The following is a 72089-nucleotide window of genomic DNA, read 5'->3' as shown; positions in this document are numbered from 1 at the left end:
AGACCTAATAGACATCTACAGAACCCTCCACCCCAAATCAACAGAATATACATTCTTCTCAGCACTACATCACATTTATTCTAAAATTGACCACATAATTGGAAATAAAACACTCCTCAGCACATGCAAAATAATGGAAATCACAACAAACAGTCTCTCAGACCACAGTGTAATCAAATTAGAACTTAGGATTAAAAAACTCACTCAAAAACACACAACTACATGGGAAGTGAACAGTCTTCTCTTGAATGACTACTGGGTAAATAACAAAATTAAAGCAGAAATAAATAAGTTCTTTGAAACCAATGAGAACAAAGACATAGCATACCAGAATCTAGGGAACACAACTAAAGCAGTGTTTAGAGGGAAATTTATAACACTAAATTCCCACAGTAGAAAGTGGGAAAGATCTAAAATTGACACCCTAACATCACAATTAAAAGAACTAGAGAAGCAAGAACAAACAAATTCAAAAGCTACCAGAAGACAAGAAATAACTAAGATCAGAGCAGTACCGAAGGAGATAGAGACATGAAAAATCCTTCAAAAAATCAATGAATCCAGGAGGAGGGTTTTTGAAAAGATTAACAAAATAGATATACCACTAGCCACAGTAATAAACAAGAAAAGAGAGAAGAATCAAATAGACACAATAAAAAATGATAAAGGGGAGATCACCACTGATCCCACAAAAATACAAACTACCATCAGAGAATACTATAAACACCTCTATGCAAATAAACTAGAAAATCTAGAAGAAATGGAGAAATTCCTGGACACATACATCCTCCCAAGACTAAACCAGGAAGAAGTCGAATGCCTGAATAGACCAATAACAAATTCTGAAATTGAGGCAGTAATTAATAGCCTACCAACCAAAAAAAGTCCAGGACCAGATGGATTCACAGCTGAATTCTACCAGAGGTACAAAGAGGAGCTGGTAGCATTCCTTCTGAAATTATTCCAAACAATAGAAAAAGAGGGACTCCTCCCTAACTCATTTTATGAGGCCAGCATCATCCTAATGCCAAAACCTGGCAGAGACACAACAAAAAAAGAAAATTTCAGACCAATGTCCCTGATGAACATCAATGCAAAAATCCCCGTAAAATACTGGCAAACCGAATCCAACAGCACATCAAAAAGCTTATCCACCATGATCAAGTTGGTTTCATCCTGGGATGCAAGGCTAGTTTAACATATGCAAGTAAATAAATGTAATCCATCACATAAACAGGTATACATGGCACATGTATACCTGTGTAACTAGCCTGCATGTTCTGCACATGTGTCCCAGAACTTAAAGTATGATAATAATAAAAAAAGAACTATTTAGCTACATAGCATGACATACTAATCTGCTCCTGCACACTCTGTTTTGTCTCTAGATAGTTCATCAAATATGTTGAATAGGAAATGAGCTGACCTTGTATCATACCAGGACAATTGCAAGGGAATTACACAGAACTCACAAATGACAGAATACATCATGATGAATGTGTATGGTGGTGCATTTGATGTTACATGTGGTGGAAATACAGTTTTCTCCATTAGATGGGGAGGTATTAAAATGCACAAAAAGAAACATATGGCACTTTTTTTTTAATATTAACTTTCACTAATGCTAATATAAATTTTGTTTTCTCTTATATCTTGTAGAACAAAGCTCTAAGACGCCATTCTCGTTTGTGTACTTCTGAGAAAATCATACAGGAGCAGGGTTGCAGCATGTTACGCAAGAAAAACAGCCCTGAGAATGTTTATGATAAGGCTGCCTGTAATACATAATTTCTATCTCTATTCTTGACATTCATTCCTAGAATATCAACCTGGCGGTGGTGGTACATCACCCTACTCTTGATTTTGGAACTTTTAATATGAGATATTTTAAAAACCACATGTCCATCTGTGACCCAGGGGAAAGAGAATAAGCTAATAAGCGTTGTGCCTGAGTTACAATTTCTAATACTGTGAAAAGAAGAGGCCACATCAATGGGAAAAGGAAAACAGTCTCGTGGGAGCAACTCTGAGCCTCGCTAATGTACCTTATCATTGGTTCCAAAATAGAACCAGCGGGAATTGTACCAGCCCACTATCTGGAAGCAAATAATTATTCACTGGGAAAGGTAATTAAAATGTGGCAACAAATGAGCATATGTAAGCCATAATATCAGATGAAAAAGTATCCTGGAAACACAGGAAATAAAGTATAGAATTTAAAAAATAGAAGCTATAACAGTGTAAATTTTCCTAGTTATCTCTGCTAGTTTTCTCCTCCCAATTCCAAAATCACCTCTAAATTAAAAATGAAAATGACATGCATCACTTATCAAAATAATATGAAACAAAAGCCTGTTTATGTTTGTAAATACATTATAAAAACCTATGATTATATCAGTAACATTGAAATACCATTGACAAAATACTACAATACTATGTAATATGTGTGCTTTATTAATAAATAACAAGATCTAGCAGCTGGGCTAACTACCATAATTTTATAACAAATTATAATACAAGCTATCTGCAAAACCAGTATGCGATGTGAGCACGTGTGTCTCCATTCTGAGTCTCCTGACACGTTTTCCCACCATCGATCTGAGGGCTAACACATCTGTTTCTGATACGTAGCCTCCTGAGAAGAAAAAGCATTGAGAAGGGTCCTGATCATTTCTGTCCTCCCCTCCAAGGTTTCTGAAACTATGATGGAGCAAGTCATTTTGATTATGAAGTTGTTTGTGGGTGCAACCAACCATAAAAGGTTCCTTGAGACTTCTCACAAAATAAGCCCCAAGACTCTTCCAATTCCTTTCTCACAGTTCAGTGCAACCTAAAAGTTGTCACTGGATTTTAAAAATCCCTTATAACTATGACTTGTGACCCCTAGAGAGTCAGACTGCCACAGTGATATCACTTGCAGTAAATCCTCCGACATGGAAAGCTAACTAGTCTCTGATGCCAGCCTTGAGGGAGTTGGGGATTGGGGAAGCAGTCAGGCTGTCCTCATGGTGATGAGGAAACTGACTTATCCCTATCCATCATTATCCTTCATCATGAGTGGCCAGCTGTAGATGTGCATCCAGTATGAACTGGTAATTAGAAGACTGGTTCCCTCTCATGTTGACACACACTTATGATTACAGTTGATTCTCAGTGGGTTCTACGATCCATTCCGCATGGCCTAATTAACCAAGAATACAGAAAAAGCATGGAGAACAAGTCATTGGCAGGCGCCCAGAGCAAGCCAATGGCATGTTGCAATCAACTAAGGAGCTTTTGAAAAAAACTGAGTCTAGAACATGCCTCCATACCAAATAAATCTGAATATTTGGGGCAGGACCCAGGGGTCAGTACATTATTATTACAACTATGAAAAAAATGAAAACAATTAAGTAAAAAGACTATCTCATTACCTCTTTGGGTGGTGGGACCACACATTACTTTTTTCCACTTTCTAATTTTCTTTGCAATTTGAGCTTTTTGTGATAAATGTGTATGGCTTTTATTATATGTAAGTCATCAGTCAACTTTTGCTTTAATAAACACATTGTATTTAATTTTTTGAGGGCGTAAGCAAAATGGTAACCATATCAACCAGTTTTCTCATTACTTCTATGCCTCTGTGAATGAGCTCAAGAAGCTCATGGAAGAAGTGGAAAAGCTGATCCCTACCTTCAAAGATTTAGCAATGACGACATCAATGAGAAATCAAATGAGGATCTGGTTTCCATAGGGCCACCAATGAATAATCTCTCATGAGTAAATGAATATTGTGGGTGGCTAGTAAATGGCAGCTGCAATGATATCACCTGCAAATCCTTCAGGTTTATACCTGATATGAAATTATGATTATGTGACAAGAGCAAATCTTTCTTATGCAATTGACTGTTCCTTGAAGATTTTGACTGAGGAATCAAGATACAATATATATTGCATTTCAAAGTGAGTTGCTAAAACAAAATACAAATTTTCAAAAGAAGTATCTGAACACCAATGACAGAACTTATCCCTCACACGCATTAAAAATATGAAGAGGATGAAGTACATGGAAGTTGAAGGTGAAACTGGGAGAAGGATTTTGGAGATAGATGTTGGAGTGCTAGATACCTCAATAAGGGTGAGGAATAGAAGATGTTTCCCACTTAATGGTTTTAAGAAGCCCACATAGAGAATTCAAGGTGTACTACATTCAGTTTAAGGCAGCAGTGTCCAATTTTTGACTTCCCTGGACCACATTGAAAGAAGAAGAATTGTCTTGGGTCATACATAAAATACACTAACCAACAGCAGCTGATTAGCTTTAAAAAAATTTGCAAACAAATCTAATGTTTTAAAAAGTTTATGGCCACAGGTTGGACAAGCTTGATTTACAGGACTATACTTGTGTCTGATTCCCACCAAGAAACGTAAACACAATGAGATAGAAGTGTTTAATAGCTGATCTAGGAGAGGTGGCTGTGGCCAAAGAAAGTGTATTTCCTGAGGAAGAGGTTTGTACGATTCTTGAGAGGCAGGCAGTCTGGGAGCATCAAGAATCTTTCTGAGGGCTATCTGAAGACTAAGGGAACATCAGCAGAAGGAAGATAGCCATGAGTCACTGGATGGTGAGAGGTCGCAAGAGGAGTTGCCAGTGGCCAGCTAGAAGAGACATCATTTGCCCACATCAAAGAAATGGAAAGAGAAGCATCCCCCAACAATGGCAGCTTTCATGAGAACCCAGAAAAAATGCACATAAGAGAAAAAAAACAGCTTCACGCACCAGCAAGCAGAAGCCATCCACTGACAACATCAATCAAATAAGAACTTTCGTGCCCTTTTCACTTCCTTTCCCACCCTCCCAGTTCCAGCCTGAGGAAGCCAAGACAGCCTTGATGGGCAGATGGAGGGAAAGTGCTGTGGGTAGGACAGAGCCAAGTCAACCATGTCCTGAAACAGTACCACAGTGGGAAAAGCAGGGTGATTTACCTTTGAATGAAGATTAAAGTTTTGATCACCTGGGTCCGTAGGAGTTTTCAGTCAGGGGAGAGGAAGAACGAAAGAGTTAAGGAGGCTCTGGGAAATAAGAAATTGTTTTACATTTACATGAGTTGTCTTTATTCCACATAGTGGTTACACAAAAGAGGGCTTTTCAAATGCCTGTATCCTTTGACTCAGTCATTTCACCACAGAGAAAGTGTCCTGCTATAGCTTTGTAGTCAAAAGCAGCTTTTTTGTTTGTTTGTTTATTTGTTTTCAGGATAGATGTTCATCTTTGCTCTTGGAATGTTACTCTGAGGTTTTCTTGGTTAGGCAAATCTAGAGAAGGAATGAAGACTCCACTGTCTGGTAATTAAGATATACTAAGACTTGGCCGGGCGCGGTGGCTCAAGCCTGTAATCCCAGCACTTTGGGAGGCCGAGACGGGCGGATCACAAGGTCAGGAGATCGAGACCATCCTGGCTAATATGGTGAAACCCCGTCTCTACTAAAAAATACAAAAAATTAGCCGGGCGTGGTAGCGGGCGCCTGTAGTCCCAGCTACTCGGGAGGCTGAGGCAGGAGAATGGCGGGAACCCGGGAGGCGGAGCTTGCAGTGAGCTGAGATCCGGCCACTGCACTCCAGCCTGGGCGACAGAGCGAGACTCCGTCTCAAAAAAAAAAAAAAAAAAAAGATATACTAAGACTTTCATCTCCAAAGGAAAATGGAGCAATACTCTCCCCATGCCAGCCTACCTTTATGAATTAAAGAGGTCCATGAGGCCGGGTTGAGAGCCAGTAGAAGGCTAGCCAATAGAGTCATTGAAATAAATTAACCTGGTACATCTGGAGAAGCGGTTATCCCTATAAACCCAAAGCGCTGAAGCCTGGGACTCAGGCCTATTCCAGCCCATGAGAGTGTAATACAGTGGGGTTGCCTTCTCTTGCAAGAGTGCTGAGGTTACAGAAGGGCTCTGGTCCAGCCCAGCGGGAGCTCCAGCAGCTTCAGAGACACCTGTGTAGCAGTTTTTACCCTCATGAGGCCCGGACTTTCAGGTGGGAGCAACTTAATGGAGGGCCTTGGGACTTCTACCTTAGTGACTCAACCAAGTCCCAGTGCCATCTTACCCAGCACTATTTCAGTTCCAAGGGACAGTAATACCACAGCCTTACTGTGGTTCCATCCACCGACCTAGGGCCAGGGTGCCTTAGATGCTTTACAGGTGGCCAGATGAGCAGCTTAAAGGGCCTTCAGAAGGGTATCGTGGGTGCCTTATCTCTGAACACAGCCTTCTAAGACACTTTCTCAGCACACAGCTGCTCCATGAGTGTGGGACTTCACTGCAACTTCTACACTTCCCACCCAAAGCTAGTGTGTAGCGGGCAATGACTCTGCTGCAGGGTCAGCACACCAAGGCCCTCAGAGTCCCACGCTGAGACGACGCCTTCTCAAGGCAGCTGCAAGACTAGTTCTCACATAGCTAAGGTGAGAACCTCTGCTTAATAACCCTCTTCAAGTGTATGAGCCTGCTATTTTATTTTAACTACAGAATTACTTCCCTGCCTTACACAGGTGTAACATTTCAATCTCCTGGCTACCCTTTTATGGCTTGATGGGCATTTAAGATGACCTCTCTGTGGTTCAGCTTGGCCCACAATTATTTACTTGCATCATTGATGAAGATGAATTTTGTTTACAGCTTCTAGGCTTCATTCAGGCAGACCCTATCTCCAAACGATCCTTTTACATTGCCAACCGGGAGGCACTACGGAAAAAGTATGTCCCTCATAACAGTATGAGGGAACTCATACTGTTGCAGGGGATTATCTCTTGTGGAAAGTAAAAAAAAAAAAAAAAAAAAAGCTCCTTGTGCTGAGAAGTGTTGGGAAGGACAAGGAGTAGGCCAAGTGGGAGGGCTCAAAATGAGCCTGTTCTCCTCTCACTTCTGTGGAAGACCTAAGCTTTTCAGTAAACCACTTGAGATTACTAAGGCTAGTGCTTAACTTGGGGTTCATGAGGTTTGTAGGCTCTAGGCAATTCTGAATTTCAGTTCTTTCACTGAAGTGTGAGAGTACTGAGTTTATATGAGTGCTTTCTGGGAAAAGACTTGATTCTCAAGGAGATTCATGATCCCACAGCTTCAGACTCTTGCTATTTGAAAGTGTGATCTGAGAATTATCTGTACTGAAAATACCATAAGTATTTGTTAAAATGTAGGTACCAGGCCCACTCATTCAGAACTTTTTTTGATAAATAACAAATACTTTCTTTAGTAGCAGTAGGTTGCAAATTATTGCATGGGTCATACTTATACTAAAAAATGTATTCATAGTTTATCTGCAATTCAAATTTAACTAGCTGTCCTGTATTTTGATTTACTAAATCTGGTAACCCTAACTGATAATGGGATGGAAGAAACTCCTTTTTTAAAAAAGAATCTCAATGCAAGGGCTGTTTTTTCATAAATAAAATTAATACTATACCACTGATTATGGGACATTGAGATTATATCACTTGTTCACTAAGGCCTGGAATAGACTTCTACTCCCAGCCTAGAGAGGATTTTTACAGTCATTGGAAGCAGTCATGTGCTTTATATCATAGAGTTTTGCAATGTACAGTGACCAGGGGAATAAGTTTTCGTTTGTGTACTCCAGGCTTGGAATTTCTGACGTTACTGATGTCTCTTTGTGGTCTTAAACCAAGAAGTCTGGTTAAAAAGTTGCTAAGGAGAGGTCAAGAAGGCAGCGTTTTCCCTTCTGTTTTAGAGCAGACGCTAATAACCACCCTTTTGGTAAAGGAACATTGCCACCTAGCAACAGAATCGAGTATTTTCCTCCGGGCTCCAGCCAAGGATTGACTTCAATGGCACATTTTCAAGCCTACAGATTTGTGAATTTGGGTTTTGGTTGCCTTCCACTTAGCATTCAGCATCCGTAAGCTTTCCACAGAATGCAGGGCGAAAAAGCCATTTGTCAGTAGAGCCTCAGTTTGTAAGGGGCAAGTGAGAAGGATCTTTGAAAAAGGCCAGCAACATCAGTAAGAATGGCTTCTCCTTAGTATATACTTGCAAATAGGAAAATGAAACAAGCAAAACTGAGTGGACTTTGCTAAAAGAAACTTCTTTCTTTCAAAAACTGTGTGGATGGAATTTCTATTTATGTTGCAATTTGTAAAATGACTGAGTTTTCGATGCATGCACAAAGTTGAAAAAAATTACTAGTAAACAGTACATAGAATCTCATATATAAAAATAACATTACTCAGAAGCATTAAATTTGGCCCCCACTTGAGATCCAAGGATCAACAAAGTGCTCCCTAAGTCCAGTTAATTCTGCAATCTTCAAACCCATACCATGGATTCATGGTCTCCTGGTCTCACGTGTGTTTCTAGTATAAGGGATAAATCTTGCCATCACAAAAAAGAAACTATTTAGTTAGAAATTCGCAAGTGTTTGGTGTAGGCCTTTTTTTTTTTTTTTTTTTTTTTTTTTGTCTTCTTTTGCTTAGTAAGGGGACTATCACTATTCAAAGAAAATTCTTTTCAACTTACAAATTTAATAGTCACTCTTGGCTTAGTGCCACCTGTTTTAATAAATAGGCCCTTGTGAGCTGTGGCAACAAGGATAATGTTGCTGTTATAAATATTTACTGTCCCTTACTTGATGCTGAAAAGTCCAGATTCCAGAGTGGCGTAGTCTTACAGTTGGTTACTAAGTATGGATATGTTTTACAAGTTTATACAACCTCCATCAATGAGGTTATTTTACATATTAAGAGGAAAAAATTTTTGAACATTTTAACTTTCAATTAAAACAGTCACCTATTACTTCTTGAACACTTAAAATAAGCCAGACATTGAGCTACAAGCTTACATAAATGAGATGGTTATCATTATGCCAATTTTATGGATGGAAAATAAAGTTTGGAGAATTTGAGGAATTTGGCTCTGATCACACAACTAGTAAGTATCAGAGTTACGCTTCTGTGCCACTGGTTGGTCCTCCAGAGGCTGGGAGAGCTACCTCACCAGCAAAAGTAGTAGTTAAATTCTGTCAGTACTTAGCTACATCTTTACTTAAGCCAGGCTGAAGCTGGTAACACCTATGTATCTAGCCAAACTGCTTCATACTATGTCCAGAGAGAAGGACGGTTGAACTCAAAAGAAACCCACAGCAAGATCCCCAGGTCGTGATCGCATGACAAAAGGTGACCCTACCACAGGAGATTCCAAAGGTCTCATGTAGGGCGGTGGACATTGGGTAATGTTCCAGTAATTGAATGTTACATAACAAACAACTCTAAAATTTAGCGGATTAAAAGAGCAACTACATATGTTTTGCTCACGAATCTGCATTTTTGGGCAGGAGTGGGTGGGGGTGATTCTTCTCTGCTCTACTCAGCTTCAGCTGGCACAGCTCAAAGGCTGGGGTTGGAATCATCTGAAGGCCCGTTCCCTTAAATGTCTAGCTGTGGGCTGGGGCCTTCGCTGGGGCTGTCAGTGGGATCTTTTACGTGTGGCCTCTTCATATGTTCTAGGCTTCCCCATAAAATAGTAGCTGGGTTCCAATGGTGATCATCTATTGGGAGAGAGATTCAGGCAGAGGAGGGATTTTCTTTTATGACCTAACCTTGGAAATCTCACCCCTGGCAGTGACCTTATTTGGAAATCACATTTTTGCAGATACAATCAAGTTAAAATGAGGTCATACTGCATTAGAATGGGCCTTAATCCAATGACTGGTGTCCTTATAAGAGGAGGAAAATTTGGTCACAGGATATAGGTGGGGGATAGTGTCATGTGGCAGTAGAGGCAGAGATTAGAATGATGATCTACAAGCCAAGGAATGCCAAGGAGTACTGGCAACCAGCAGAAGAGAGGAGAGAGGCTTGGAAAAGATTCTCCCTCAGAGCCTCCAGGGAAAGCTGAGAACCAGCTCTACCGACACCTTGATTTCTGATTGCTGGCCTCTTGAACTCTAAGAAAATAAATTTCTGTTGTTCTAAGCAGCTTCAGAAGGAACCAACCCTGTTGACACCTTGATTTCAGATGTCTAACCTCAGAAACTATAAGAGAATCCATTTCTGTTCTTTTTTTTTTTCTAAGCTACCCAATCTATGGGACTTTGTTACAGGAGCTCTAGGAAATGAATGCACTCATGTCTGCTGCATTCTAGTCACCGAGACAGCAATGGATTCCACTCAACTCTAAAGGAAAGGTAATACGTCTTCAACCTTTGGTGGAGGGTAGCAAAGTTCTGGAAGACAATGAGGGACTGGAAATAGTGCTATGGTTATTTTTAGAAAATACAAACTGTATCCTGGGACATAAAACATGATTGTGTACATGTATACATGCTTAACAATGGGGATAGGATCTAAGAAATGCATCATTAAGCGAGTTCATCACTGTTTGAACATCACAGAGTGCACTTACACGAACCTAGATGGTAAAACCTACTATACACCTAGGCTATCTTGTACAGCCTATTGCTCCTAGACCAAAAACCTGTACAGCATGTTACTGTACTGAATCCTATAGGCAGTTGTAACACAGTGGCATTTGTGTATCTAACATAGAAGAGTGACAGTAAAAATACGGCATAAAAGATTAAAAATGGTACACCTATATAGGGCACTGACCGTGAATGGAGCTTACAGGGCTAGAAGTTGCTCTGGGTGAGTCGGTCAGTGAGTGGTGAGCGAATGAGAAGGCCTAGGACATTACTGTACACTATTGTAGACTTTATAAACACTGTACACATAGGCTACGCTAAATTTGTTAATTTTTTAAATGCCTTCAATAATAAATTAACCTTAGCTTACTTTAACTTTTTTACTTTATAAACTTTTAATTTTTTTTTAACTTTTTGGATTTTTTGCTTAAAACACTAAGCTTAAAACACAAAGGGCCGGCCAGGCGCGGTGGCTTACGCCTATAATCCCAGCACTTTGGGAGGCCAAGGTGGGCGGATCACGAGGTCAGGAGATTGAGACCATTCTGGCTAACATGGTGAAACCCTGCCTCTACTAAAAATACAAAAAAGAATTGGCTGGATGCGGTGGCGGGTGCCTACAGTCCCAGCTACTCAGGAGGCTGAGGCAGGAGAAAGGCGTGAACCTGGAAGGCGGAGCTTGCAGTGAGCTGAGATCACACCACTGCACTCTAGCCTGGGTGACAGAGCAAGACTGTCTCAAAAAAAAAAAAAAAAAAACAAAACACACACACACACACAAAGGGCTGGGCATGGTGGCTCACACCTGTAATCCCAGCACTTTGGGAGGCCAAGGCAGACAGGCCACCTGAAGTCTTCGAGACCAGCCTGGCCAACACGGTGAAACCCCATCTCTACTAAAAATACAAAAATTTGCGGGGAGTGGTGGCACATGCCTTTAATCCCAGTTACTTGGGAGGCTGAGGCAGGGAGAATTGCTTGAACCCAGAAGATGGAGGTTGCAGTGAGCCAAAATTAAGCCACTGTTCCCTAGCCTGGGTGACAGAGTGAGACTTTGGCTCAAAAACAAACAAACAAAAAAACACCACAAATACTTTGAATATTTTCTTTCTTTTTATCTTTATTCTACAAACTTCTTCTATTACATTTTTTTTAATTAAAAAATTTTTTTTTGTTAAAAACAAATACATGAACACACACGTTAGTCTAGGCCTACACAGGGTCAGGATCATCAATATCACCGTCTTCTACCTCTACATCTTGTCCCAATGGAAGGTCTTCAGGGTCAATAACATGCATGGAGCTGTCATCTCCTATGATAACAATGCCTTCTTCTGGATACTTTCTGAAGGACCTGCCTGAGGCCGTTTTACAGTTAACTTAAAAAAATAGGAGTATACTGTAAAATAACAATAAAAATCATAGTATAGTTAATACATGAACTAGTAACTTGTCATTTACTATCATTATCAAGTATTATATACTATATGTAATTGTATGTGTTATACATTCATAGGTAGGACAGTAGGGTTTTTAATATCAGCATCACCACAGACACATGAGGTGTACAGTGTTTATAAAGTCTACAGTAGTGTACAGTAATGTCATAGACACAATCATAAAACATGATTGTGTACTTTTTCAATTCCATTATAATCATATTTGCCATCCATTGTTGGCTGAAAAGTCATAATGCAGCATGTGACTGTCTAAGTTTTAGCATATTCTTAACCGCATGTTGAAAGGTAACAGAGTTAGAATTCCTTTCTGCCCAGACTAAGTGCTAGGGTTAGTTTCACAGGAAGGAGTTTATTCTGGGAATGCATATATCCAAAGGCAACAAGAGCTGCAAATGTTTTTCATGTGTGTTTGTTGCTAGAAAGAGAGCTTTCAATGGACTTCAGTGATATGGTTTGACATAAAACTAGTGACAATCTAGAACAATCATCCACTTGCTTATGCTATGTTAAAGAAATCTGTGGTCCATGAAGCTGGGCTGTGAAGAAGCTGGGCTATGAGGATGCTGAGGGCTCTTCTTCCCTCCGAAGGTGTCCGCCAACTCACGCACTGGTTGCCCTGACATTAGTGTGAGATGTGAGGTTTGGTGGTATAGAACTGTAGGGAGTCCCATTCCCGTGTGTTCAATGTCAGTGACACCTGCTGAGGTGCAGCTTTTGTGCTCTCTGTACAACCCTGGCAAACTGAATGATAGTGCCTGGGTTAATACCTCCGTGAGCCCTGGGTTTGTGCACAAAGCATTTACAAGTTTCCCTAGTAAAAAGGTCATCTCCTCACCATTATTCAGCTGGTTAGCTTTTCTGCCTTTATGTTTTCCCATGTGGACAGGCATTGGGGAAGGAGGGGGGAGCACAGTGCTGAAGCCCCTCTCTGGACACGTGCCCATCTCCACTGGGGACAGGTCTCATATTAGCTCTCTGAGCATAAAAATCCTGTCTGATTGCTTCATCTGCTATGTGTCTATGGGGACCCACAGAGATGCAGGATCCGGTTAGTCTCTTGCGAATCAATTGTTGCCTTGGCCGGACGGGGACGTGTTGCCTTCTGCGCCCCCTCTTCGTGCTCTCTTTCATTTCCCCTCTTAGCGCTCACCTTTCATTTCCTGCAGCGCGCCAGCAGGATGGCCCACAGCAGATCTATTACCCAGAAAAGTACTTCGAGGAGCACTACAAGTACCGGCATGTTATGTTACCCAGAGAACTTTCCAAACAAGTACCGAAAACTCATCTGATGTCTGAAGAGGAGTGGAGGAGACTTGTGTCCAACAGCGTCTAGGCTGGGTTCATTACATGATTCATGAGCCAGAACCACATATTCTTCTCTTCAGAGGAGGTGGTGGTGGCTGCAGTGTGGAGCATGGATTGGAAGGCAGCTAAAGTCAGAAGAAAGAAGACAAGAAAGTTTACATTTGGAACTTGTTTCCCTGGTGAAGTAAGAGGTGTCCTGTTCAGGTGACAGAGCAGGGATGCAGAATGAAGTGTCATGGTGTATTAATCTGTTCTCAAGCTGCTAATAAAGACATAACTGAGACTGGATAATTTATAAAGGAAAGAGATTTAATGGACTCACAGCTCCACATGGCTGGGGAGGCCTCACAATCATGGCAGAAGGCAAAGGAGAAGCAAAGGCACATCTCACATGGCGCCAGGCAAGAGAGCTTGTGCAGGGGAACTCCAGTTTATAAAACCATCAGGTCTCATGAGACTTATTCACTATCACAAGGACAATATGGGGGAAACCACCCCCATAATTCAATTATTTCCACCTGGCTTTGCCCTTGACATGTGGGGATTATTACAATTCAAGGTGAAATTTGTGTGGGGACACAGCCAAACCATATCAAGTGGCAACACGAAAAGAATGAAGGAGAAGGAATTGGAACAGCCATTGTGAGTAGCCATAATGAAGGTAATGGGAAAAAGAAATGGGGACCACATGTCCGTTAAAATAAGACAGCTTATGTTGCTGGCCAGGTTGACATTGCTCTGTGCCTGGATCCATCAAACCTCACTGCTCTGGAGGCAAGTACAAAGAGGATGAATATCAGAGATGAGCAGACGAACTTGCAGTTTTATGGAAAGGTAAGTGAGCTAGGAAGTCTGGGTATAACATTGTCTGGATTGACTGGGAGTAGAGCACAGCGAATAAGAGCTTAAATGATACCATTTAGCTATATTCTATTCAAACACTCACCAGATCCCCTGAAGGAGGAGGGCTCATCTCTTATACCAGTAGAATGTCCCTCCCACGTCATGCACCTGCAAGGAAACCAAGGCATTTTGTCTTGGGCCAGGTGTGAGCCTGGTTTGTCAGAGGATCCCAGAGGTGCTGCAGAGAGGCAGTTTGCATTTGGTGTTCAAGGAAGCATGTGGGTGAACCCACCAGATGCTGAAAGGAGAACTGAAGCCACTTTTTTTTTTGAAGCAACTATGAAGTCGCAATTTAACTGAAGCAGAGAACTCTGAGATTATCAGGCAAGTCCTTGAAGGAAATCTTGCCGTCCTAAAAATAAGTAAGCACAGGAAACATAAATTTTAAATGAATATGTTAAATGATTATTACTATGAAGAAGTCTTCTCTGAGCTGCATTCACAGGCAGTGGTCACAGGGTGCTGACAATAGCTTGTGGGGAGAATAGGGAAGAATGTTCCTACAATTAGTCGTTATTCAGCACTTCCCCTGTGCTAACGCTGTGCTAGGCATAGGGAACGTAAGCATGAATGAGACATGCTTCCTGCCTTTAAAGGGCTTACAGACTATGGAAGGAAAACCATATAAAAAGATGCTTATCATTGGATGTTCTAAGTGTCATGCTACAGGGTGTCAGGGAGCACAGTAGTGAGGTACTAAACAAGCACGAGAAGAGAGATGAGGGTTAGAGAGAAACAGGTTTTTAGGGAAGCCCCAAACCAAGGCTGGGAAAAGAATGGAAGTTAGCCCACTAAATAAAGGAGCAGCCTATGAAAAGGCCCAGACAGCAACAATGGGACATCAGAAACTTCAAACAGTTCTGTGTATCTAGAGAAGACATGCCAGGAAGAATGTAGCAAGGAGAGAGACAACAGAGGTAGTCAAATTATGAAGGAGCCTGTATGTCAAACTATGTGATATAGATCTGATCCTGAGGGCAATGAGAAATCTTGGCTTTCTAGGGGGCAATTTGATGGAGGAAGAGAACTATCTGTGTTAGAAGTCATCTGTCTAGAGTGGGGAAGTTACGGCTGAGCAGAAGACAAGAACACCCAGAGAAATTGTAAAATGTCAGAAGGCTGAAAGCTGAGGGTAGAAACCTGACGAACAGCAACATTTAGAATGGGTAAGCAAGAGAAGCCCAAGAATACGACTGAGAAGAAGAAATTCGAGAGGTAAAGAAAAAAAAAAAAATCAGGTGGCTTCATGGGAAACAGGGAAGAGGGAGCTTTAAGAAGGTAGGGACACTACATTAATTGATGCTAGAGACTAGCAAGAAACTGGATATCATAAAGTTGGACACAATTTAAATTTCCATCAACAGAAAAACAGACACATTACTGTATGTTTACTGTATGTTTCTACATGTAACTCCTATATACAACAGGGAAAATAAATGAATATCTCTATATGTCATCACGGATGGACCTAGTAAAGGTAACGAAAAATAAAGTAGGAAAAGAAAATATAGAATATTATATACTGCTTACTTACGTATGTAGCAGAAACATAAAGACATACATTGCAATGATGAATACCAAGTTCAGAAGAGCAGTTATCAGGGTCAGTTAGAGAGTAGTAGTGATTGGGAAGGTGTTTACACAAGGCTCCTCAACAAGAATGGTAATGTTTCACTTCTTAAGCTGGTTTATGAATATACAAGTGCTTACTATGATTTGAGCACGTAGCACATAGAAATCATTGGTGACCACATCTCCGGAATTTTAGAGGCGCGTGCATGTGTGTGTGTTGGTAGTAAGTTGGAGTATCCGGAATGCAGTGGGTGGAAGAGGAATGCGATAAACACAAAGTCTAAGGCTCTACCGGAGGAATATCATTGCTCTAGCAATCGGATAAAATTATCTGGATTCTTCCACTTTGCTTCCACTTAACTTTCCTGTCCCTCAGTTTCCCCTTTTGTAAAGTAGAATATAATAGTATATTCTTTGAGGAGATGTTAGGAGAATGAAATGATTTCATACTTAAACAGTGCTTAAAATAATCCCGAGAACATTATTTCAAATAACTACTAGTCATCAGGGAGTTAGCCAACATCATCGTCAGTACAAAACAAACTGATTCACAGCAAACACAATGAAGTCCTGAATTCATGAAACACTCTTCAATTTGCCAGGAGCCGTGTGAGATATGCAGAAACTACAGAAATTAAGGCTTATTTGTAGACATTAACACAGACATAAAAGATTTAATGACTGCAGTTCACGTTCAAACAGTCGTTCCTACATCCCTTGAGAGCAATCTCTGTGCTGGCTGGACGCTGCAAACACAGACACATTCCTCAGATGTTTAGACTATTTTTTAAAAGTGCGTTGTTACATCCACATTTCACTTTTTCTTCTCTTTTTTTGAGACGGAGTTTCGCTCTTGTCGCCCAGGCTGGAGTGCAATGGCGCGATCTCGGCTCACTGCAGCCTCCGCCTCCCGGGTTCCAGCGATTTTCCTTCCTCAGCCTCCCGAGTAGCTGGGATTACAGGCGTCTGCCACCAAGCCTGGCTAATGTTTGTATTTTCAATTGAGACGGGGTTTCGCCATGTTGGCCAGGCTGGTCTCGAACTCCTGATCTCAGGTGATCCGCCCGCCTCGGCCTCCCAAAGTGCTGGGATTACAGAGGTGGGCCACCGCACCCGACCATACATTTCACTTTTATTTGGATCGATGAGTAAACACTTTCGTAAACCCTCACACTCTCCTGACCACTATCAAAGGTCGCTGCCAGCCCGCCCGTTCTCAGGAGGCGGGGCCTGCGTGTCGACGCACAGCGAGCACGTTGACGTCTTCGCGCACCGTTCCACGGCACCGCCCACCGGCTTGAATCCCGGCGCCTCAAAGGACTATGAGGCGGGCGCCAACCGCCTGGGCCGCGGGGCGGGAGGCAGCGCGGGAGCGGGGCGTTGAGGGACCGGCCTAGCGTGGGGCTCCGGCCTTGCGTCTTCCGACCGAATAGCCGCTCCTCAGCCCGGTGCGCGGCTGCCGCCACCGCCTGGCCGTGGGTGCCGGAGCGGCCGGGCGGCGACCCAGTGTTCCTGGGTGGGCGCGGGCGGCGTCTCCGCGGCGGGCATCCTCCGAGGCCGCCCTCGGGCCATGATCGACTCGGTGAAGCTGCGCCGCGACAGCGCGGCGGACTTCTTCTCGCACTACGAGTACCTGTGCGCGCTGCAGGACTCGGTGCCGCTGCCCGCCGTGCGCGCCTGTCTCCGGGAGGGCGTGCTGGACTTCAACGCCGACCGGCTCCGCGGGGTGGACTGGGCGCCTCTGCTGAACACTCTCAAGATCAATAAAGACCTACCCTTGATCTCCATCAAGAGCTTCTTCCAGCCTTGGCTGGGGGACACAGGTTTGTAGTTCCCGCCTCCAGGGCCCCTCTGTCGGTTCGGTGAAGTGGGTTTTTAGGTGGGTGGTGTCCATTGCCGGGGTATGTGTGCAATAGACGGGGTGTGCGGCCTGGAAACTCACCAACTAGGTGAGTGGCTTAAGGTCTCTAGGGCTTCAGTGTGCTCATCCGTAACATGGGCTTAATAACGAGACCCAGGTTATGTGCGCCTTTGCGAGGATTCCCTGCGCTGCTGATGCCTGCAGAGCTCTTAGCACAGTTTGGGACGTCATTAAACATTTGACAGATGTTACCTATTTTATTGAATGACTTTAATTTGCCTGACAGAGAACTAAGCAGGTAGGAAATTAATATATGTCAGCCTTTGTCTTCATTCTTTTTTTTTTTTTTTTTTTTTTTTTTTTTTTTTTGAGACACAGTTTCACTCTGTCGCCCAGGCTGGATCCAGTGCAGTGGCGGGATCTCGACTCATTGCCACCTCCGCCTCTTAGATTCAAGTGATTCTCCTGCCTCAGCCTCCCGAGTAGCTGGGATTACAGGCCCGCACCATCACGCCCGGCTAATTTTTGTATTTTTAGTAGAGACGGGGTTTCAGCATGTTAGCCAGGCTGGTCTCGAACTCCTGTCCTCAGGTGATCCGCCCGCCTCGGCCTCCCAAAGTGCTGGGATTACAGGCGTGAGCCACCGCCCTGGGCCTGTCTTCATTTTCTAAGGTGTATATAAGAAGTTTGTAAAGTGCTTTACAAATAGAAGCCATTTGTAAATGTATGGTGGTATAATTAGGGATCCAGACTCTCTGATTATTCGGAAAATATGTTAGGTCAACCACGATATATGACAAAATGCTGTTACTCCTTTGAGCACTTAGCATTTTGTGCATAATGGAGGCAGCTTCCTATAGAGGCTAGCTAGGTAACAGGAGGGAACAGTTTGTGCGAAAGTTTTGGAATTAGGAGAGAGTATGGCAAGCTGAGGTACAGGACTAGAATTTAGGGTTTGAGAAAGAGCAGAGAGTTGAGGCTGGAAACCTTGTGGGGGCGAAACAGGGAGGGTCCTTGTTTGTCCTGTCATGGGTTATCCTGAAGGTTTTGGGAAACCGCTGTACGATGATGAGATGGAATTTCTAGAGGAGCTCACTGTAACCTCCATGTGGAAGGCAAATTAAATTTGGAAGGATGGTGAATTGTTGTTGTAATCTAATGGCCCAAATTAAGGGTAGAGAAGAAGGGCTGGGGCCGGGCACTGTGGCTCACGCCCTTAATCCCAGCACTTTGGGAGGCCAAGGCGGGTGGATCACCTGAGGTCAGGAGTTCGAGACCAGCCTGACTAACATGGTGAAACCCCATCTGTACTGAAAAAAAAATTCGCTGGGAGTGGTGGCTGGCGCCTGTAATCCCAGCTACTTGGGAAGCTGGGGCAGGAGAATCACTTGAACCCAGAAGGTGGAGGTTGCAGTGAGCTGAGATTGCACCATTGTCCTCCAGCCTAGGCAACTAGAGCAAAACTCTGTCTCCAAAAAAAAAAAAAAAAAAAAAGAGAAGGGTTGGATTTCAGACATCTAAGAGAATGGATGGGACCTGGGGACCAGTTAGAAGAGGAGGGCAGCAAGTGTGGGTGACAGTTTATAGCAGCAGCTTGCCATGACACACAGCTGAGTTGAATGAGATTGGGCGTGGGAAGAGGATCTCAGTTTGTCTTTAATGTTTTAAGAGGGGTCTGTGGGGCATCCAGATGTGTCTGCTAGGCAGATCTGGAACCAAGATTTAGGCTTTGTGGGAGAACAGGTATTTGAAAGCATGGGAGGGACCTAGATTATCCACAAAGAAGATCCAGATAATTGTAGGTCTGAAAGGTGTTTTTTAAGTGGATACGGATGTGAATATGTTTATAAGCTGACAGAAAGAGGGAGGGTGTGTGATCTGGGACAGGAAATGATTGTTGATTTATTTAAAAACAACCTGACTGCTTGTTGTGTGCTCGGCCCTTTTGTAGGCTCTGGAGTTAGCACCATCTCTTCTGCAACGACAGTTCAACACATCTGCTTCTGAAAATAAGTCAGATTATTCTCTACATCTCATTCAGGTGCAGGAACTGTTCTGTACCTCTGAATGGACTTTACTTAACCAAAATAATAACAGGAACCAAGTCAGGTGCAGTGGTTCACACTGTTAATCCTAACACTTTGGGAGGCCAGGAGTTTGTGACTGGCCTGGGCAACATAGTGAGACCCCGTCTCTATAAAAAGTAAAAAATATTAGCTGGACTTGGTGGATCTCTTGAGCCTGGGATGTTGAGCCTGCAGTGAGCCATGATTTCGCCACTGTACTCCAGTGTGGGTAACAGAGTGAGACCCTATCTGTGACCCTCCCTCCACAAAAAATAAACGAAAAAAAAATAGGAACCAAAAGAAATTAAAGATGGGAGGGACCTCAGAGTCAAGGCTAGCCTACTAGATCTTGCCTAATATTTTGCACTTTCTTACATTTTCTTACATATATGACAAAATGCTGTTATTCCTTTGAGCACTTAGCATTTTGTGCATAATGGAGGCAGCTTCCTATAGAGGCTAGCTAGGTAACAGGTGGGAACAGTTTGTGCGAAAGTTTTGGAATTAGGAGATAGTATGGCAAGCTGAGGTACAGGACTAGAATTTAGGGTTTGAGAAAGAGCAGAGAGTTGAGGCTGTAAGAAAAAGGTATTACAGATCATTCTTGTCAAGATATTCTTCACTGAACCTTCTTTATCTCTTGCATCCAGTGGGTCTAGGTTGTAGATTTTAACCTACATATTGCTTGTCCATCCTTAATTACATTTTGCCTGGACTATTGCAGAAGCTCCTAGCTAGTTTTGCTGCCCCTGAGCTTGGTTTTTCTTAGTTCATCTGCCTACTTTGGTTCAAGTGATCTTTCTAAAAGGAAAAGACATGCTTAAAGTGGCATGCCCACACAGGATCGGTGTGTATTGGTTGTTTGTGTTCTGCACAGAGGCTCTGAAATCCCAGCTGTGTTCTGTTAAGCTTCCTGGGGTTGGTCTTGAGGAAAGGGAGCTTTTTCCCATTTCCTTTATCTCTTTGGTTCTCCAACAGTGAGGTACATTTTTCTGACCTGCCAGGGGTATCCTTAATGTGTCAGTGGTAGCCCTGGTCCTCATCACCTGTGAGGTAAAAGTCAACTCTCGCAGGCTTGCTTCTCCCTGCCTCTCTGTAAATTTCTGACTCTACCTGCTACAGCTCTGGGCTTCAGTCAGATCCACCTGCAGTTTTCCAGTGCCCGGCAGGTGTCAGGGTTAGATGACTTTGCTCTTGCTGTTTCCTCTGGTTAATACATCACCCACTCTGACCACATGTTGTTGTTCTCATCTTTCTAGATTCAGCTTCAGGATTATCTTGAAGCCATCCTTTCAGTGCAACTTCTTTGCTTCCATGAGAACCTCTATGTAGGTAGTTTGATGTATCTCATGTGGCTTGAGTTTACATGTGTCTGTCCTTAAGAGGATTTTAAGGACATGGCTCATTTCTATGTCTTAGCACTGAGCAGATGTTTTTGAATGATACATTGTATGATTGAAGTCACTAACTTTTATCTTTGTTTTAGGTTCTGACATAAATAAATTTTGCAGAAGTCGTGTTCCTGCGATAAGATACAAAGATGTGACCTTCCAGTTGTGTAAAGCTCTTAAAGGCTGTTTAAGTATATCAAGTGTGCTAAAGAACCTGGAGCTAAATGGACTAATTCTGAGAGAGAGGGATTTAACTATTTTAGCAAAGGTAAGCTTTGTCTAATTTGGCCTGTAGACATTTGATAGTTGCTTTTGGAGGAAAGAAAACCTCAATAACATTTTTAACTTTTCCCCCTCATTAAAGGGATTGAATAAATCGACTTCTTTGGTGCACCTGTCTCTTGCAAATTGTCCAATTGGAGATGAAGGTTTAGAAAGTGAGTTTAAATCTCATTTAACTCTTGTCCTATCAGGCCGGTTTCATGTTTCCCTACATGCCATGTTAATTCCCGTCTGTACCTTTATCTTACTACTGCTTCATGTGCTTATTCAAACCTTGGTCCAGTCTCAAGTCTACCATGAAACTTTGGCATGCTGAATATAATCTGAACTAACTTTACTTAAGTTTGTGTTAAACCACAGACCACACAGATATATACCATCTGGTATTCTCTGTTTTTTGTGTTTGTTCATATTTTAGAGTTTTTTTTCAAGAAATATTTATGGGAAGGAAATAGCAAGATGTAAAGAGGCCGGGTGTGGTGGCTCACGCCTGTAATCCCAGCACTTTGGGAGGCCGAGGCGGGTGGATCATGAGGTCAGGAGATCGAGACCATCCTGGCTAACACAGTGAAACCCCGTCTCTACTAAAAAAATATAAAAAAAATTAGCCGGGCGTGGTGGCGGGTGCCTGTAGTCCCAGCCACTCGGGAGGCTGAAGCAGGAGAATGGCATGAACCCAGGAGTCAGAGGTTGCGGTGAGCCGAGATCGCACCACTGCACTCCAGCCTGGGCGATAGAGCAAGACTCCGTCTAAAAAGAAAAAAAAAAAGTAAAGAGAAAAATCATCATTATTTTAAATAATTAAAACATATATACAATCAATTTTAATGCGCTGTGGTATGTTCCAAAATAGGAAATATAGGCAAAGTGCTGTATGGGAGCATATAAAAGGCTGGCAGACTCGGGGAAGGGGGTGGGGTGTTGGAAATAATCACAGAAGGTGACTGTTGGTTGGGATCCTGAAGTCTTGACCTGTGTTCATTGTGTGGAATAGTGGTCTGGAGGGGTAAGGAAGCCTGCATTTCAATTTGAGGGAGCAGAGAGTTTAAAGACCTCTGTCTTTTATTGTTCTAGTACATTAGGTGCTCTAGTGTAGCACCTAATAAAATTCTGGGTTTATAGTCGACACTGAATTGTTGGTTGATAACAGATTGAGGTCTGCTGTTGGAAATGAAAATAGGAAGAGTTTTATGTTTTTTATGTTTTTCTTTCAGATGTCTCAAAAAGTGTGTAGAACTGTACTGTGGTCTGGAGTAAGGTTGCAATATTCAGTCTATTCAGTTTTGGGATCTAAATAGAATTGAGCTATTGCAATAAACTGGAGTAACACTTTGTTACTGACATATTTTAGAATGGACCAATCAGTTGCCTAGGTAGATTGTAGATAGTGATTTTAAGAATACAACTATAAAATAGAAAAGATGCAAGAAGAGCAAATAAATCAAGATTGACTAGGTTGTATAGACTCTTCGTCTTATTGTATATGGTTTTTTTTCCATTTTAGTTATTTGTCAAGGTATAAAGAGCTCTATCACTCTTAAGACAGTCAACTTCACAGGATGTAATCTGACATGGCAGGGAGCAGATCACATGGCCAAGATCTTAAAGGTAACTTTATGTTCCAACTTTCATGAAAATGTGTTATATGATTGCCACACATTAATATTTTGATACAAGACAGCAGTTATTTTTGTCTTTTGATACATACAGGGATTGCAGTTTTAGTTTTGTTTAAAGAATATGACCAATTTTCAGCCTGGAGTTCTACCATTTAGTAAAAGTAGTATGCTTAATCTTAGAAATAGGAGATCTAAAACATAATAATTATGTTTTTCTGAAATATGGTTTGTAAAACAATAATTTAAAAGGTGTCTTAACAACTTTATAGTGGTTATTACTACTGTATTTAGGATAAAATTACATAATAATGTGACGTGAAGCCTTTTTAGTAATTTGATGGTATAGACCAGGGGTAGTCAAACTATGGCCTGTGGACCAAATCTAGCCTATGATCTGTTTTTGTAAATAAAGTTTTGAAACATAGTCATGCACATTTGTTTACATATTAACTATTGCTACACCCTACACTAGGAGAGTTGAGTCGCTGCAAAAGAAACTATATGACCCAAAGAGCTGAAAATGTTCACTTTGGGGCCTCTACAGCCCAGGCCCACTCTCCCTGGGATAGATAATGGTTACACATGTGGATTCTGAAGCCAGATGGCCTAGGTTAAAACCCAAGCTCTCTCCCATTTAATAACTTGTGACCATGGGCAAATTACTTAACCTCTCTGTGCCTCACTTTTCTCATCCGTAAAATGTGTATAGTAAGAAAACCTGTGTCTATCATTCTTAGGATTTAATGACCTAATGTGTATAAAATAGTGCCTGGCTATCTAAGTGTTTGCTGTTATTTCCTCTTATTGCTTTTATACAGTTATTATGAATAGCAAATGACACAATTTTCATTTGACAGAGTCATAGGAACTTTGAATCTTCTGTTGTTTTAGAATGTAATAAGATTTTTTTTCTCTTAAAATCAGTGTTCCCTGTTACCAAAATTTACTTTATGGATATAGAGAAGTGATTATGTCTTTAAGATAGTACCTGTGGTTAAAACTCAAACCACCAATTTTCTAAGGCATATCAACCTTGCTTTGTATATTCTAGGCCTCGAAATTTGGTGTGCATACCTTAAGAAATATGTGAGATCCCTTGGGTTAGGAGAAGAAAATATTAACCTCTATATTTTTATATCATTTAAAAAATATCTGTTGTTTCTGTTTGGTTTGTAATATACATAAAATATGTATGTAGAACTTCCTGTATATAGTTTATTAATAAATAACATATATGTGTAATGTTTACTTGTGGGATGTCCAGTCAAGTGTTTAGAGACCACTAGAGGACAGAACGATATAGTTTAGAGGCTCGGCAATGATAGAATTTAGAACCAATACCTTCACTTGGTGTGTAAAGAAAATAAAATTCTTAGAAGTTAACTAAGTTGTCAGTTTACGCAAAGTAATCAGTAACAGGTCGTTAGTGGTTAGGGTCACACAGCTAGTCAGTGGCAGACTAGGATCTGGGTCACTGGACTCCTCACTCGAAATCTACTATTTAATCAGTCTCTCAGATTAACCCACCTGGCATATGTACCTGGTGTGTGTGTAAAACTCTGATGTAATCAGCTGTACTTGGTTCCTTTTAGTGTTCCTATCTCTTTATTCAAGTGTATTAATTTCATCTTATTAAATCTTTAAAGTATCAGACCATGAGAAGGCATGAAGAAACCTGGGCTGAGAGTCTTCGCTATAGGAGACCTGATCTTGACTGTATGGCTGGCTTAAGACGTATCACATTGAATTGCAACACACTCATTGGTGACCTAGGTGCAAGTGCTTTTGCAGACTCTCTCAGTGAGGATTTATGGCTGAGAGGTAAGTTAAATGAACTTGTAAGATGGAAAATATTGAATTTTTTGATATTAAATATGCTTCACTCTTGGCATAGTAATGTTGTCCTAAGGTTTTTAAAAAAGCCTCTTTTTTCTAATAGGTTTTATTTTGCTTTTAAGCCTTTATGAAAGTTACATATATTCTTTATAGAAGATACCAAGTAACAAAAAAATAATACTACATATAATCTCAATGCCTAGAGATAAACTGTTCATTTTGGTATGTATACTTTTAGTATTGTTTTTTCCTGCACATGTATTTGTGTGCTTAGAGTTACAAGAACAGAACTATAGTGCACTTACCATTTTGTAACCCTGCTTTTTTTATTTAATGATGTATCACGTAGTACTCTATTACATTGAGGCACAATAGTTTAATTCCCTGCTATTTGATATTAGACAGTTTATGCTTTTCCCCTATTATAAACAACTCTGTAGTAAACTCCTTATGTATACATCTCTGTGTCCATTGAAGTTACTTTTGTTTTTTGGAGACAGGGTCTTTCTCTGTTGCCCAGGCTGGAGTGCAGTGGCGTAATCATACCACACTGTAGCCTTAAACTCCTGGTTCAAGTGTCCTCCCACTTTACCCTCCTGAGTAGCTGGGACTACAGGGGCACACCACCACGCCAGGCTAATTTTTGTATTTTTGTGGAGACATGGTCTTGCTGTGTTGCCCAGGTTGGTCTCAAACTCCTGGGCTCAAGCAGTTCTCTCGCCTTGGCCTCCCAAAAGTACTGGATTTCAGGCACGAGCCACTGCGCCCAGCCTGAAGTTACTTCTGTAGGATAAATTACTAAAGTCGAGTAACTCAGTATAATGTATTTCTTAAAGACTTTTGATACATGTCACCAAATTGCCTTCCAGAAATGCTGTGCCATATTATAGTCTCATAAATGCTGGATTGTGTCTATTTTAAAACCTTAAACTTTACAGAAATGAGAACTCCCTGCTTTTTCTTTTTTAACGCAAATGGGATTGCTCTGTGAATTTTATCACTTTTTTCACTCAGTATAGCATATCTTAAATCAATAAGTTTACATTTACCGTATCATTTTTAGTGCCTCTTCAGAGTTCCATTATGTTAATATGCCATAGTACACTTAGCTTATTCATTCCTATTAGATATATAAGCTATTTCCAATTTATCATTGTTATAAACAGTACTTTAATACGTGTCCTTGTCCGTGTCTCTTACTATTTCCTTCTGGCAAATTCTTAGAAGGAGAGTTGCTGTGTTAACAGAGTCTGCACATTTTAAGGGTTTTTAAAAAATGTGACCTTCACCAATCTGATAGAAGCATGATCACATTTAATTGTTTTAGTTTATATTCATTTGATTTACTAGTGAGATTTACTGGCTATTTTTATTAATTTAGCTAGTTGTATAATTGCACCCTATGCTCATTCTTCTGCAGCAAGAGTTTGTAAAGGTTGTACCATATTCTATCAGATCCATATATCTGACTTATTTCTGTGTGTCTTGTGGTGTCTTAGTTAGGGCTTCATAGAATATTCTATGATACTGTGTTATAGAAGCATATAACAATTATATTCTAGGTGACTTAAAGAGAAGGCATTCATTTCTCACAGTTCTGGAGGCTGGGAAGCCCAAGATCCAGATGCCAGTAGATAGGTGTCAGGTGAGGGCATTCTCCCTAGCTTATGGAAGGCTTTTGTATCCTCAAATGGTGGTGAGAGAGAGCTGTAGTCTCTTTTTTTTTTTTTCTTATAAGGACTTTAATCCCATGAGGGCTCCACTCTCAAGACCTCAGCTAAACCTAACTACCTCTCAAAGGCCCCACTTCCTAATACTACTACCCTGTTGGGGGTTAGGGTTTCAATATGCATTTTTGGGGAATACAGACATGTAGTCCATAACATGAGGTTTTGAAAGACTTCAGTTATTTTAATGTAATGGTATACATGGTGCTTTTGTGCTGATGTAATCTTTTTTTATACCTGTACTTTTGCGATAATCCTTTTGGGTTTAAATGAGTAGATTGTTCAGCTTCAGTGTTACTAGTATTCATGAGCATTTGTTTAGTTCTTTGACCTTTTACTTGAGGGAGAGTTCGTGACCATCATTTTTTCCTGATAGGTTTTTAGTATATAATCTCTATTCACACATTCTTTGCATTCATTATTTCTATCCCCTTAGAGTTCTTTCTTTGTCATTTTTATTCTGAAACTAACAGTTCTTACATTTTTCTATTTTCTTTTCCCTTTTTTAATGTCATTTTTTGAGAGTCACTTGGAGTTTGAATTTGAATTTGATGATGAATCTAGTGCAATTTCTGAGCTCCACCCAGTTTTTGCCTATGAGGTTTACACTGTCACTAGCGTTCTTGTTAATTATGAACAGATATTCATCCTGTGATATTTTATATAGAGTTATTTTTCAACTCTGTAATCGTAAAACATGTTGGATAATTTATTGGTACTAAAGGGAGGGTAATCATGGCACATTTAAGAAGAGGGTTTCTTTTTTGTATTGTGTGTATGCATGCGGTTTTCTATTTTTTATTTTTTCAATACCCGAGATTGAAAACTGGCCATGAGTAGTCTTGGGCAGGAGTCTCCCAGGTGTGATTAAGTGGGAGTTGTCTGTATGTTAAATCTGTATAGAATTGGCTGGGAGAGGTGGCTCATGCCTGTAATCTCAGCACTTTGGGAGGCCAAGGCAGGCGGATCACGAGGTCAGGCGATTGAGACCATCCTGGCTAACATGGTGAAACCCTGTTTCTACTAAAAATACAAAAAAATCAGCCGTGCGTGGTGGCGGGCACCTGTAGTCCCAGCTACTCGGGAGTCTGAGGCAGGAGAATGGTGTGAATGCGGGAGGCGGAGCTTGCAGTGAGCCGAGATAGCACCACTGCATTCCAGCCTGGGCAACAGAGCGAGACTCCATCTCAAAAAAAAAAAAAAAAATCTATATAGAATTAGCAAGTGACCTTTTGTCTTTTATTGAAAGCTCTTGACCTGCAGCAGTGCGGCCTCACCAATGAAGGAGCAAAGGCTTTGCTAGAGGCCCTTGAAACCAATACAACTCTGGTCGTTCTGGATATAAGAAAAAATCCACTCATTGGTATGTCACTACAGTATTTTTTATTGACTAACAAATAGCAAAACAAAAATAATTTCTCATGTATTGACAGTTTTGAAAACATAATGTGTTTGCTTTCCTAATCTTACTCTTTTCTAATCTTGCACTTACGTTTTTAGTAGATAATTTACTGATGAAAAGAGTTATACTTATATTGCTCTTGGCTGCTACTCTGAATAGGAGTGAACCTAGATAATAAATCTGCTTCCACCAAGTGCATTATTTTCTTCCTGTAGAACTTCTGAATTTTTGGAAATAGTATTTCATTCATTTGTTGATTTGACAAGTAATTTTTGAATTCTTCTATCTGCTAGATACTGGTTTAGGCACTAAACATGTAGCAGTAAACCACCTAGACAAAGTCTTGGTCTTTTAGAGCTTATATTCTAGTGGGGGAGTTATATCAGAACTCAGATAGGTAATGTAATTTAGATAGTAGGAAGTGCAAAAATACCTTAAGGTAAGAAGACAAATGGGGACAGGTGGGACTATATTAGATAGGTTTGTTAGGAGACAGCTTCACAAAAAAGTGACATTTGAGCAGAGACCTGATTAGGAGAGGAACAAGCCATGAAAGATGCAGATAAAGTACATTCCAGTGATGAGGAAGCAGTGAATATATAGGTACATAGGTGGCAGGGTGGATGAAGTATTTAAGGAAAAGCAAGAAGGCCAACATGGTGGGAGCACTGAGTGAGGAAGAGCCTGGTACGCTGCGAAGTCAGACAACTAGCCAGGGGCCTGATCTTGTAAGGTTTGAAGGTCACAGTAAGGACTTAGATAATTCTAAATGAGCTGAAAACCATGGGAGGATTTTGAGCTGGTAAGGGTTATATTCCAAGTAGTAATTCAATCAGATGACTTAATGTGGAGAGTAGACTTGTAGGGGGCTATAAAAGGGAAAGAGGGAGATCAGTTAGGAGACTCACACTGATCCAAGTTAGAGATGGCTGTGGCTTCGCTTAGGGTGGAAGATTGGAGGTGGTAAAAAGTGATTGAAGCAGGGTGTAGCTAACAAGACTTGTGGGGTATAAAGGAAATAATAATTTTCTTTTCAAGTCCTAGATGATTTTGCATACAACTGGGTGGTACTGTTTATAGAGAAAAGGAGGCTGTGGAGAAGAGCAGCTTTGGGGGTGCATCATGACTTTGATTTGTGTATATTTGGTGCCTTTTAGGCATCTAAGTATCTGGACAGTGTCTAGGCTTTTGATTTCCTATTCCAAGGTATCTAAAGCTATTTTAGTTCCAAAGTGTTTACATTTGATCTTTGCTGCTGCCAGAATAGTAGCCATAGGGACAATATGCATGTTGGCATACTTTATTTTGTTTTTGAGGAAGAAGTTAGAATAATCAAAGGGGGAAAAGATATATAATTACATTATATGGAATTCATATTTAATTTCATGGGAAAAGCAATAATTAGTTGGCTTTTGTTTTTAAATGGGAATAGCCACTCATTGGGAAACAATTACTATAATTTCAATTTTTATTTTACTTTAGATCATTCTATGATGAAAGCAGTTATCAAAAAAGTTCTTCAGAATGGAAGCAGTGCTAAATCAGAGGTATATCATGTTTTATTTCTCTAGAAATAATTCTTATTTAATTGCTTTTCTTCTGGGATCTCACTATATTGCCCAATCTGGCCTTAAACTCCTGAGCTCAAGTGATCTTCCCCCTTCCCAGCTTCCTAGGTAGCTAGGATTCTAGGTATATACCACTGTACCCAGCTTTTTGTCTGTTTTTAATAAAATGAAACTATTAAGGCACTTTTCTGCCATCTTAAATTTACAGTCAAATCAAATGTCTTTTCTGTTTTTGGAAATACCGTACGATTCTTTAATTTTGGGTGCCAGAACTGCTGATTGCAAACCTTTTATTAATTTAGAATATCTTAACAATTTCCATTTAAGATCTAACCCTCATAAATGATCTGTAACTGAAATGTAGTGTTTATTCTCTTTTAGTACCAGTGGATAACTTCTCCATCAGTGAAGGAACCATCCAAAACTGCTAAACAGAAAAAGAGAACTATAATTCTAGGAAGTGGTCACAAAGGAAAAGCTACTATTAGAATTGGTAACCTTTTTGGTCTTGGCTTTTTAATGCTACTAGTGTTCTAGTGTGTTAAAATTAAAATCTCTTCTCATTTATGATATTGACGGTAACAACCAATTTTGACTCTGTGCATATTATGAGGACTATAATTATTCTGATTATGAGAATTTATGGAATGTAGAAATAGTAAATGAATCATTAGGAAAAGGATGCTAGTGCTTCCATTTTAAAAATTACCCTTATTTGTTTTTCATACAATATTCATGATTTTGGATATGTTTTCTGATTGATGATTACTTCTGATAGTTTGCAGTTGAAATTTGGGATGCACTTTGATGACAGTTTTAGCAGCAGTGCTTTTGTATGATTTTGTTGTTGTTAATGAAGAATTATCCTTTTATACTATAGAAAACAAAATCTCTTCCCAGTTTCCTTTTTTCCCTTGTTTCCTCCTCCTTCCTTGCAAATTCTTACCCAAAGTTGTTGAATCAGGTAGCACCTTGCTTCTTTCAATGATGAGAAAACCTTAAAATGTATGTAATCCTTATAAAACAATACTGCAGGTAAGTTTATTACCCAGAGATGGAACATTTTAGACAAACATTCCGTAAATGTTTGCTATTTATAGTTTATTTAATCTGCCAAATAACAGTCTAGAATTTTGAAATTGTCTATAATTTTGTGACCAAGAGTAATGAAAAAAAACTTTATTAACTCTTTATCAACTAATGGCATAAATTTCACATTCCCCTGAATATATAAATTTGGTATAATCTAGTTCTGATATTTTCATATTGTTTTTAAAGAGTCTTTAACTTTTATTTTCTAGAACACATTATCTTTAGTCATAAGTAGCCTTTTTTTACTGATAAGAATGAGTGACAGTGGAATAAGTTAAGCCAAATCTAATATGAAAGTGACCTTTTCTTATAAGTAACTTTGAATTTTGAAACAGTAAAACCATGAAGACTAATACAGAGGAAACAAAATAATTTTTTTATGTTTATAATCTGCCAGTTTCCCAGAAAAAGGTTTGTGGTGACTTTAGTTACATACCCTGTACATTAAGATCACCAAACAATTAATGCCAGATAATCTTTTATTTGGATGCTACTTGAAATTTTTAAAAGATATCACTTGACAATATCACTGAACTGTATGCTTAAAAATGGCTAAGATGTAAAACAATTTAACATAAAATATAAAACATTGGAAATTCTATAATTTTGGTAGCTAGTGGTATATAACTGGACATCATTGAATGAGAATTAAAAAATCTTTTTTCTTAGCATGATTAAAGAAATTGGAAATGTGACTGAAGTTTATAAGCTCACTGAGCTATTTTAAGAGTGACTTTATTTCTTGGGCTTTTTTTGTATTTGCCTCAGTTATTTGGAGACACAGAGGTAAGCCAAATCAGTGTCTGGCTATGTATTTAATAGTTAGGTGTCAGTGAGTGTAGGGGTTATATAATTTATGTAAATTATGTTACATTCATATTGCAATTACGTGTGCAGACAGAAGATAGGAAACTTCCACTATAATTTTTTTCATCATCTAACAAGATAAGTAAATTAGTTTGGTTTTAACTAAAATTTCTGTTTGTGGCCGGGCACGGTGGCTCACGCCTGTAATCCCAGCACTTTGGGAGGCCGAGGTGGGTGGATTGCCTAAACACAGGAGTTGGAGACCAGCCTGGGCAACTTTACTAAAATACAAAAAATTAGCTGAGTGTGGTGGTGTGCACCTGTAATCCCAGCTTCTCGGGAGACTGAGGCAGAAGAATTGCTTGAACCTGGGAGGTGGAGGTTGCAGTGAGCCAAGATTGTGCCATTGCACTCCAGCCTGGGTGACAGAGTGAGACTCCTCCAAAAAAAAAGAAAATTATATTTGCATTACTTTCTACACACACCACAAACAATACACAGGAACATTTTTTTGGGATAATTATATTAATAACAGCACACAATGAACTGAGCTTCTATATATTTTAAGAGGTATATAAATTTGTCCAGAGAAATGGCACAACATGATGTGGAGATTATCAATAAGCTACACTATGGGAAATATTTGTCCTGTCTTACCACATACACGTTCTTGTAGATGCTGTCCTAAAGCTGCTAAAGTAGGTTTTACATAGTAAAATAGATTGGAAGGATAAATATAAAACCATTTTAATAAACTTGTATTGTTTGTTCTCAGCGATATCAGAAACATATATTTAAATGTGAATTTTAATATATAATTTGTTTTAAATAGAATATTAATAGGTCTAGCTTTTGCTACCAAATGTTTCGTAAAAAGATACTTGACTCTTTAATACTGAAATGTAGGATAAGACTTTATGCTTCATTCTTTCATCCAATAGGTTTCATGTGTTTCTTTTGTATTCTATAAAAGCAAATGAACACTGAAGGTGGACAGACATACAGGCGGCAACATTGACTCACCTACTACCCAGCTATCTTCAGTCTTACAACTTGGATAGTTTTTACATTATAAAATTAGTCCAGCTACCTTCACTCTTACAACTTGGATAATTTTTCCATGATAAAATTAATCTCAAATTGAAATTTTGGTCCAATTCAGAAGGTTCTGCTTGGTAGGAGTCATGGGTATATCTATGTTCTGTCCTTGAGATTCAGGAATGCCAAAAATATTCTGAGATTAATAACTTAATATTTCTGCATAATGCAAAATGAAGTGTATCACATATAATCTTTCATTCCTTGGGTTACATGTTTTATTTACTTTTTCATGCTCTGCATGTCTCATATTGAAGTTATATTTTAGTTAAAGTGATAACTTGTTACTCTAGACAACTTATATTTTTATATATTTTTTACTTATATTTAAATATATTAAAAATACATTTATTCTTATATTTATTAGTGGCCTATGTAAAAAGATATTTACAAATTGATCCTGATTTAATGGCCTTGGTATCATTGTCAGATGCCCATTGGTATTCTTTTAAGATTATGCACATGTGTTAATTAATCTGTAGACCTTTAGTGCATCTTGATTCTTTCTTTTTAACACTTTCTCAAGTAGGATTGGCTACAAAGAAACCTGTAAGTAGTGGCAGAAAACACTCCCTTGGTAAAGAATATTATGCGCCCGCACCTCTACCACCTGGTGTGTCTGGTTTCTTGCCATGGCGTACTGCAGAACGTGCAAAAAGGCACAGGTAGGGTATTTTTATTTCCTATCTTTTAGGATAAAAATGGGATTCAAAATTCTTTATTTTGGAGCTTCTATTATGTGAGAGTTCTCTGCTTATGTCTATAGGGTAAAAATGACTCATGTGGCTTCTGCCTCATGAATCCTTTAAGGAAGAAAAACAAAAAATAATCTTAAGTAGGGTTTCAAGTTATTAAGTGTCACAGCAAGCTGTATCCTTGTGGGAGTCCAGAGGAAACTGAAATTATCTCCAGTTGTGCAAGTGAGGAAAGGTTTCATTTAAAGCATGTGCAGTTAAACCAAGTCCTATAGGACAGAAATAGGAATTTGGATATTTAAGTTTGGGGAAAGGGCATTGTAAAGCATAGGAGAGTGTTGATTAGACTTAATCTAACTCAGCCAACTGGCCTAACTCATTTTAGTGAATCATATTTTGTGAATCAAACCAGATATAACTAGTTTTAGCCAGTTACCTAGGGGGTAGCTATTCATAGTAATTTTTGTCAGAAGAATGTTTTTAAAATGTTATACTATAATTTTATGCTTAATAATTAGATTACTGTAAGTTATTTTCAAATGACTTTTAGTATTCAAGAAATTGGAGATTAACAATTGCTTAAGAAGACAAAGAGAATTGATTTTAAATAGGACTGGAAATAGGTGCTATGTGAAATATCTGTTCAGTTGCTCAGATTAAATTGAATATGTATAATCTTTATTAGGCAACTGATGACTATACTTATTTCACAACTGGTAATGTGAATTATTATTGCATAAACAGTATTGCTGAGGCCCTGGTCTTTACACTTTCATTTAATAACTGCAGTTTCATATCTTCTTGAGATACTTACTAATTTCAAGTCCCATCTTGGTCACAAGGAGTTGTGAATTAGTGAACAATTAATATCACCAGTTAAAGAAGTTAAATTGGAAATCTGAACCATCTGAAACATAAGAACTACATGCATCTTCAGAGACTTATCCCAAAGCCATTCTGCTAAATTGTTCGATTTTCTCCATAGCAGAGTTTTCCAGGCCCTTATCTGGAGGTGATTTTTTTCTATGCACAGTTATGTATGGATAGTCTACATAATACTAGCAAGTGTTATTACCTAGTGTTAGCTGGTGGTGTATTTACATCAAAATATAACTTAATTTATCAATATCTCTTTAGGGGTTTCCCATTAATCAAAACACGTGATATATATAATCAGTTGCAGGTACGTAGTTACCGTGTTTATAATACATAGGGGGTTGGAATGGGAAGGGTGGAAGATCATTCTCTGTGCTCTTTAAACTGAATAGAGTTTTACAAAAACATTTCCCTCCCTGAAGTAAATTCATTTAAAATTTTCTGGGTTCTCCCAGTGCCACAGTATAATCGTGTGGATATGTCACACAATGGAGGCCTTGTGGTGTCATCTGTGTAGACAGGAAGTCATTTCTCTGGGTCTGCAAATTAGCCGTTGCCCCCAGTGAAACAAATTTGACCACCATTTCTCACCCGACACATGGAGTTATCATAGTCAAGAATGTCCTTAAGTTTAAAAGAAATGTTTTTTGGGGATACATATTTTATATATATATAAAAATATATATAAATTATATGTATATATAAACATATAAATTATATATAAATAAATATATATATATAAATTATATATAAATGTATATAAAAATTCCAGATTCTAAAGCCAAAACAAAGCAATTAGTCCTAAAGCCTCTGCTTTCTCAGAGTTTTTCTTCCTCCCTTGTCAGGATCAAACACATTCCCTGTCATTCTGCATCATGGTATTAGAGCAAGCCAGTTCTTTCAGAGTATCAGGTTTTGCTTTTCAGTTGTTTTTAGAGACTGTAATTTCTCTGTAAAAGGTAGCACTACTGAGATGAAGGAGCACCTGTGTGTCGGTACTGCTCCTTGCATAGCCAAAAGTATGGGCGTGCATCTCATTCTACCATCTAGGATTTTCAGGTACTGCAGGATTTATGCTTGTAGTAGATACTGCATTCTCGTGACTTCTCTTCTGTACAGTTATGTATCCCGGCACTCTTCTTTTTGATCTGTGGACTTTTTATGGGATTGTGACACAGTCAATTTTGAAATATTTGGAAACATCATATTGAACAACATTCCAGTGGCATTGAAACTTGACAGGAGAATTGCATTGTTATTACAGTAGTTTTGGCTTAAGAATGAGGAAAAGAGGTTTTTGATGTCTCAGTTTTAGTTGCGTGCATGTATTTGGTTAATTTTTTTTTTAATTCTAGTTTTTTATTTTGTAGAGACAGGGTCTTGCTATGTTGCCCAGTCTGGTCTTGAACTCCTGACTTCAAGCAGGCCTCCTGCCTTGGCCTCCCATAGTGCTGGGATTACAGACCATTCTAGTGTTTATTATTCACAGTGTAAATTATTCTTCCAATTCTTTGTGAGGCCTCCACTGATGGATTTTTTCTCCTAAAAATCATACTTTCTTTAAGACTCTGTGTGTGATGGTAGAGAATAAATTTCTCATCTGCAGTTGATCTGAGAAAAAATGTTTACCCTGCCTCCTCGCTTGGTTTATGTGAAAAAAGTGTAATAAAATAATATAGGTTCTTTTCAGAAAGATTTTATTTAAGAAAAAAAAATATGGGCGATTCCAGTATTAATTATAAACCTTGTTTGAGAGAATTATTTCAGTGACATAGCAAGAATAGTGTCTTTTTACTTTGTTATTGATTGTGTTAAGGAATAGTGATAGACATTTATAGAGAATGACTTAACACTTCAGAAAGATCACTTTGATTAGATGTCCTTTAGTATTTGGTATTTGGTTTATATTATTATACAATCTTGTCCTCTTTCTTTAAGCAACCAGGTTTTCCTGTGACTGTGACAGTAGAGAGTCCTTCATCCTCTGAAATTGAAGAGGTTGATGATTCTTCAGAGAGTGTTCATGAAGTGCCTGAGAAAACTAGCATAAAACAAGAAGCATTACAGGTACAAAGCTATCACTTTAAAGATATGGAGAAGACTATTTCAAACTCTAGTTAGTTTCTGGTGAAAACTTGATTATGCACTGGAGAGCTTGCATGGGAATCCTTCTATCTCATATCCCTTTAATGGTTCTTTATCATAGAACAAGGTAAAAGGGAGAACATCTGTACTCTAAGAAATAAAAATTGAAACATGTCATCAGTAATCTATTTTCCTTTCCTTAGAATCATAGAATATTAGATTTAGGGAAGGCCTTAATGATCATAAGATAAACTCGAAGAAATTAAGCCCTGAATGAATGTAACCAGCTGATTTAGGGCTCTTTGGGAGGCCTTAACTTTTTTGTGTGTGCTAGGAAGTCCACAATTAATTTTTTAGAATTAATATAATTTTCTTTTATATAAACTTAGAAATATAGAAGTAATTATCCCTTTTTTATATGCTTACATTTAGCTTATAAACAACAGGAATTTATGTCTCACAGTTCTGGAGGCAGGAGAGTCTAAGATCAAGGCTCAGGCAGATTTGATGTCTGGCAAGGGCCAGCTTTCTGGTTCATAGACGGCTTTTCACCATGTCCTCACATGGTGGAAGGGCAGTTGTCTTATTTTTATGTGATTATGGAAATCACTTTTTGATTTTCAAAAAAATGAAGCCTGATTTTCGTTTTTAAAATTAAAATTAATAGTATTTATATAGAGAAATTTTAAGATAATTGTAAAAACGATAGAACATTAGAGGGAAAAATTTATAGATTATGTAGAATTGTCCCTATTATAAATGAGCACCTATAGTTTGTAGCACCTAAGTGGTTTATTGCTAAGTTCCAGAGGAAAAACAAAATCCTAGAATGTCTCATTCATGTTCATTATTGTTTTAAATGTGTTGTATTTATTTTCTTCACCAGGGGATTAGGAAATTGTATTCTAAAAGTGATTATAGCCACTGAGGAAACCAAGAAGGTTACAAAATATAACTTGGGAATTTCTGATTCAAGAGGCACTGAGAATTTTCTCAGTTCTTTTCTATTTTAAGAACTCTTTAAAATGATGTTATCAAAATTTCTAACACATGTAAGCCTACAATAATCAAGAGAATTGAAGAGATTTCAACTTATTTTTGAAATACAGACGACAGATGGAAATGAGTATGAAACCGAAGCAGTAGAACAGAGGAAAACCATTGCCTAGAATATGCACAGGGGAAGCCTACAGCTCAGAGGGAACCTAATCCCTACTCCAGAAACGGCTCCATACACAGATATGCATATAGGAAAAAGGAAGGGAACTAGAAACGTGACTAACATAGAGGGAGCTCCTTGACAGTGTGTATGTGGAAGAGTTGACTCCCAGCCTTACTTGCACTCTCCTGAAATGAGATCATTTGACTTTGAAAAACAGTAAAGTAACTGGGGAGAACTAGGGTAGATAGTATGGATTTTGCACCCTAGAAAAGGGTAGCTGAGGATATCCTGCCATACTGGCTACCCACTTCTTCATGCATAGGAAAAGCCAGTCATCAGCTCCCAGTGATCCTCTGCTCCCTTATTCTTAAATTGAAAGTAACCATGGTTCACCTGATAGTTGAGTAAAACTCACAACATGACAAGGAAAATAAAAGATGAAAAATATGTCCTGGTAGGACCAGAGCTAATTAAGAGAACAAAAATACTTTAAGAAAAAACCCTACTTAACATCCTTAGGTTTGTTAAGTACAAGTATGAAAGATACAGCGCCTGTAAAAAAGAAATAGGGTGTTGGGAGGCTGAGGCTGGCGGATCACGAGGCCAGGAGCTTTAGATCGTCTTGGCTAATACAGTGAAACTCTGTCTCTACTAAAAATACAAAAAAAAAAAAAAAAAAAAAAAAGAGCCAGGCATGGTGGCGCGCGCCTGTAATCCCAGCTACTCGAGAGGCTGAGGCAGGAGAATGGCGTGAACCCAGGAGGCGGATCTTGCAGTGAGCCCAGATAGTGCCACTGCACTCCAGCCTGGGCGACTGAGTGAGACTTCGTCTCAAAAGAAAAAACAAGAAAAAAAGAAAGAAATAGGGTGTTGTTTAAAAAGGAATACCAGAAAGCAAGGGCGGTCACTTGGAAATTATAATGGTTAAAATAAATTCAGTAGGAATTAAGGAAATTTCTCAGAACAGAAGGGCAGGAGTGGAAAATATGACAGAAATCCTATGGTAGTGAGTTGCATCTAGGAAGTCTAACATGTTACTGTAAGAAATATCAGAGGACAGAAAAAAATGGATAGAAGGAATTACAAAAAAAAAATGATAAAGTTTGCCTCAGACAGACACATATAAGTAGACAGTCTTCATTGTAAAATTTCAAGATACTGAGAAAAGAAAGAAATTCCCAAGAGAAAAATACCAGTCACCTAAAAAACAATAAAAACCAGACTTTATTATACTTCTCATCAGCTACCATGGATCCTGGAATTAGAAAGATACCTCCAAAGTTTTAAAATAATTGTCAACCTGGAGTTTCCCATCCAGCCAAACTGTCAATCGTTAAGTTGGGGCTGAATGGGACATTTGGACCTCCTGTGCTACACTTTTTCTTGTTATTTGAAAACATAGTCCATCAAAATGAGGGTATAAACCAAGAAGAAAGATAATAGGATATCAGGGATCAGTGGTTTCAATGTGGAGAGCAGTGGGTCTGGATTTGAGAGGCTTCCACTGGTTGTGCGACTCAGAGCTTAAATCCTATCAGATTGGCAAAAAATAAAATTTTGTATTGGCAGGTATTGTAGACCTGGAGTGTAATAAGAATCTTCCACCCTGCTTATATTGAAAGTATAAGTCAGCATACCTACTTTGGAAAGCATTTAGCATTGTCTGTCAATTGAAAGTATATAAATACCTTGTGACCCAACAAGTCATCCAAGGGTACATGAACCAGAAAAACAGGTGCAAAAGGGTCCACGTGCATTATTTGTAATAGCCCAACCTGAAAACAACCTAAATGTCCATTAAGAATTAAAAATTAGATTGTATTTGTACAGTGAGAAAACTATAAAAGTAATAAAATTGAATGAACAAGAGCTACAGGCAACAACAGATGAATTGTGAAGAACAATGTTGAAAGAAAGAAGATACAGAAGTCTGCATTCGCTATGATTTTCTTTGCATAAAGTTAGAAGTAGGCAAAACTGGATTGTTAGGGATGCATGCATAGAAAGGAAATGATCATTAGGAAAATAAGGATGGTGTTTAATTCTAGGGGGAGGAGAGGGGCTTGTGATGAGTAGAAGATATGGGGGATTTCAGAGATACTGGCTGGTTGTACTTGCAAACTTGGGTTTATGGCTACATGAGTATTCCCTGATAGTGTGCTTTATGTATTTTTCAGTATGTTTAGCATATTTTGCAATAAAAAACCTGCTTAAAGAAATGGTTGCCTCTGGGAAACTGTATGTATGAGTGAGGAGGAGACGATTAACTTCCATTTTAAGCTCTTCTCTACTAATTCTATTTGTATGTTTATTCATTTTGCATTGATTGAACATACTGTGTATACACCAGGCACTCTTCTCAGTTTTATATGTGTGTTAATTAATTTACTCCTTTCAAGAGCCCTGTGATACATGAATTTATCTCCATTTTATAGATGAGGAAATTAAGACCTAGAGTTATTGAACTTGCCCAAGGTTATACAGCTGATGGGTAAGGCCAGAACTTTGCCTCAGAGAATCTGAATTTCCAAAAAAAACCTAAACGAGAAATTTAAGTACTAATTAGTAAGCAAAGAAATGCACATTTAAGGAAGACAGTAACCTTAAAACTATTAGAGAAAAACGCACATTCTGTCTTTAACACACACATAAATCTTATATTGGCAGGGATTTTCTCTATTCAGCAATTATTTATTGGTTGTCTGCTTTGTGGTAGACCCAGATGCTGGGGATAAACAATGAAATATACTACCTTCTCTTGAATATCTTGTACTTTAAGTGGGAAGGTAAGCCAACAGTTAGAGTAGAGGTGATATATCCAAGTGATAGACTGTTTCATTGCCAGTAGCAGTATAAAATCTTAGAAATCTTTCGAAAAGCAATTTGGATGTAAGTATTGCAAAGCCTTAAAAATGTTTATTTGCTTTGACCTAAAATTCCTTTTTTATTAATTTATTGCAAGAAAATTATTCTAAATATGGGAGAACAAAGCCTTCATGCTTAAAAGTGGTTATTTTATCTTATAATGTTGAAAAGTTGGAAACAGTCTTGTTAGCCATAAAGGAATGATTACATGAACTAATAAGCTGGCTCAGTGGAATATTTTGTAGCCCACTAAAAAAGTCAAAGTTGGCCAGGCGCGGTGGCTCACGCCTGTAATCCTAGCACTTTGGGAGGCTGAGGCAGGCGGATCACGAGGTCAGGAGATCGAGACCATCCTGGCTAACATGGTGAAACCCCATCTTTACTAAAAATACAAAAAATTAGCCAGGCTTGTTGGTGGGCACCTGTAGTCCCAGCTACTCGGGCGGCTGAGGCAGGAGAATGGCGTGAACCCAGTAGGTGGAGCTTGCAGTGAGCTAAGATTGGGCCACTGTACTCCAGCCTGGGTGACAGAGCGAGACTCCGTCTCAAGGAAAAAAAAAAAAAAAGTCAAAGTTATGAGTTCTCTGATTCAATGTTAAATGGAAGAATGTCTAACATAAAATTGGATATACAGTCTTCCCTCAGTTTACTGAGGTTATTATTCCATGACTCCATCCTCCAGCATATACCCAAATCCATGCATGCATGCTCAGGCCCCACAGTTGGCCTGTGGAACCAGGGTATATAAAAAGTCAGTCCTCCGTATGAGGTTTTGCGTAAGAGAATACTGTATTTTTTTTTTTTTTTTTTTTTGAGACAGAATCTTGCTCTGTCGCCAAGCCTGGAGTGCAGTGGCCCAGTCTCGGCTCACTGCAACCTCTGCCTCCCGGGTTCAAGTGAATCTCCTGCCTCAGCCTCCCGAGTAGCTGGGATTACAGGTGCGCAACACCACACCCAGCTAATTTTTATATTTTTTGTAGAGATGGGGTTTCACCATGTTGGCCTCTATCTCCTGACCTCATGATCCACCCGCCTCGGCCTCCCAAAGTGCTGGGATTACAGGTGTGAGCCACCGTGCCCGGCCAGAACACTGTTTTTGATCTGCATTTGGTTGAAAAAAAATCTGCATATAATGAGCCTGCATACTTCAAGCCCTTGATGTTCAAGGGTTGTTGTACAGTATAACATTTGATATTTCTGGGATTGCGTTCCAGAAAAAAAATCAAGTCTTCCATGTATAGAAGGGAGGAAGAGGAGCAGCTGTCAGGGAGGAAAATTACTACAACTCTTTATCATTAGTCGTTTTTAAGTAGTGGAATGTTAAGTGATTTTATTTTCTAATTGTTTCGTTTCATATTTCCTTATTTTCTTTAAGGAGCGTGAATTACTCTTCAAAGGAATACTGAGGAGGGTGCTTTCATAAAAATGTAACATTGTGTTCTCACTTCCTCCACTAGAGGGAGAAACAATTTCATGTAATTGTGCTTTGATGTGATTTTTGGAACTAGGAATGTAGGATTTTAGTCTTCTTTCTCCATTTGTGATAAATTTTTTGCTTATTTGCATGTTTGGTTAGAAGTTCTTTGATAACAGTTCTAAATATTAAAACCATGATGTAAATAGTAAGTAGAGGAATTTTGCAAGTTGTTTTTCCTTTTTCCCATAAAAACTTGGTGGGCTTTAACTGATAATGAAACATTAAAGAATTTGTAGTTATTAGGGCATTTACTGATTTTTCAAACGTGTTCTGAGTGTAAAAATACATGCCTTTTGAGAAAATTTTTGAAAATCGTGAAAAACATTGAGGGAAATAAAAACCACCTCTGCATGGTACACACACCTGGTATTTTGTAATTTGCCCTTTTATCTTAAAAAGATATCAGAATATTTTGTCACATCATTGAATGCTCTTCCACATCAGAGAATCTTACTTAGCTTATGGACCATCTCCCAAGAAAAACGACCTTCATTAACTCTGGTTAAGACCCGTATCATTGTTTTTATTGGCTCCATAGAACATTTCATCATGTGCTTTTTTTTTTTTTTTTTTTTTTTTTTTTTAGCAATCACAATTTGGAGGCTTTTAGTTACAGTCCTGTGACATTATGTTGGTAGATAAATCTTCGTCCGCATGTTTGGTGATTTCCTTAGGGTAAATTCCCAGACATAGAATTGGTAGTATTTACTAAAGATGACTCCAGAAAGTGGTACCAATTTCCTTTCCTAACGTAGGTATATAGTAGAGTTCCTTCCCTCACTCTGGAGGGAATTGGAGAATCTTCATCATGTCTAATTCCTTTTGTATTTCAATCTTTACCAGAAAGAGGCCTGTCCCTTTTAATTGATTACTTGATTTTTAATTTGCTGTTAAATAATTCAGATGTGTTAAGTGTGTTACTAGGGCTTCCTATTACAATGGATCCACAAATAAGAATAGCATTTCTTTTTCATAGCCTTAATTTTTATTTCTGACTCAATAAACATATGTGTATGCCTTCTATGGTGAGCTATCACAAATTTATTTTGGAAAGAGTGGGATTTAAATAAATCTGTAATGTGAGAATTTGATATGTTTTTGGTAATTAATTTCCCTAGCGTGGTATGATATTATACAGGCAGTACGTTGTAATCCTGATATCTGAGTTCACTTCTGGCTCTGTCCCTAAACACTTGGTGAGCTCAACAGCTGGAAGAGTTTTGGGGATCATATTGGGAATTAATTACAATATTTACTTTATTACTTAATACTAGGAAAAACTGGAGGAGTGCCTAAAGCAGTTAAAGGAGGAAAGAGTGATAAGGCTTAAGGCTGATAAGCGAGTCAGTGAGGTAAATAAAAGTTTTTTTACCTTTTGAGAGTTTTTTTGTTTTGGTTTTGGTTTAACTTTAACTCATACATATATCCATACATTTTATAAACTTTAAAGTGAGACAATACAGTATATTGCAAATTGGTCACACTGTGTTAATGTTTGTATTTACTTATATTTGGTGATCGTGTGATCTGTATTCCAAAAAGCATGTTTTTTAAAAATGTAAAACTTGTAGTTTGTTTTCTTTTCCTGTACTTTTGTATGACTGGAGCTTATTTTCTGTTCATAATGCATCAATTCAAGAATGCATTTATTAGGCTTATACTGATATACAATTACATAAAAGATGGGGATGAGACTATCTACTGATGGTGAATTAGGAAAATGAGTAAATAAGGTAAAAGATAATGGAAAACTGGTAAGAATGCACTGAAAGATAAAAATCTATACCATGAGGACTAAATTAGGTGAATGTGCATAAGAGCAGGGCATAAGCTAGAACGTTCTATGTAACTATATTATTACAAAGCAAGTTTAAGGAGGAATTTTTGAAAGTATATGCATTGGTTTGGAAGACAGTTAATCATTCAGTAAAGGTTGAGCACCTGATTGTATAAGGCAAAAGGTGCATTGTGAACACAGTGACCTTTCTGAGAAATACCAGAGTTAGACTTACGTGTAAATAGATGATAAAGGGGGATGGTGTGCAGGAGAGTACATATTTTCAAGAAGCAAAGGGGGAATATTGGTAATTTTACAGTTAGTAAATTGGGTCTGAAATAGGACTTTTACATTTATTAAGTATTTTACTGGCAAAAATTAGTTCTTAACGGCCAAATTGTAATATGCTTACTCTTTATTTCATTGTCTAATTTGAGGGAAACCTTACACAGCTAATTTTTAAATATAGAATGATCCAGGTATATGTTTAACCTGTTAGAAATGTGATGTTTTTGAAAGATCATTAATGAAATACTGTTTATATTGTTTATGTAGGAGGTTTTGCCAGTTATCTCCGGGTTTTGATTGTTACGTAATATGGTCTGCCTTTACTGGTGGAGAGTTAGATTAACTGCAAATTAATTGCATTTTTAAAATGTTTTATTTTAGTTTCATAAAAACTATTTTGGTGATAATGAGAGAAAATCATGTCACACATTTTCAATCTTCTTTTATAGCTGGAACATGAAAATGCCCAGTTAAGAAATATAAATTTCTCTCTGTCTGAAGCCCTTCATGCACAGTCATTGACAAATATGATCCTGGATGATGAAGGTGTTTTGGGCAGCATTGAGAATTCTTTTCAGAAGTTTCATGCTTTTTTGGATCTCCTTAAAGATGCTGGGTTAGTTATTTTCTCCCTATGACATTCGTCCCTCCATGACTTTAACGGTGTTTTGCTGAGGAACTTGAGCAATTTTTATAGCTTCCTGAAGTCATATTTACTGTGTAACTATAAGTAATACACTTGATTTTTTAAATGTGGAATTAATTTTAAAAGAAATGCGAAATGACAAACCTGCCTTGGTTGAGGGCCCAATATGAAAGAGTAAACTTATCTGGCTTGGTGGTTTGCATCTGTAATCCCAGCTACTTGGGAGGCTGAGGCAGGAGGATCACTGGAGCCCAGGAATTCAAGGTTAGCTTGAGCAACATAGCAAGACCCCCATCTCTTAAAAAAAAGAGTAAGCTGTAGATAGAGTAATTGGTTAAGGGTAATTCTTGTTAAAGACTAAATTGAAGGTAGTTTTAATTGAAAGTGTTCAGGAATGTATAGGAATTTTTCTTTTATTCACTTTGCTTGTTAAATAAATTTGAATTTAAATTAACTTTGTCTTAGACATTAAAATTGTTATTAATCTGTAGGGTAGATATAGATAGAGATATGGATCAGTGGTCCTCAACCAAGAATGATTTTGCTAAAAGAAGATACTGAAAGAGAGAGTTGGAGATAGATAATTGATAGAGTTATGTTTTGTAGGTGAACGGTTTGGTGAGGGAAGGAACAAACATTCTTGAGGACTGGAGGAAAGGTGGTATAGATGTGTAGGGATGAAGGTGAGAGGCAGTAGGTATGCGGTAGGAAATGCGGCTTCTACTGAGACAGTATGTAAAATAGGGAATAAGTAAGGAAATGAAGTCAAGAGGTATCTAATACATTGTTGGGGGAAGAAACAGTGCCTAAAGGATTCTACGATCTGATTTGGTTCATCTCAGAGGATAAATATGGGAAGGTCTGAGAAACTGGGAGGGATGGGGGTGTGGTCTGGAGTAGGATAATGGGTTTTAAGATTTTAGAAGTATTTCATGGTCATAGATTCTGGGAAATGTAAGCTGTTCTTATGTGATTCTAGTAATCCTTGCCTTTTCCTCCTTTTCTTCTCTTGACCAGGCTTGGGCAGCTTGCCACAATGGCTGGGATAGATCAGTCAGATTTTCAATTACTAGGTCATCCCCAGATGACTTCTACTGTTAGTAATCCACCTAAAGAAGAAAAGAAGGCACTTGAAGATGAAAAACCAGAACCAAAGCAGAATGCCCTAGGGCAGATGCAAAATATTCAGGTAAGTGAATAGAACAGAACTTAGTGATTCTACAAGTGATTAGCAAAAAAGGGAATTACTAAGTGAGAAAAGAATAATGATCTGTTCACATACTCGGGGACCAGAAGCATCTTTGGGGTCCTTTCCAAGACTGAGATTAGTAAGTTTGTGCCCATTTCATTATATTGTATTGTTGTAAATAAAAAATAAGAAAGTTCTTTTGAAAATTTATGATTTAAAGTAGACTATCCTCAGTGAAGAAATGAAAGATTAGAGAAAATATTTTAAATTTTAAATTTTATAAATGTCTATTCTATTCATATTTCATCTAGGTTTCTATTTGTATGCAGTCAGCTTACAATGAAGGAACACTAATGAAGGTACAAGTACTGATATAGATAATTTTTCAGAATAAGTAATTCATATATAACAAACAGGCAGTATATTATACATGTCATCTAGTATGGAAATGGGAGGGGCAAACTTGTCTGCCACAGGAATCCCCTGCTGCTTTTCCTCTGGCCTTACTTGGAGCCCCCATCTCCCATGTCAGCCAGTCTCAGACTGGTCTTGGCAACTGACAACTTGAAAACTCAGTCTGCTTACAAATTGGATACTGCTTACATATGTGTAGAGGATAGGAAAGAAATTAATTTTCTTATAGAATAAAGTTCTATTTTTTTTAATGAGGGAGCGACAAATTAGTAATAATTACGCAAAACACAAAAGTCTGAAAAGGTGCTGGACCTACCTCTGGATATAGCTAAGTTGAGTTGGTAATCACTTGGCAAGATATAATTAGGCGAAAAATGACCTGGAAATCTTCTAAGATCACAGAATAACATTGATGTTTTGAACTTGACTTTTTAATGGATGGCTTTGTTCGTCACTAAATTTTTGTTTTGTTTTTCCTTCTAGTTTCAGAAAATTACAGGAGATGCTAGAATTCCTTTGCCTCTTGACTCCTTCCCTGTCCCAGTTTCTACTCCAGAGACCTTAGGAACTTCCAACGACAACCTGGGAGTCCCAGCCACTGAGCAGCGGCAGGAGTCTTTTGAGGGATTCATTGCTAGAACGTGTTCTCCTTTACCAGATGCGACTTCTGGAACTGGAAGTCAAAGAAAAGAAGAGGAGTTGTCCAGAAATAGCAGATCTTCAGAGAAAAAGACCAAAACAGGTGAATATACCAAAAAACACTCTGGTAAGAAACACCCTGGAAAGGACCTACATTCCTGCTCTGACTCTCCTGAAAACCGGAAAAGCAAAGGAACTGGGGAAACTAGTTCTTTGGTTAATGAACCAATTAAAAGTAGGTCTTTGAAAAAATCTGTTTCTGTCAAGAAAGAAAATAGAATAGTGACTGTTTCATCCAAGACAAATAAAAGTAAATCCAGTCCACTAGAACATTCTGAAAGTGATACTCTTGGATCTGATTTTGAATTTCAAGAAAGCATCCATTCTCTATCACACCTTTCATACGACTAAATCTTTTGAAATTATGTTTTTGCCTTTAAATTTTAATAAATTTTCTTATGTTTTTATTATGGCATATGGTGTCTTAAAATATAGGATTGGAAGCCACTAAAGGAAGATTTCTCTGTACTTTTTATTATAATGAAATTTTTGGTCTATTTTTCCCTTTGATAGTTTACAACGTTCATTCAGCAATTGTTTACTGAGGGGCTAGTATGTATAATATCATTCTGGGTGCTATGGCTTTCAGCAGTGGACAAAACAAAGCCTTTACTCTCAAGGAACTAATATTCTGTGGAGGGAGAAAACAGAACAACAAAGGAGAGTGTGATGAATAGCAAGGGATGGGAGTGAATAAATGGAATAATTTTACCATTTGGTTAAATGTGGAAATAAATATATATCACATGGCCAGAAGCCATTGACATATTCTAATATATAACCAGAGCAGCAAACATGTCTAGATGCTTAAGCATGTTCGTGGATTATAGCAACCCTATAAGATAGGGAACTATTAATATTATTATGCCCATCTTATAGATGGGGAGTCTGAGGAGACAGATTATGTGAATTGCCCAAAGTTGCACAGCTGTAAATAGGTGGTAGGGCTGGGATCTGAACCAGAACCCATACTTTCAGCAGCCACCGTGTTTGACTGTTAAGAGAGGAACCACTTAAGGAAGATTCCAAGAAAAAAGCCAATGAACACTGTAAGTAGAAAAGAGTGGCGCTATCAGAAAGCACACCTGGGTTGAATTTTTTAAAGGCAGAGTTAGTAGGAGTACGGACATAAATCTTTGGAGTAAATATCCCTCCCTGGTAAAATATGCATAGGTAAGTCCTTTCCTACAACCAGACTATGACTTGAGAGATGAGATGAGAGAAAAGCTGGAGTGTTGGATTTCTTCTGGATGGTCTTGCCTGATTGTTATCAAAAGGGCTACTACAATACTACTGAGTTCATTAATCATGGATTGACTATTATGGGAATGAAACAATGAACAAGATGTAATCTTGGCCTTTTAACAGTCGGGTGAAGGGGAGACACACAAGCAGATGGTGTAATACTGTATATTACGTTCTATGGTGGGAATGCTGAGGGAGTTTAGTCAATGTTTGGGGAAAAAGGAGGAGAGCAGTGGGGCCAAGAAAGGCCAACTAAAGAGACCAAAGGTCATGTTTATTTCTAAGCTAAGTCTCAAAGGACGAGTTAGAGGTTGGTGAATAAGGAGATGAAGGGGAAAGATACTCAGGGCAGAGGGAATAGCATGAGCAGAAGTACAGAGCCGTAAGTGTGAGTATGTGTGTTTGAGGAACCACAAACACAAGTAGTTGAGAGTTACCGAAATGTCATCAGGCACTGGCAGATGTCGCTCAAGGAGGCAGCTAGGGGAACGAGATTGGGTTTTATAATCCACATTGCATGGAGCTGGTTCTTTTTCTTCAGTAAATAATGAGCTAGTAAAGAATGGAAATGGTATGCTCAGGCTTGCATTTAAGATCATTAGCTTTAGGCTGATACATTAAAGAAGTATGGAGATCAGTTTTCCACACTCTTCTGAAGAGCGTTTGTCTTTGATTTGTCAGTGGGACTTATCTTTCCACTTCTTCTCCTACTGAAATAATTTTTAGACAAACGTAAAGGAGACCCCTCGCATAAATAGAATTAGGCAGGTTTCTTTCTTTCTTTTTTTTTTTTTTTTGTCTTTTGAGACGGAGTTTTGCTCTGTCGCCCAGGCTGGAGTGCAGTGGTGCAACGTTGGCTCACTGCAAGCTCCGTCTCAGCCTCCTGAGTAGCTGGGACTACAGGCACCCGCCACCATGCCCAGCTAATTTTTTGTGTTTTTGGTGGAGATGGGGTTTCACCATGTTAGCCAGGATGGTATCGATCTCCTGACCTCGTGATCTGCCCGCCTCGGCCTCCCAAAGTGCTAGGATTACAGGCATGAGCCACTGCGCCTGGCTGCAGGTTTCTTTACAGTAGTACTTCTCACGGGTGCTAGAGGCTAATGTTCATTCTGACTCTTCAAGACAGGCATATGGTATGCAGCCCTTCTCAAATATACTTGTTTATAGAATCCTTTTTAAATAGGAGTGCCTAACAATTGGTGCCACGAAATGCCAGTTTGGTAACTTATGACTTAGCAAGAAGAGAAGGAGATCTAAAACAAGGTATAGATGAAGGGAGGGAATAAGTTTTAATCTTATTTTGGCAATTAAATAAGATTTGGTTATGGGAAGTAAGGAAAAAGGCGGTGGGTGGACTTGTGTTTCTGTGACTAAGATTGGGTGGTGGTGTCATTGAGGCTGGGAATATGGGATAAAGAACTGCTTTGGAAAGAAGAGTTTAGTTTGGGACAGGTTGAATACATCACCTGTAAATTTCAGGAGGAAATGACTGGTAGATGGTTGGATGTGCATGTGAAGACATGGAAATAAAGAATTTGAAAGTCATCAGCACATACAAGCAGTAGTTGAAATCGTAAAGTTGATGAGAACACAGAATTGTGGGGACTGTCAAAGTTTAAGTGCTAAGCAAAGAAAGGATTCTGAGAGAGACAAGTGATAAGAGTGTCAAGAAGGAAGAAGAATACAGTGTCACCTGGCAGAGAATAGGTGTCCACGGGATTTTGGCAGTTAGGTCCCAGGTGACCTTAATGAGAGCAATTCACTGAATTGGTTGGTGAAAATACCAGATTGCAGTAAATTGAGGGGCAGGAATACCCTGAGGGGACAATGAAGTTTGGGTGTAGGGCTACTCTTTGAAGGAGTTTGGATGGTAAGAGGAAATGGAGTTAGGTGAAGAGGAAGTTTTTAGAGTAAGAAAGACTTAAATGTTTGTAAGGTGAAAGGAAGGAACCAAGCAAAGAAGGAGAGGCTCATTTATGCAGCAGGATCTCAGACAAGGAGGGAGCATGAGATACTTTAATGTTCTTTAGACTAAAAGAAACAGATCTGAACAGATGGGGATGTACATATTTGAATTCTTAATGAACTTGAGATGAGTGCAAAATGGTTAGATAAGTAACTTAGAGAATCTGGGAAAGAAATACGGATAAGAAAATAAAAGCAGGGATGGGGTCACATTGTAAAATATGTAAAAGTTATTGTAGAGTTGGGGGATCCTGGGAAGTGTGAACAGAGACAAAAATGGGAAGAGCTGGAAGTTAAATGAGTTTATACTTGATATCCCCAATTTTCTTTAACCATGGATTTTTATAAGACCTACACATATACACATAATTATAGTTTTAAAATTCTTCCATATTTTACATATATTTTATCAAACATTTAAAACCATAACATTAAGAATTATAAATGTGGATATTTTGCTGCTTAATATATACAATTTTAGCCCTGCAAATAATTGTTAAACTTTCAGTATACCTGAAATAATATCATTTAATTTTGAAATATGATATTTTCATTTGGTTTAGAGAAAGGTACAAGTATGTTCCTTTACTGAGAAATTACTATGCACCTTTACTGAGTACTTACCATAACATATACAATCCATATGCAAACAGGACTTTTTTCAGAAAACAGTCAGATGTGATACTGTAGCAAAGAGCTTGTCATCCTGCCTTAAATTCACACATAGTTACTAGTGGTCAAAAATCATCACTCTTAACTTGCCCATCCAGTTCTATATCCAGTAATGAGTTCGTCCAATTTCAAATGGGTATTTAGACAATCTCTAATCTCAAGACAGTAACACTTGATTTTCAGAGGATCGGCATGATAGGAGATGATTGGTGTTTTGAAAAATTCTGATTATAAACTACGTGCTGGAACGTTAATGTGGATGACTGAACACATTCTTTTACTCTTCTAGAATCCCATTGAAATGATTGGAGAAATATTAAAATAAAAATAATAGCAGAGTTGGAAAACCAGAAATTGAACAGTGTGGAATTTCTGGAAGATAAGAAGCAGATGATCTAAGTACCAGTTAATTAAAGGGTGGAACAGCTAAGCCATTCCACTCATCTTTGGAGCATCTAATTCTGGAGTTTGCCACCAGGCTAAGAAAGTGGCCATCTGAAGTGGGAGCTCTGACCCAAGAAATGCTGGGATCAGAGAATAAGGGAATTATCCAAAATGGCTATGAAGAGGAACTGAAGTTAAGCTGCCCACGTGATCGATCTCTGACTATGATGATCTGCCACTTCCATTTATAATCACCATATAAGTGCCTGTAATCATTTGTGTTCACTGAAAGTGAACCAGAATTCCCATTTGGATGAAAAAACAACACTTCAAACTTTAATCTTAGGCCCTCATTTGTAAATATGGACAGCCAAAAATCATCAAATTTGAAGAAAACCAGTAACATAAAAGGAGGCATGAAATTACAATTTAACCTGTTCAAGAAGATAGTTACTAGGAGAAACATGAAATTTTTAAATTAATGAATCAAAATCTTCAGCAATTCATAAAGATAATTATGTTCATAAAGAATAGGATGCCATGAAAAAAATATTTAGCGTTTCTGGAAATTAAAACTTTGATTATAAAACTGAAACACTCAGAAGATGGACTACACAGCAGAATGGATTCAGTTGAAGCTTAAATTTATGAAATGGAAGATATTAATTGGTATTAGACGTTTCATCAGCAACTAAATTACTTAGAAAAAATCTTCCTCAGAGTAACTAACCAAAATGAACAATGAATCCATTAAAGTGTGGGTTTTTTTTTTTGAATCAAGGTCTCACTCATGTCACCCAGGCTGGGGTGTAGTGATGGGATCACGGCTCATTGTAACCAAGAACCATTGGGCTTAAATGATCCTCCCACCTCAGCCTCCCAAGTAGCTGAAATGTACCACCATGCCTAAGTTTTAAAAAATTATTGTAGAGATGGGTTCTTTATTTTCCTTTTTTTTTTTTTTTTTTTAATTGAGACAGAGTCTCGTTCTGTTGCCCAGGCTGGAGTGCAGTGGTGCCATCTCAGCCCATTGCAACCTCCTTAATCTCAGCTCATTGCAACCATCAAGTGATCCTCCTGCCTCAGCCCCCCTAGTAACTGGGATTACAGGCACGCACCACTATGCCCGGCTAATTTTTGTATTTTTAGTAGAGATGGAGTTTCACCATGTTGGCCAGGCTGGTCTCAAACTCCTGACCTCAGGTGATTCACCTGCCTCAGCCTCCCAAAGTGCTGGGATTACAGGTGTGAGCCACTGTGTCTGGCCGAGATGGGTTCTTTCTTAGGCTGGTCTTGAACTCCTGGCCTCAAATGATCCTCCCACCTTGGCCTCCCAAAGTGCTGGGACTATAGACCTGAGCCACTGTGCCCAGCCCCATGAAAGATGTTTAGATCAAATAAACTGATAAAGATATGAGACAAACTACTTTTGGCTTTGTGACCTGCAAATCCACTATAATCACCAGAGGTGACTGTAGTCAGAAAAAGTCTAAATAAATACTAATGACATGTGAAAACAAAGTCCAACTAAAGTTCTAGGTTTGAACATGAATGGAGGCAGGACAGGACATAGAAAATGAAAGCTTGTCTTAGATCTTGTCTTACTCATGGGAAGGATATAGGTAGTGTTTCATTCTAGGTGTTGATTGAAAAAATATATTAAAATACATATAAAGTTAAGGGTATGTTAGTAAGGATAGGTTAGATGATGTTGCATTAACAGCTCCCAAATTTTAATTACTTTCAACAACATAGGTTTATTTGTGCCCATGCAATTTGCCTTTGGCAGATTGGCTAGAGGCCCCTATTCAATATCACCCTCAGTCTGGGAGCAAGGTTGGTGGAACGTCAATATTTGGAACATTGCTGGTTGCGGTGTCCAATGAAAGAGAGTATGATGCAGCATATATTGTGACTTAAAGCTTCTGTCTAGATGTGACATATGTCACTTCTGTTCACATTTCTTTGGCCAAAGAAAGTCGCATGGCTGTGCCCAAGTTCAGCAGACCAGGGAAGTGCAGAATTGCCATTTGTCATGAGAAGAGAGGGAAGCAAATATATGTCAACAACTTTAATACCTACAAAACTACCTGGAAAGAGGGAATGGAATTTTTAGATCCAGCATGACGAGAAAGAAAAAGAAGCTACATATAAATAAAAAATCCACAATATAGCAAGATCAAGTTTTTTCTCATAATAAACATGAACAGGTTAAATTCTGGAATCTTTAGGCTTGAGTAAAAACACGAAATCCCACTGCGTGCTATTTGCACACTCTAAAACACTGCCATAGATTATAAAGAGATGGACAAAAATATACTAGGCAGATGCTAAAGGGTAAACGTGGCTGTGCTAACTTCAAACTAAATAGAACCCAACGTGAAAATTGGTAAAGGGTTGACAAAAGACTCTTTTGGCTGATAAGTACAGTGTTGCAGAAGGTTTTTTAAAAACTATATCTGCAATTTAAAAACATCATGTTAGGCTAGGTGTGGTGACTCATGTCTGTAATCCCAGCATTTTGGGAGGCCGAAGTGGGTGGATCACCTGAGGTCAGGAGTTGAAGACCAGCCTGGCCAACATGGCAAAACCCCGTCTCTACTAAAAATACAAAAAAATAAATAAATAAATTAGCTGGGTGTCATGGCGCATGCCTGTAATCCCAGCTAGCTACTTGGGAGGCTGAGGCAGGAGAATCGCTTGAACCTGGGAGGCGGAGGTTGGAGTGAGCTGAGATGGCACCACTGCACTCCAGCCTGGGCGATAGAGCAAGACTCCGTCTCAAAACAAACAAAAACATCTTAAAATTATAGGGTGAGAATTTAGAAATACAAGGAAAAATGGACAAACCAGTTATAATGAGAAGCTTTAACACATCTCTTTTCAGAATCAGTGGATCTACTGCTGCACACACACTTACTAGAATGGCTAACATTTTGAAATGCTGATAAATACACAGAGCAACTGGAGTTCCTCACAGCTGGTATGAATGCAAAATGACTGAGTCACTCAAAACAGTTTGGCAGTTTCTTTAAATGCTAACATACACATACCATATGACCCAGCAGTCCCACTCCTGGGTATTTAGAGAGATGAAAACTTATGTTCACACAAAACCTGTGCATGGATATTTATAGCAGCGCCATTCATAGTCACCAAGATGTCTTCCAACAGGTGAATGGATAGAGATGCATCCATATGATGGCAAACGTCACAATTTGGATGAATCTCAACATCATATGCTGAGTGAAAAAGCCAGTCTCAGAAGGCTACATTCTGTATGATTCCATTTATATGACATTCTTGAAAAGACAAAACTGTTGTGACAGAACAGATTGGAGGTTGCCAGGTGTTGGAGCTGGGGGAAGTTGATTACAAAGAGGCTGTACAAGGGAGTTTGTTTTTTGTTTGTTTTGGTGATGAACAGTTCTGAATCCTGATTGTGGTGGTGGTAAGATGAGTCTATACATATGTTAAAATTTATAGAACTGCACACTCTCAAAAAAATTAGTTTTACTGTATAGTAATATTAGAACTTGAAAAACTCATCCCTCTTGCCATCAAGATATGAAAGATACCATTGAACATAAATATTTTGTGTCTATCATGAATACAAAGCATGTTCTCCTGGAAAACCAATGGAACATTCATATAAATGATTTGTATGAAGGAAAAATACAAAATTCAAAGATCATACAGATCATGTGTTCTTTGTATAATATAATAACAAAAGGCCTGTCCACTTGGAAATTTTTTTTTTTATACTTTAAGTTCTAGGGTACATGTGCACAATGTGCAGGTTTACATATGTATACATGTGCCACGTTGGTGTGCTGCACCCATTAACTCATCATTTACATTAGGTATATCTCCTAATGCTATCCCTCCCCCATCCCCCCTCCCCACAATAGGCCCCACTGTGTGATGTTTCCCTTCCTGTGTCCAAGTGATCTCATTGTTCAATTCCCACCTATGAGTGAGAACATACGGTATTTGGTTTTCTGTTCTTGTGATAGTTTGCTGAGAATGATGGTTTCCAGCTGCATCCATGTCCCTGCAAAGGACACAAACTCATCCTTTTTTATGGCTGCATAGTATTCCATGTTGTATATTTGCCACGTTTTCTTAATCCAGTCTGTCACTGATGGACATTTGGGTTGATTCCAAGTCTTTGCTATTGTGAATAGTGCTGCAATAAACATACATGTGCATGTGTCTTTATAACAGCATGATTTATAATCCTTTGGATATATACCCAGTAATGAGATGGCTGGGTCAAATGGTATTTCCAGTTCTAGATCCTTGAGGAATCGCCACACTGTTTTCCACAATGGCTGAACTAGTTTACAATCCCACCAACAGTGTAAAAGTGTTCCTATTTCTCCACATCCTCTCCAGCACCTGTTGTTTCCTGACTTTTTAATGATTGCCATTCTAACTGGTATGAGATGGTATCTCATTGTGGTTTTGATTTGCATTTCTCTGATGGGGAGTGATGATGAGCATTTTTTCATGTGTCTGTTGGCTGTATAAATCTCTTCTTTTGAGAAGTGTCTGTTCATATCCTTTGCCCACTCTTTGATGGGGTTGTTTTTTTCTTGTAAATTTGTATGAGTTCTTTGTAGATTCTAGATATTAGCCCTTTGTCAGATGAGTAGATTGCAAAAATTTTCTCCCATTCTGTAGGTTGCCTGTTCACTGTGATGGTAGTTTCTTTTGCTGTGCAGAAGCTCTTTAGTTTAATTAGATCCCATTTGTCAATTTTGGCTTTAGTTGCCATTGCTTTTGGTGTTTTAGACATGAAGTCCTTGTTCATGCCTATGTCCTGAATGGTATTACCTAGGTTTCCTTCTAGGGTTTTTATGGTATTAGGTCTAACATTCAAGTCTCTAATCTATCTTGAATTAATTTTCGTATAAGGAATAAGGAAAGGATCCAGTTTCAGCTTTCTACTTATGGCTAGCCAATTTTCCCAGCACCATTTATTGAATAGGGAATGCTTTTCCTATTTCTTGTTTTTGTCAGGTTTGTCAAAGATCAGATGGCTGTAGATGTGTGGTATTATTTCTGAGGACTCTGTTCTGTTCCATTGGTCTATATCTGTTTTGGTACCAGTACCATGTTTTGGTTACTGTAACCTTGTAGTATAGTTTGAAGTCAGGTAGCGTGATGCCTCCAGCTTTGTTCTTTTGGCTTAGGATTGTCTGGCAATGTGGGGTCTTTTTTGGTTCCATAGGAACTTTAAAGCAGTTTTTTCCAATTCTGTGAAGAAACTCATTGGTAGCCTAATGGGGATGGCATTGAATCTATAAATTACTTTGGGCAGTATGGCCATTTTCACGATATTGATTCTTCCTGTCCATGAGCATGGTATGTTCTTCCATTTGTTTGTGTCCTCTTTTATTTCACTCAGCAGTGGTTTGTAGTTCTCCTTGAAGAGGTCCTTCACATCCCTTGTAAGTTGTATTCCTAGGTATTTTATTCTCTTTGAAGCTATTGTGAATGGGAGTTCATTCATGATTTCACTCTCTGTTTGTCTTTTACTGGTGTATAAGAATGCTTGTGATGTTTGCACATTGATTTTGTATCCTGAGACTTTGCTGAAGTTGCTTATCAGCTTAAGGAGATTTTGGGCTGAGACGATGGGGTTTTCTAAATATACAATCATGTCATCTGCAAACAAGGACAATTTGACTTCTTTTCCTAATTGAATACCCTTTATTTCTTTCTCTTGCCTGGTTGCCCTAGCCAGAACTTCCCACACTGTGTTGAATAGGAGTGGTGAGAGAGGGCATCCCTGTCTTGTGCCAGTTTTCAAAGGGAATGCTTCCAGTTTTTGCCCATTCAGTATGATATTGGCTGTGGGTTTGTCATAAATAGCTCTTATTATTTTGAGATACATTCCATCAATACTGAATTTATTGAGAGTTTTTAGCATGAAGGGCCGTTGAATTTTGTCAAAGGCCTTTTCTGTATCTATTGAGATAATCATGTGGTTTTTGTCTTTTGTTCTGTTTATATGCTGGATTACATTTATTGATTTGCATATGTTGAACCAGCCTTGCATCCCAGGGATGAAGCCCACTGATCATAGTGGATAAGCTTTTTGATGTGCTGCTGGATTCGGTTTGCCCGTATTTTATTGAGGATTTTTGCATTGATGTTCATCAGGGATATTGGTCTAAAATTCTCTCTTTTTGTTGTGTCTCTGCCAGGCTTTGGTATCAGGATGATGTTGGCCTCATAAAAGGAGTTAGGGAGGATTCCGTCTTTTTCTGTTGATTGGAATAGTTTCAGAAGGGATGGTACCAGCTCCTCCTCGTACCTCTGGTGGAACTCAGCTGTGAATCCGTCTGGTCCTGGACTTTTTTTGGTTGGTAGGCTATTAATTATTGCCTCAATTTCAGAGCCTGAAACTGGTCTATTCAGGGATTCAACTTCTTCTTAGTTTAGTCTTGGGAGAGTGTATGTGTCCAGGAATTTATCCATTTCTTCTAGGTTTTCTAGTTTATTTGCGTAGAGGTGTTTACAGTATTTTCTGATGGTAGTTTGTATTTCTGTGGAGTCGGTGGTGATATCCCCTTTATCATTTTTTATTGCATCTGTTTGATTCTTCTCTCTTTTCTTCTTTATTAGTCTTGCTAGTGGTCTATCAATTTTGTTGATCTTTTCAAAAAACCAGCTCCTGGATTCATTGATTTTTTGAAGGGTTTTTTTGTCTCTATCTCCTTCAGTTCTGCTCTGATCTTAGTTATTTCTTGCCTTCTGCTGGCTTTTGAATGTGTTTGCTCTCGCTTCTCTAGTTCTTTTAATTGTGATGTTAGGGTATTAATTTTAGATCTTTCCTGCTTTCGCTTGTGGGCATTTAGTGCTGTAAATTTCCCTCTACACACTGCTTTAAATGTGTTCCAGAGATTCTGGTATGTTGTATCTTTGTTCTCACTGGTTTCAAAGAACATCTTTATTTCTGCCTTCATTTCATTATGTACCCAGTAGTCATTCAGGAGCAGGTTGTCCAGTTTCCATGTAGTTGAGCAGTTTTGATTGAGTTTCTTAATCCTGAGTTCTAGTTTGATTGCACTGTGGTCTGAGAGACAGTTTGTTATAATTTCTGTTCTTTTACATTTGCTGAGGAGTGCTTTACTTCCAACTATGTGGTCAATTTTGGAATAATTGTGATGTGGTGCTGAGAAGAATACATATTCTGTTGATTTGGGGTGGAGAGTTCTGTAGATGCCTGTTAGGTCCGCTTGGTGCAGAGTTGAGTTCAATTCCTGGATATCCATGGTAACTTTCTGTCTCGTTGATCTGTTTAGTGTTGACAGTGGGGTGTTAAAGTCTCACATTATTATTGTGTGGGAGTCTAAGTCTCTTTGTGAGTCTCTAAGGACTTGCTTTGTGAATCTGGGTGCTCCTGTATTGGGTGCGTATATATTTAGGATAGTTAGCTCTTCTTGTTGAATTGATCCCTTTGTCATTATGTAATGGCCTTCTTTGTCTCTTTTGATCTTTGTTAGTTTAAAGTCTGTTTTATCAGAGACTGGGATTGCAACCCTTGCCTTTTTTTGTTTTCCATTTGCTTGGTAGATCTTCCTCCATCCCTTTATTTTGAGCCTGTGTGTGTCTCTTTATGTGAGATGGGTCTCCTGAATACAGCAAACTGATGTGTGTTGACTCTTTATCCAATTTGCCAGTCTGTGTCTTTTAATTGGACCATTTAATTCATTTACATTTAAGGTTAATATTGTTATGTGTGAACTTGATCCTGTCATTATGATATTAGCTGGTTATTTTGCTCGTTTGTTGATACAGTTTCTTCCTAGCATCGATGGTCTTTACATTCTGGCATGTGTTTGCAATGGCTGGTACCGGTTGTTCCTTTCCATGTTTAGTGCTTCCTTCAGGGTCTCTAAGCATTTGCTTGTCTGTAAAGGATTTTATTTCTCCTTCATTTATGAAACTTAGTTTGGCTGGATATGAAATTCTGGGTTGAAAATTCTTTTCTTTAAGAAAGTTGAATATTGGCCCCCACTCTCTTCTGGCTTGTAGAGTTTCTGCCGAGAGATCTACTGTTAGTCTGATGGGCTTCCCTTTGTGGGTAACCCGACCTTTCTCTCTGGCTTTCCTTCACATTTTTTCCTTCATTTCAACTTTGGTGAATCTGACAATTATGTGTCTTGGAGTTGCTCTTCCCGAGGAGTATCTTTGTGGCGTTCTTTGTATTTCCTGAATTTGAATGTTGGCCTACCTTGCTAGTTTGGGGAAGTTCTCCTGGATAATATCCTGCAGAGTGTTTTCCAACTTGGTTCCATTCTCCCCGTCACTTTCAGGCACACCAATCAGACGTAGATTTGGTCTTTTCACATAATCCCATATTTCTTGGAGGCTTTGTTCATTTCTTTTTACTCTTTTTTGTCTAAACTTCTCGCTTCATTTCATTCATTTGATCTTCAGTCATTGATATTCTTTATTCCAGTTGATCGAGTTAGTTACTGAAGCTTGTGCATTTGTCACGTAGTTCTCATGTCATGGTTTTCATCTCTATCAGTTCGTTTATGGACTTCTCTGCATCGGTTATTCTAGTTATCCATTCTTCCTTTCTTTTTTCAAGGTTTTTAGTTTCTTTGTGCTGGGTATGTAATTCCTCCTTTAGCTCTGAGAAGTTTGATCGACTGAAGCTTTCTTCTCTCAACTCGTCAAAATCATTCTCCGTTCAGCTTTGTTCCATTGCTGGCGATGAGCTGCGATCCTTTGGAGGCGGAGATGTGCTCTGATTTTTTGAATTTCCAGCTTTTCTGCACTGCTGTTTCCCCACCTTTGTGGTTTTATCTGCCTTGGTCTTTGATGATGGTGACGTACTGATGGGGTTTTGGTGTGGGTGTCCTTTTTGTTTGTTAGTTTTCCTTCTAACAGTCAGGACCTTCAGCTGCAGGTCTGTTGGAGTTTGCTTGAGGTCCACTCCAGACCCCGTTTGCCTGGGTATCGGCAGCAGAGGCTGTAGAAGATAGAATATTGCTGAACAGCAAGTGTTGCTGTCTGATTCTTGCTCTGGGAGCTTCATCTTAGAGGTGTACCCAGCCATGTGAGGTGGGAGGTGTCAGTCTGCACCTAGTGGGGGATGTCTCCCAGTTAGGCTACTCAGGGGTCAGGGCCCCACTTGAGCAGGCAGTCTGTCCGTTCTCAGATCTCAACCTCCGTGCTGGGAGAACCACTGCTCTCCTCAAAGCTGTCAGGGACATTTACATCTGCAGAGGTTTCTGCTGCTTTTTGTTTAGCTATGCCCTGTCCCCATAGGTGGAGTCTACAGAGGCAGGCAGGCCTCCTTGAGCTGCAGTAGGCTCCACCCAGTTCAAGCTTCCTGGAGGCTTTGTTTACCTACTTAAGCCTCAGCAATGGCGGGTGCCCCTCCCCCAGCCTCGCTACCGCCTTGCAGTTAGATCTCAGACTGCTGTGCTAGCAATGAAGGAGGCTCTGTGGGCGTGGGACTCTCTAGGCCAGGCGTGGGATATAATCTCCTGGGGTGCCATTTGCTAAGACCTAATACTAAGACCTAATACTGTAAAGTGCAGTATTAGGGTGGGAGTTACCCAATATTCCAGGTGTTGTCTCAGTTTCCCTTGGCTAGGAAAAGGAATTCCCTTCCCCCTTGCGCCTCCCAGGTGAGGCGATGCCTCGCCCTGCCTCAGCTCTTGCTGGTTGGGCTTCACCCACTGACCAGCACTGACTGTCCAACAAGCCCCAGTGAGATGAACCTGGTACCTCTGTTGAAAATGCAGAAATCACCCATCTTCTGTGTCATTCATGCTGGGAGCTGGAGCTGAACCTGTTTGGCCATCTTGGGCACCCCTGTCCACTTGGAAATTTTAAAATGATCTTCTAAATAACTCATGTAAAGGAGAAATCAAAACAAATTGCAAATTATTTGGAATTAATAAAAACTACTTCTCTAAAGCTGAGGAATTCTACCAAATAGGTGTTAGAGGAAATTGTATAGATTTTGATTTACTTTCCAGGAAGTAAGAAGACAAAAGAGATGAATTAAAAACATAAAGCTAAGAAAGAGATAAACCAAAAGAAAGGTGAGAAATTGGCAAAAGCAGAAATGAATAAAACAGCAATTTTGATCAGTGAAACACAGGGTTTTAAAAATGAAAGATAAACCTTTGTAAAATATGATAAAAAAAAGCAAGAATTAAAAATTGCCAGTATTAGGAATAATTTTAGGAGGATGCCTACAAATTGAAGAGATATTTTTAATTATGAGAGTACTATTTATAATTTACTATAAATGATTGGATAGTGTTAAACCAATAGATTTGAAAGACTAGATGAAATGTGATGACTTTGTAAAAATATGGATTGTAAAAATTGATAAAAAGTAGAAAATGTAAATAAATGAAACAGGAGAAATTGGAAAATAGGACAAGAACTTATTTTTAAAAAGAGGCTGGGCGTGGTGGCCCATGCCTGTAACCCAGCACTTTGGGAGGCCGAGGTGGGCAGCTCACCTGAGGTGAGGAATTCAAGACCAGCCTGGCCAACATGGTGAAACCCCGTCTCTACTAAAAATACAAGAATTAGCTGGGCGTGGTGGCAGGCATCTATAATCCCAATTACTCAGGAGGCTGAGGCATGCGAGTTGCTTGAACCTGGGAGGCAGAGGTTTCAGTGAGCTGAGGTGGCGCCATTGCGCTGTAGCCTGGGAGACATTGCGCTGTAGCCTGGGAGACGAGGGAAACTCTCTCCAAAAAAAAAAAAAAAAAAGACAAATATAATTAGAAAAACTTTCAAGGGGCCAGGTGTGGTGGCTCATACCTGTAATCCCAGCACTTTGGGAGGCCAAAGGGGGAAGATTGCTGAGACCAGCAATTTGAGACCAGCCTGGGCAAGACCTCATTTCTACAAAAAAAAAAAAAACAAACCCAAAAACTTAGCCAGGCATGGTGGTGCGTGCATGTAGTCCCAGCCACTCAGGAGACTGAGGTGGGAGGATCGCTTGAGGCCAGGATTCAAGGCTGCAGTGTGCTGTGATCATGCCACCACTGCTCTCTAGCCTGGGCAAGAGTGAGACTCCAACTCAAGAAAAGAGAAAGAAAAACCTTCCAGGGGCACATTTATTTGTAAACCATTCCAGAGGATAGGAAAGAGATGTAAAGCTCCCTAATTCATTCCATATGGTTAGCATAATCCTTAGAGCAAACTGCACAAATAAAACACAAGGAAAACTAAACCATATTCAATTAAAGTAGGTGCAAAAATCCAAAATAAAACTAGCAGTTTGAATTCAGCAGTGTAGTAACAGATGTATCATTTTCAAGTAAGAGTTATACCAAAACATGCAAGACTGAGTCAAGAGTAACTCACTGTAGCTCACTAAATTAACAGATTAAAGCATTGTAGTCATCTTCACAAGCTGAAAGAACATGTGACAAATTCAACATCCTCTGATACTCTTAACAATCTCAAAATAGAAGGAAACTTCCTTAGCTTAGCTTCTTGGCTTGATTAAATATAGCTAACAGAAATCTACAGGAAACAAACTTGGTGAAAAGTTTTTACGAAGACAGAAACGGTACTAAAAAGTACACAGTTTGGAAAATGAGATAAAGGCCCTTGTTGTTTGTAAATACGGGGTCTGTTTTTTTTTTTTTTTGGACCAAAAACCCCCCGTGATGATCTACTGGCATTCTATTACAACTAAGAAAGCTTAGTAAGGAGGCTGTGCACAACACCAACACACCAGTATGAAAAGTGTGTACACCAGCAATAACCAATTAGAAAATGTGTGAGGAAATAGACTCACATCCACAATAGCTACAAGAAGTAAATATTATCTAGAAATAAGATTAACAAGAGAAATGTAAGGCCTATATAAATAAAATGATCAATCTATGCTACAGGGTATAAAAGAAATACAAAAATTGAGATATACCATGTATAAGACCTGACATAATAAGTATATCAGTTCTACCAAGTTAATTTATAAATTCAAAGCAGTTTCATAGAACCACAGTAAAGCTTTTTAAATGGAAGTAATAACCTGATTATCACATTAATCTGAAAGACATCAGGCATAAAGCAATTTTGATTACATCTCAAAACAATCCATGGAGCTAGGGTAAATGTGCTGTTCATTTACCCTAGTGTAAGGAATAATCACGTACAGATGTAGAACTGAGAACCTAGGAACAGGGCAATGTATATATATGGGAACTTGGTATTTAAATAATGGCATCACAAGTCAGTTGAGAAGGGTTTGAACTATTCAGTAAATGATGTTGAGGTTATTTACTACTAGTTCTTATTTCATATCATGGATGAAAAAATCAAGATGAATTAAACATGGAAATCTAAAAATAACTAGAAGAAAATATTGGAAAAAAATTGTAATAAATGTGGTGTAAGAAATGCATTCCCAACCAAGACACAAAACCCGGTAGCCATGAAAAAAAAATGATAGATTTGACTATATTTTTAAAAAGTAAAACCTTTCACTTTTTACAAAACTTTGATAAAATTAGATTTCATAAATAAAAGAGTGGGAAAATATATGTAATAGAACAGAAAATTAAGATACTTAATATAAAGAGCACCTACAAACAAAAATAGGACGAAGGACATGAAAATATTTTACAAATAAGAAATACAGACTACAGACATAAAAAACATTCAACTTCATAAGCAATCAGGAAAATTGAAGTTAACAGGAGATACTATTTTTCAATACATTGAAATGGCAAAGATTGGTGATAGTGCTGGAGATAATGTGAGGAAAGGAGTACTCTCAGTCATTGTAGAAATTGATACAACTTTTGGATGGACAGTTTGACAATGTGTATCAACATGTGAAACATCTCTAGCCTTTGATCTAATGACTAATTGTAGGCATCCAGCCTAAAGAAATATTGACACAAGTGCCCAAAGAGTCAGATACAAGACTGTGTGACATGTTTTTTGAGATAATAAAAAATTAGAAACAGCATAAATGTACAGAAGTGCAGAAATTGTTGAATTAATACGTACCAATTTCTGACATATAACACTGCAGCAGCTGAAGACAATAGCTCTCTAGTGTGGACATGAAAATACTTCTAAGACATTGACAGGAAAAGGAAGTTGCATAGTAGGCACACATTCCTGTTTACATTTGTAGAGTTAAAACCTGTTTACCTATACGTAGCATATATGCGTGTGTGCACCCTAGAAAAGAGTCTGTGATAATACATATCAGGCTGTTGACAGTGGTTTTGTTGGCTGAAGGAGGAATAAAGGGGGGCTTCTCACATTTTACTCCATTTGATTCTAGGTTATTTTGATTTGAAAAAAAAAATGTTTTTATGTAGAACAAACATTTTAAAATTATTTTTCATCATAGAAAATGAAAATGTGTACTCTGCTATCCTTTATGCTCTGTCCATTTTTTTCTTCAAAAATGTGTCTGACCTATTTCCTTATCAATGCGAATGAAAATGAGCTTTGCTACACAACCTCTTTTCAGAGCTTTGTATTCCTGAAGTGTTGGAGTTGCCTACATGGCATAGTCAAATGTTTTTAACTTAACCACAACCCACAGTAAAAATGAAGTTTTCTGCAAAGTAAAAAGTAGTAGTCTTGGCCCCACCTTCCCTGTGTGCACATATAATTAATGGAAAAATGAAATCAAACAACTCTGATTGTACTTCTAGTGACTAATTCATGTTCTGTTCTATTCCGTGCCTTTAAAGAAAATTATGTTGGCAGCCCACGAAGTATGTTTCACAATCCACTAATGGGTCATGTCCTACTGTTTGGAAACACTGGCTAGAGTGTTTCAAACATCTGCTCTGTTTACCCCTGACAAAACTGCTACAGTGGCAGGATGCAAGTCTTTCCCACATTTGTTTTATTTTATGGCTAAAAGTCATTTCTGCATTTGCAAATTACTTCCTTGAGCTCTTTAACTCTCCATAGTCTTATGGTAATTCTCTTTAGATTTCCCTTTTCAGAACCCTTTTGTGACACTGAAAACCTGAGTTTTCAAACTGATACATCTACCTGAGAGTTTTCACATATAATTTGGTCAAAAAGTTAAAAAACCAGAAGACTTTGCCCTGTTACTGAGGCGCTCAGAAGGTACGCCTGGCTGCTCACAAAGACACATAGTGAGCGACAGGGGCTGAAAGGGCTCAGAGAATGCCTGAGTTCTCTTAGTACAGTTTGTACATTTTAAACCACTGTGAATTGAAAAAAAACAAAAACAAAAACAGGCAAACTTGGTAGTTTAGAAATAGATAAGGACCCACTTATAGATTAAATAATAATTAGCTTGTTCCAGAGAGACCAGTGAAGATTAAAAGATGGTCCTCAAAGTCCTTGAAATGTGAAGGCATTTTATCTCTTTAAGAAAACAAGAAAACTCCACAAAATCTTGAAAGCTAGATAATCCTAGCTTAAATGATAAAATTTGAGTAGGGTTTGAAAACACTAAAATCAGTTTGCCAAATAATCAGCTCTAATTTCTTTATACTAAATCCAAACTTTACCTAAATCTTACCTAAGAATTGAGTTCCTTATTGTAACCAGATAGGAGACACTTTTGTGTATTATTCCAAATCTTGAAAACCTATAAGGAGTAAAAAGTGTTATTATTTTAAAGCAGAAGAAATGAGGCCCAAGAGGTATTGATTCACTTGGCTGAGGGCTTCAAGTAGCACAAGGCAGAAGCAGGATCTGTTGACTTCCAAATCTGTTTTCTTCACCGTGTGACCTTTGCATCTTTCCCGCACAAATATTATTCCACAAATATTTATTGTCACTGACTATAACATCAGATCAGAGCTATATATCAGAGAGACTGCAGCAGTGACTTCTACCCAGGTCCACACTTCTGTTCACACTCAAGTAAACGAGCCACTAAGCCCAGCCCGAAATCAGTCATCTTACATGTGAAGTCCATAGCATTTAAGGCCTAGATGCTAAATAGAATAGACAAGCTACAGTGCGGTGTTTTCTCTCACTACTAAGAGTAGATTTGGGCCGGGTGCGGTGGCTCACGCCTGTAATCCCAGCACTTTGGGAGTCTGAGGTGGGCGGATCATGAGATCAGGAGATCGAGACCATCCTGGCTAACATGGTGAAACCCCGTCTCTACTAAAAATACAAAAAATTAGCCAGGTGTGGTGACAGGTGCCTGTAGTCCCAGCTACCTGGGAGGCTGAGGCAGGAGAATGGTGTGAACCCGGGAGGCGGAGCTTGCAGTAAGCCGAGATCAAGCCACTGCACTCCAGCCTGGGTGACAGAGGGAGACTCCATCTCAAACAGCAAAAAAAACCAGTGGATTTGCCCTGAATCTTTTACTGGGGTTAACATTTTAGACCTTTCACTTTAAAATAGAGCTTCAGGTCTAAAACTGTCAATTGCCTGTGATTTTGCCATGCTTTTCAAGTGATTGCTTTCTTAAAGAGGACCATGATGAAACTTTCCACAAATCTGAGTTAAATCATCTTCACAGTTTACAAAAATTGTAATCATTTAGGATTTCTTCATGTTTGTCATCAGGAAACTGTGATTTTTCTCTACAATAACACGATTCTTACCCTTCTGGCTATTCTATCTCACCTGTTCTTTCTAGAAGGAAAGCCTCATGCCTTTGGCCTTAGTTGGAAAGCATTGGCCTTGCTGGTCCTTGGCCTCCGATATCTGTCATAGCCCTGCAGGCTGAAGCACCCGTGAGCCTCCTATCAGGAGAAACTCCCAGGGAAATGAGAAATAACTTCATTTCTCCAAGGACTTCACAGTCTCATGTGGATGAGGCAGGTACTTGCTACAGCTGGGAAAGGCTTACCTCAAAAGAGGCAGAGATGCCTCTTAAAAGGGGGTTTACTTTTAATGGTTTTGAGAAGCAGCAGCTTCAGAGGAGAGCTATTTCAGCAGGAACACAGGCCTCAGCCAGCCCTGGACTTCCGCCAGGTTTGGGGAGGGCCCCAGAGCAGCAGGAGTGAATACACAAGACTGGATTTCTCCCAGTTAAGTTCACAAGTCATGGACTCAGGACAGCTGCCCAAGATCTTGAGCGGCATTTTGGAGAGCCTGCAGCTAAGGTTCTTCTGTAGGGGACTGCAGCTGTGCAGAAGGAGTCAGAGTCTACCACCAGGGCTAACTGAGCCCTCTGGCTGACCCCAAACCAAAAAAAAAAAAAAAAAAAATTGGAGAGGGAATCATTTTTGAACTTTTAATTTCTTTAGACCTCAATTTTCAAGAAAAATGACATTTGTTTTAAGACCTTAATACCTCCCTGAGAATTTAATAATGTGAAGTATTTCATATAGTTCAAATCAGGGCATTTTAATATTGCTGGCATTTATTATTTGGAGAAGTTTTATGCCTTCATTTGAGTTCACTGCATAATCTCCAGTGAGCTCCATTGAATGTCCTACCTGAGAAAATGTAAGATGAAGAACAGATTGGGGAGTGAATTTCCCGTCTAGGGCCTTCCGTAAATGCAACCAATGTTCTGTTCTTACCCATTTCAGAACCTTCAGCGTCCCACCACTGACCTCAGGAGGACTCCTGCAGGAGTCATGATGACGGTCCGGAGCAGGCTTCCAGGTGAGGGGGAAGGCTTAGGGACACTCAGCACCCTTACCCAGGGGCAACAGCTGCATTTGGCTGTGCTGCGCCACAGGGGTTAAGAAAGCCAAACGAAGCCAGCATGCCAACACTCCATGGCCCAGCACTTTAGGAGGTTTAGGCATGTGGATTGCGTGCATCTAGGAGTTTGGGACCAGCCTAGGCAACATGGCAAGATCCCATCTCTACAAAAAGTTTTAAAATGTACATGTGTACCTATGTAACAAACCTGCACATTCTGCACATGTATCCCAGAACTTAAAGTAAATAAAAATTTAAAAAATAATAATAAATAAATAAAAATTAGCCAGACCTGGTGGTCCATGCCTGTAATTCCAGCTACTTGGGAGACTGAGGTAGGAGGATCGCTTGAGCCCGGGAAGTGGACATTGAAGTGAACAGTGATAGTACCATTGCACTCCAGCCTGGGCAACAGACCGAGACCCTATCTCCAAAACAAAAACAAAAACTAAGAAAGCCAAACATAAGCAACACTGGGGAGGCAAGGGAGAGGGACATTTCCCTTTCTCTTCAGGTGTCAGCCTGAGTCCATAAAGATGAGTGTTGGCTTCCTCAGATGTTTTGGGGACGAAGCCTTCTTCTTATCAGACTCCCTATATCCTCCCAGGATGAAGGAATGACTCATTCAGGCTGCCGAGATTGGCAAAGGCTCATTAGGCATACGGGCCTCCTTCCTCTGGTTCTCTTTTGGATCTTGCCTGTCCCCAAGTAGCATGCAGTTTTCCCTTTGGTTTTGTTCATTTTCTGTAGCTGATTCATGGGGGCCTTCTCTGCCTCTGTTGCAAGGTGGGACATAGCAGGCCTGCCACTACCTTGTAAGTAAATTCCATTTGCTGGGGGAAGAGGAATGGGAAGACCAACCTGGATTTGGCTTCCAGTCATAGTTTCCAATCCACCTTAAAAAGGACTGAAGCTGCTATTACCATCTTTATTGGAGTCTATTGTGCTTCTGTGAACAGGTTTCAGTGGGATTCAGAACTTTGGAGGGGAGAAGGATTGTATTAATTAGTACCCTAAACACTCAACATGGATCGTCTTCATTCATGTCAGGAAACATGATAGTGGCTGGTCATGGTGGCTCACTCCGGTAATCCCAGCACTTTGGGAAGCAGAGGCAGGTGGATCACTTGAGCCCAGGAGTTTGAGACCAGCCTGAGCAACATGGCAAAACCCTGTCTCTACAAAAAATACAAAAATTAGGAAGGTGTGGTGACACACACCTTCCAGAATTGGTTCCTTCTGGCGGATTCATGGTCTCACTGACTTCAAGAATGAAGCCGCGGACCCTCGCAGTGAGTGTTACAGTTCTAAAATATGGTGTGTCCAGAGTTTGTTCCTTCAGATGTTCAGATGTGTCCAGAGTTTCTTCCTTCCAGTGGGTTCATGGTCTTCCTGACTTTAGGAATGAAGCTGCAGACCCTTGTGGTGAGTGTTAACAGTTCTTAAAGATGGTGTGTCCTGAGTGTGTTCCTTCAGCTGTTCAGATGTGTCTGGAGTTTCTTCCTTCTGGTGGGTTCGCGGCCTCGCTGACTTCAGGAGTGAAGCCATAGACCTTCGCAGAGAGTGTTACAGCTCTTAAAGGTGACTCATCTGGAGTTGTTTGTTCCTCCCGATGGGCTCATGGTCTTGGTGACTTCAGGAATGAAGCCGCTGACCCTGGCAGTGAGTGTTACAGCTCGTAAACGTAGTGCAGACCCAAAGAGTGAGCAGCAGCAAGATTTATTATGAAGAGCGAAAGAACAAAGCTTCCATACAGTGGAAGGAAACCCGAACCAGGTTGCCGCTGCTGGCTGCAGTGGCCAGCTTTTATTCCCTTATTTGGCCCCACCCACATCCTGCTGATTGGTCCATTTTACAGAGTGCTGACTGGTCCATTTTACAGAGTGCTGATTGGTGTGTTTACAAACCTTTAGCTAGACACAGAGCACTGATTGGTGTGTTTACAATCCTTTAGCTAGACAGAAAAGTTCTCCAAGTCCCCACCTGACCCAGAAGCCCAGCTGGCTTCACCTCTCACCAGCTACTTGGGAGGTTGAGGTGGGAGGATCACCTGAGCCTGGGGAGGTCAAGGCTTCAGTGAGCTGTGTGTGATCGCACCACCTTGGGCGACAGAGTGAGATGCTGACTCAAAAAAAAGAAAAAAAAAAAAAAGAAAAAGAAACATAACAGTTAACTCTAGAGTACCACCTCCACAGCATACCTTCTGTCATAGGAAAAACTGATTTTCTCAGTTCCAGTTAAAAATCCTGGGAAAGTATCTTACTTCTATTTGGATAGCTACTATTAACAAAACAAAACAGAAAATAAGTGTTGACAAGGATATGAAGAAATTGGAATCCTTGTGCACTGTTGGTGAGAGTGTAAAATGATGTAGCCACTATGGGAAGAAGCATGAAGTTTCCTAAAAAAATAAAATAAAATAAAATAGAACAGGATGCGGTGGCTCATTCCTATAATTGTAGCACTTTGAGAGGATTACTTGAGGCCAGGAGTTTGAGACCAGTCTGAGTAACAAAGTGAGAACTTATGTCTATTTAAACTTTTTAAAATGCGAAAACAAACAAAAAACAAAAATTAAAATAGAGCTACCATGTGATTCAGTAACACCACTTTTGTGTATATATACAAAAGGACCGGAAGCAAGGGCTCGAAGAGATATTTGTACACCCATGTCGATAGCAGCATTATTCACAAGGGCCCAAAGGTGTCCACTGATGGATGAATGGATTTTTAAAATGTGGTATATACAATACATACAATGAAATATTTTGCAGCCTTTAATAGGAAGGATGTTTTGACACATGCTACAACATGGGTGAACCCTGAAGACCTTACGCTAAGTGAAAGAAGCCAGTCACAAAAAGACACATACTATATGATACCACTTACGAGAGGTACTTACAGTAGTCAGTTTCATAGAGACAGAAAGTAAAATGGTGGTTGTCAGGGGCTGGAGAAAGGAGAGATGGAGAGGTGTTTAATGGGTTTCAGCTTTAATGTTTAATGAGTTTCAGCTTTGCAAGATGAAAAAGTTCTAGAGATTGATTGCACAACAGTGTAAATGTGCCTAACACAACTATACACTTGAAAAATGTTTAAGGTTGTAAATTTAATGTGAAGTGTTTATTACCACAATTTTTAAAAAATCTTGGGAAACATTTTTGATGAACACCCCCAGGATCAGGAGATCCATCCTGAAGCAACCAGTTGTGGCCAACAAGCAGTAAGCTCAGAACACAGGAGCCCCCATTAGTGTGGAGGGAAGAGCATTGAATGTTCACTACTGCTGACCTTCATATAATTTGAAACTAGTGAGATGTGAGGAAGCTCGAATCCTGTGGCTGAAAAATATCTGTAACAATGCAATTCATAAATGGAAGTGAAGATTCATTGAGATTTCTGCAGAAGTAACAATTCTGTAGTTTCCTAACAAAAGAAAGAGGTGAAATATTTATTATTTTTGAGTTGTCCTAGTCAGAGATAGAAAACTAATAAATCTCAGTAGTTCAATCTGAGATGACAGGACAGGGAGTGCAGCAAAGATGGGCTTTTTGCTAAAGCTCTAGGATAGACAAAGAATTCTTGCATGGCAAATATTTCTCAGTGAGGTATGGTCTTCTGAGTTCAGTCATTTGAGGTCATGTGCAATTCAGAGCAATAAGGATTCAGTGATTTTAAAATAAAAACTTCTTGCTTTTGTAATATTACCTAGCACTTTGGTTTGGGATAAAATGTTAACCATTGATTTTTCTGTTGAAACTCAGATTTCTGCTGGGCTAGTAACTCATTCTAAGTAGTCTACCTGTGTGGATGATGAATTGGACTGTCTGGGAGACAGCATACATCAGCAAAACACCTCAGGATTCAGATCATTGATGAAAATTGAGATGGAGTCACTGATCAGAGCTGTGTAAAGGAGGAGGGAAGGGGAGGTGCATATAGTGTTTGCCTTCCCAGCCATCTGTGGTTCTTCTGCCAAGAGCATCCCCTTTTACGGTTGAACTGTTTCCACCTCACTTCAGTATTGTGGTTCAGTGGGTGCCAATCTGATTGCACTGCTTTCCTGGGTACAGGATGGGTGTGTGATTCAAAGGCATTGAAGTCCTTGAGAGATGATGTTTAACCTGGAAACAAGGGAAGAGAGTTCCTTCTTCTCTCACAGCAAAGATGATACAATCACTGGCCATGGTTATAGGCTTGAGGAGAATGCCAGTTTGAGTGGATAAAATGATGTGAAGAGAGAAGCACAGTTAGAAAGGAAAGACATAGGCTGGGCGTGGTGGCTTAAGCCTATAATCCCAGCACTCTGGGAGGCCGAGGCAGGCAGATCACCTGAGGTCAGGAGTTCAAGACTAGCCTGGCCAACATGGTGAAACCCTGTCTCTACTAAAAATACAAAAATTAGCCAGGCACAGTGATGGGCGACTGTAATCCCAGCTAGTAGGGAGGATGTGGCAGAAGAATTGCTCGAACCCAGGAGACAGACGTTGCATTGAGCTGAGATCATGCCACTCTGTACTCCACTCCAGCCTGAGCAACAGAGTAAGACCCTATTTCAAAAAAAAAAAAAAAGAGAGAAAATCAAACCAAACCAAAGAAAGACATACACAGATGGT

General features: G+C 39.2%; 1 protein-coding gene across 7 annotated transcripts; it reads left to right on the top strand.

Annotated features, from left to right (window-relative positions):
* The first annotated feature begins 16939 nt into the window (after positions 1–16939).
* CEP78 (centrosomal protein 78) lies at positions 16940–69773 on the top strand. 7 transcript variants are annotated; one of them, XR_005240460.2, is made up of 19 exons: positions 16940–17476; positions 21067–21239; positions 21336–21408; positions 22758–22861; positions 24519–24693; positions 27685–27798; positions 29320–29384; positions 29787–29898; positions 32929–33067; positions 34235–34280; positions 35912–36040; positions 42837–42914; positions 44077–44243; positions 45291–45462; positions 45774–45821; positions 46360–46618; positions 66455–66639; positions 67356–67431; positions 68524–69773. XR_005240460.2 is itself a non-coding variant. In XM_037998533.2 (17 exons), exons 1-17 carry the CDS (start codon positions 17224–17226, stop codon positions 50758–50760), a joined length of 2118 nt encoding a protein of 705 aa, XP_037854461.2. In that variant the 5' UTR covers positions 16940–17223; the 3' UTR covers positions 50761–54540. The 7 variants fall into 7 exon arrangements, 6 of the variants coding, with proteins under 6 accessions (XP_037854461.2, XP_007967743.2, XP_007967742.2 ...); XM_037998533.2 differs by lacking the exons at positions 66455–66639; positions 67356–67431; positions 68524–69773 and adding an exon at positions 50750–54540; XM_007969552.3 differs by lacking the exons at positions 66455–66639; positions 67356–67431; positions 68524–69773 and having other exon boundaries at positions 32932–33067; positions 46360–46982.
* Positions 69774–72089: the final 2316 nt, after the last annotated feature.

This window comes from Chlorocebus sabaeus, chromosome 12 (genome assembly GCF_047675955.1).
Source record: "Chlorocebus sabaeus isolate Y175 chromosome 12, mChlSab1.0.hap1, whole genome shotgun sequence".
Lineage (NCBI taxonomy): Eukaryota > Metazoa > Chordata > Mammalia > Primates > Cercopithecidae > Chlorocebus > Chlorocebus sabaeus.
Note: the sequence above shows the minus strand (reverse complement) of the source record. Positions and strands in the feature narration are given on the sequence as shown.

Bases quoted from the DNA above. Each gene is read 5' to 3' on its own strand.
- CEP78 (XM_007969551.3), top strand. From the start codon at position 17,224: ATGATCGACTCGGTGAAGCTGCGCCGCGACAGCGCGGCGGACTTCTTC. The intron at 36,041-42,836 runs GTACAAAGCTAT...ACTTAATACTAG, and splicing joins TAAAACAAGAAGCATTACAG to GAAAAACTGGAGGAGTGCCT. The intron at 42,915-44,076 runs GTAAATAAAAGT...CTTCTTTTATAG, and splicing joins CTGATAAGCGAGTCAGTGAG to CTGGAACATGAAAATGCCCA.